At 40.5% G+C, this 67,676-nt stretch overlaps 1 protein-coding gene and 1 long non-coding RNA gene across 3 annotated transcripts; one reads left to right on the forward strand and one right to left on the reverse strand.

The window, feature by feature from the left end:
• The first annotated feature begins 2,277 nt into the window (after positions 1–2,277).
• On the forward strand, positions 2,278–40,411 carry LOC100567043 (ras-like protein family member 12). Of its 2 annotated transcripts, XM_062967531.1 has the most exons (4): positions 2,278–2,867; positions 29,246–29,302; positions 32,822–32,895; positions 34,504–40,411. In XM_062967531.1, the coding sequence occupies exons 1-4, from the start codon at positions 2,297–2,299 to the stop codon at positions 34,987–34,989; spliced, it is 1,188 nt and encodes a 395-aa protein (XP_062823601.1). In that variant the 5' UTR covers positions 2,278–2,296; the 3' UTR covers positions 34,990–40,411. The 2 variants fall into 2 exon arrangements, with proteins under 2 accessions (XP_062823601.1, XP_062823602.1); XM_062967532.1 differs by lacking the exon at positions 29,246–29,302.
• Positions 40,412–56,553: 16,142 nt separating this feature from the next.
• On the reverse strand, positions 56,554–61,255 carry LOC134295353 (uncharacterized). Its single transcript, XR_010001897.1, has 2 exons — positions 61,089–61,255; positions 56,554–57,048 (listed from the first exon to the last, which is right to left on the reverse strand). It is a non-coding gene; the product is annotated as an uncharacterized LOC134295353 (long non-coding RNA).
• Between the last annotated feature and the right edge of the window lie 6,421 nt (positions 61,256–67,676).

Below are 67,676 nucleotides of genomic sequence, written 5' to 3' on the forward strand. Positions count from 1 at the left end.
TTCAGTGGTGTGAGCAAACATCTAATCATGTTTTCTCCCTAGGGTTTATTGCTTATCTCTTACAGAGCAAGGCAGTTTGCATAACATTCATCTGATTTCCATCTTCAGAGCCGCTGTTTTTCTCCTTTGGCTCCATGCAGGTGAAGAACTAGATTGATCTTTTTTTTTTTCTTTTGCTAGTGAGAGGCAAGAATTAGTAGTACTGAATGCAAGTTGTGTGTGTGCAGTTGTGTTTAATGATAAATGCTTTAGTCAGCAAGAAGCCAAACTATTCTACATCATCTCACTATTTTCTATATATTTGGGACATCTTTCACATAGCAATTCAAATGGGGTCACACATTCATTCTACAATATAGCTGCACCCTTAAAAACATTTTTTTGGACTACAGTTCCCAGATTTCCCCAGGCATAGGATATGTGGCTAGCAAATTCTCAATATTGTTATTTTTTAAAACTCTGGTTTTATTAAAATAGAAAAATTATACTAGCTACTTCCATTTCCCCCCAACCATATTCTTACAACATGCTGAATTTTTTTAATCCAAACCTGTCCAGTATTAAATCTGAATTCCTAGGGGCTCCACAGGTAGGCTTCAGAGAATTGTGAACAGTTCAAAGAAAAGAGAGATTTTTCATCCTTTGATTTCCTCCCTGTTGTTCTAGAAAATGTGTTTAAAATTATTGCTCTCTTCCCTACCTCTGATATTGAGGTCCAAAGGCTTCATCGGTTTCTTAAAATGCCAGGGACAAAGAACCACTGGTTTAAAAAGGCCATTGGCCTGAATCAGCTGAAGGCAGTGCCCTGTGTTCCTTTGTGGCAGAGTTGGATGACACAAAGAAGAGCAACTGAGGCACCGTTCCTAGACTAGAGAGGCAGCAATGTGGGGGACATGTCTTGCTTTCTATCTCAGTCCAATATTGGAGACATCAGGTCAAGTGATGAGGGTGCTTCTGTTCAACACCCAGACAATGTCACAGAACCACAACTCCTGTCATTTGCAAAGGTTGTGTAGTCCAAAACGTGCCAAAGACACCAATATGTATGGAGGTTTGGTGTCCCTTTTTTCTTAGCCTGGAAAAAAAGAAGGCTGAGAGGGGACATGATAGCCATGTTTAAATATTTGAAAGGCTGTCACACTGAGGAGAGGGCAAGGTGTTTTCTGATGTTCTTGAGGCTGACTTGAAGCAATGAATTCAAATTGAAGAAAAAGATATTCCACCTGAACATTAAGAAGACCTTCCTAAGAGGGTTGTTGCGTGTTTCCGCGCTGTATGGCCATGTTCCAGAAGCATTCTCTCCTGACGTTTCACCCACATCTATGGCAGGCATCCTCAGAGGTTGTGAACAATATACCTCACAACCTCTGAGGATGCCTGCCATAGATCTGTTTGTGACTGTGGACTTTTGTAAGTGATCAGAACAACCATTGTAAATACAGTAGAGTCTCACTTATCCAAGCTAAACGGGCCGGCAGAAGCTTGGATAAGTGAATATCTTGGATAATAAGGAGGGATTAAGGAAAAGCCTATTAAACATCAAATTAGGTTATGATTTTATAAATTAAGCACCAAAATATCATGTTATACAACAAATTTGACAGAAAAAGTAGTTCAATACGCAGTAATGTTATGTTGTAATTACTGTATTTACGAATTTAGCACCAAAATATCATGATATATTGAAAACATTGACTACAAAAATGGCTTGGATAATCCAGAGGCTTGGATAAGTGGGGCTTGGATAAGTGAGACTCTACTGTACTACTGATTTTTTTTTTATCTCTTGGAATTAGTAAATTTCCTGTGTTTTTGTTCTGCAAACCTGAGTGGCACGTTATTGTTCTGCGGGTGACTCTGGATCGCGGGCACACGTAAGAGCTTCTATTTATCAACATCAATCTGTAATAACACAGACTTAAGATTTCGCATTACATTTGCATGACAGAACTAGACATTCAAAAGTATAAGGACAGACACACAGTTTGGAAAGCTCTGTTGTGTTTAAGTCTCCAAATACAGGCCATTTGTTTTTGCAATCCTGTGTGGCCTATAGACCTGGAGGAAAAGTTTCCCAATTCTGATTCTATAAGCAACATTTGCTTCTTCTATCCGCTTTGCAATATGTTCAGCACAAGCCTATGCTAACAGTCTAACAGGTATGGGCCAACTTGGGCCCTCTGGGTGTTTTGGACTCCAACTCCCGCCATTCCTCACAGCCTCAGGCCCCTTCCTTTTCCCCCTCAGCCGCTTAAGCGGCTGAGGGGGAAAAGGAAAGGGCCTGAGGCTGTGAGGAATGGCGGGAGTTGGAGTCCAAAACACCCGGAGGGCCCAAGTTGGCTCATGCCTGGTCCAACTCCAGCCACAGCTACTCATTCTCAAACAACTCAAATACACTATTAAGTCTTCCAAACAAAGCTTCTCTGCAGACGCTTTGTTGTTTTTTGCAACGCTGTGTGCCTGGACAAGAAGTCTCCCAACTCTGGGATTCTGTGATTCAAAGGGAAGCAGGCGAGAAGGAGCAGCAGCAGCTTCGCTCAAATGTTCCGACCCAAAGAGAGGAGGCTCCCAAGAGGGAGGTAGAGGGGAGACTGCCCGCCCACAATCCTCCCTCTCCCTCTCCCTCTTCTGGGTGGAGCTTGCCCCTCCGCTCGCCCACGCTGCCCCACTGCCTGCCTGCTTCTCCGGGGCGCCCTGGCTCTTCCCTCCGTGGGTCTCGCCTGCTCCTCTCCTCTTTCTTCCTGGTCTTGCCTCCTGGATCCTGCCGGCCATGAGCTTCCCGCGCCCGCTCCGCCGCTCCGTGAGCCTGAACCCCGCGCGGACCCTGCGGCTGGTGGTGCTGGGACAAGGCGCCGTGGGCAAGACAGGTACCCGGAGCCTCTCGCGGGGCGGAGGGGAAGGGATTGGGGGGCCTGTGCTGCCTATGCACCACTTCCCACTCTCTCCCCCCATTGCAACCTGACCCTCTCCCGGTTGGCCCAAACTTTCCGCATCCGGCAAAAGTCCCCCTCGTGACTCTTGTGCCTGTCCTGTCCCCTATCCTCTGGCTCAAGGGAAACACGCGTGTCAGGCTCGCGAGCGCAGCATCCGCGTTAAAGGCAGGCAAAGGCTCTCAAGGGTCCACTTTAGGAGATCAATCCCCTTGCTTCTGTCCTGGCAGTGAAATATCAAGGGAAGGGGGAGAATTGGGTCTATTCTGCCTTAGTCAGGCCACACCTGGAATACTGCGTCCAATTCTGGGCACCACAGTTGAAGGGAGATGTTGACAAGCTGGAAAGTGTCCAGAGGAGGGCGACTAAAATGATCAAAGGTCTGGAGAACAAGCCCTGTGAGGAGAGGCTTAAAGAACTGGGCATGTTTAGCCTGCAGAAGAGAAGGCTGAGAGGAGACATGATAGCCATGTATAAAGATGTGAGGGGAAGTCATAGGGAGGAGGGAACAAGCTTGTTTTCTGCTGCCCTGCAGACTAGGACACGGAACAATGGCTTCAAACTACAGGAAAGGAGATTCCACCTGAACATTAGAAAGAACTTCCTCACTGTGAGGTCTGTTCGGCAGTGGAACTCTTTCCCGGACTGTGATGGAGGCTCCTTCTTTGGAGGCTTTTAAGCAGAGGCTGGATGGCCATCTGTTGCGGGTGCTTTGAATGCAATTTCCTGCTTCTTGGCAGGGGGTTGGACTGGATGGCCCACGAGGTCTCTTCCAACTCTACTATTCTATGATTCTATGATTCTATGTTTGGCAGGGAGGTGTCTTTGCGGGGGAGTGGGTGGGCTTCTCATGCCTGTGTGTCACCTAGACAAGCAAAAAAGACCCATCTTCAGAATTAAGATACAGTAGAGTCTCACTTATCCAAGCTAAATGGGCCGGCAGAAGCTTGGATAAGCGAATATCTTGGATAATAAGGAGGGATTAAGGAAAAGCCTATTAAATTAGGTTATGATTTTACAAATTAAGCACCAAAACATCATGTTATACTTGACAGAAAAAGTAGTTCAATACGCAGTAATGTTATGTTGTAATTACTGTATTTATGAATTTAGCACCAAAATATCATGATATATTGAAAACATTGACTAAAAAAATGGCTTGGATAATCCAGAAACTTGGATAAGCGAGGCTTGGATAAGTGAGACTCTACTGTATTTACTTACTACATTTATATCCCGCCCTTCTCACCCCTAAGGGGACTCAGAGCGGCTTACAAGTTATATGTGCATACAACATATTATATTATTACCATAGTACAATATTAGCATTATATATTACTATATTGTACCTTACTATACCACTTATACTGTAATATTAGGTAAAGGTAAAGGTTTTCCCCTGACCTTAAGTCTACTCGTGTCCGACTCTGGGGTTGGTGCTCATCTCCATTTCTAAGCCAAAGAGCCGGCATTGTCCATAGACACCTCCAAGGTCATGTGATCAGCATGACTGCATGGGGTGCCGTTACCTTCCCGCTGAAGTGGTACCTATTAATCTACTCACATTTGCATGTTTTCGAACTCCTAGGTTGGCAGAAGGGTCCCCTGGTAGTCCAGAGGGTTAAACTGCTGAGCTGCTATATTTGCTGACCAAAAGGTTAGCAGTTCGAATCCAGAAATCGAATCCCCAGCTTCTGCTAACCTAGCAGTTTGAAAACATGCAAATTGGAGTAGATTAATAGGTACCGCTCCGGTGGGAAGGTAACAGTGTTCCATGCAGTCATGACCTAGGAGGTGTCTTTGGACAGTGCCGGCTCTTTGGCTTAGAATTGGAGATGAGCACCAACCCCCAGAGTCGGACACGACTAGACTTAATGTCAGGGGAAAACCTTTACCTTTAGGTTGGCAGAAGCCAGGGCTAACAGTGGGAGCTCACTCCGCTCCGCGGATGCGAACCGCCAACCCTAAAGAATTAAAGAGCCAGGTAGTCTCCTGAGCCCACTCCCTATCAGGAAATTTATTTTAGTAGTCACACTTGGACTGAACCTGGACAAAAGCCTACTTCTGCTTAGGCCTCTTCCACACAGCTTAATAAAATCCCACCTTACTGGCTTTGAACTGGAATATATTGCAGTGTGGACTCTTGTGTGCCTCAAAGTTGTTTCCAATCTAAGGTGAACCTATAAAGGCAGGCTTCTTAACATGTCAACATCCACAAACCCAAAGATTTTCAGGGGGTGCATGAGCTTGAATTGAAAAAAAAGAGCCCATAACGTATTATCATTGTGCCCTCTGACTTTCTAACTGCAGTCTAGCATTTCTTTCACTTTTGAACGTATGCCGGAAATTACAGCAGTATACATTTACTATCGTATTACAGTTGCTGCATATCTCCAGAAATCACTGGCACTCATCCATACTTTGAAATTACTAGATCACACACGACCATTGTCTTGCTGTGTTAAAAGTAAAATTTAAAGACATCACAATGTTGAGTGTCATAAAACTATCTGCTATAGTGTTGTCAAAGGCTTTCATGACTGGAATCACTGGGTTGCTATGCATTTTCCAGGCTGCATGGCCATGTTCCAGAAGCATTCTCGCCTGATATTTTGCCCACATCTATGGCAGGCATCCTCAGAGGTTGTGAGGTCTGTTGGAAAACTAGGCAAGTGGGGTTTATATATCTGTGGAATGTCCAGGGTGGGAGAAAGAACTCTTGTCTGCTTGAGGCAAGCATGAATGGTGCAGTTGGCCAGCTTGATTTGCATTGAATGGTCTTGCAGCTTCAAAGTCTGTTGATTCCTGCCTGGGGGAATCCTTTGGTGGTATATGTTAACTGGCTGTGATTGTTTCATGTCTGGAATTACTCTGTTTTCTGAGAGGTGTTCTTTATTTACTACCCACCCTGGACCTTCCACATATAAACCCCACTGGCATCGTTTTCCAACAGACCTCACAACCTCTGAGGATGCCTGCCATAGATGTGGGTGAAACATCAGGAGAAAATGCTTCTGGAACATGGCTATACAGTTCGGAAAATGCTTCTGGAACATGGCTATACAGCCCAGAAAACTCAGAGCAACCTATTATTTTTGTGTTCCCTGACTTCTAACTGCAATCTAGTGTTTTCTTCACTTATGAACATATGCGGTAACATAACAGCAGTATTCATTTTATATTGCACTACAATTGTTTCATATCTCCAGAAATCACTGGCACTCATCCATATTTTGAAATTACTAGATCATAGTCCTGCTGCGTACATTGTACAAACTAAAATTTAAAGTCATCCTGATGTGGAGGATCACATGCTCCTGCTGCTAACATTCTGAGAAGGAGTTTTCACCTGACTAGCAAAGGGGTTCCTGGGACAAAAAAAGGCTAAGAACCCCTGCATTTGGGAGGGGGGTCTTCTTGGCAAGTTTTGTTCCCTAGAGCTTTGCCATTGACTTCCTCTGAGGCTGAGAGTGTGTGAACAAATTCAGCCAGTGGGTTTAATGGCTGATCAGGGATTCAAAGTCTGGCCTCCAGTGTCCTGGGCTGCATCTATACTATAGAATTACTCTGAAACCCTTGATGTTGTGGACTTCTGGGCTTTGTAGTTTGGTTAGGCAGAAGCACACGTTGTAAAATGAAAACTCCAGAATTCCATAACATTGAGCCATGGCAGTTAAAGTGGGATCAAATTGCCTTCATTCTGCAGTGTGGATGTACCCTGGTTCACTGTACTGGGCTGGCACATCCCCATAGTATTACTCCCTTCCCAAATGTATTGTTTTAACAGTAAGGTAGAATTCTACCTGTAGTGGTGTCAGGAGTCTTTGTAACCCTTTATTGTCATGCCATTAAAATTCAGCCTGGGTCCATAAATCCCATTCATCATGTGAAGTGGCTCCTGTCCTGGCAATGAAATATCAAGGGAAGGGGGAGAATTGGGTCTGTTTAGCAGGTGGGCTTCTCGTGTTGTTTGTCACCCAGAGATCCAATGTTCAGACAAGGAAAAAAAAGATCCATCTTCAGAATTAAAGATCTGGGTAATCCCCTGAACCCAGTCCCTTGCAGGAAATTTCTTTTAGGGCCCTTTCACACAGCCGTATAACCCAGAAAATCAAGGCAGAAAATCCCGCAATATCTGCTTTGAACTGGGATGCCATAAATCGCAGTTCAAAGCAGATAATGCAGAATGTTATTCTGCTGTATGGAAAGGGCCTTAGTGATCACATTTGACCTGAACCTGGACAAAAGCCTACTTCTGCTTATTCTCAACTCTTTCTGTTACAATGGCTTCTTTTAGGAGGAGAAATCCCTTTTGGTAGCAGATGCTAAACAGCTAGAGCTCAGAAACCCTTCCTGATTTACTGTCGTTGACCCAGAAATATATACCAACAGACCCTCCGTATCTCACACCTTCCCCAGTTAAGTGCTGTGGGAAACACAGCTACATATTATGTTGAGGTTGACTTTAGGAAAACAACTCTGTTGTCAAACTGAGGGCCACTTGCTGAGCCTTATGCTTGAGAGGGATGTGGAGTATGGCTTTTTGCCTCTCTATCCAGCACTCTTTCCATTGACCTCCTTTCATTATCCCAGTCTTGTTATCCACATTATTAACATCAAAACGTTTCTAAAGCATGTGTGAGGAAGGAAGATGAACTCCCGCTGGACTCTCTCCTGCATTTGAAAGGATGGGAGGAGATGAAAGAGCCTCACAGCATGGTCTTCCCCACCCCACCCCCAGTCATTTTGCACTGGTAATACAACTCTTTTCTCCAAGACTTTTTGCTGCCTGGATAGAATTAAACGTTCACTCCCTCGTTACTCTAAAAAGGGATTCAGGAGGAACCTTTGGCCCTTCACGTGTCTTCAATCTTATATCCCAAAGGCCTAGGGCCAGTGGTCTGGGATTATGTGAGTTGTAGTGCAACACAACTGGCAGTACAAAGGATGCCCATTCATCTACTAGAACATGCATGTTGAGAAGGTGAATCTTAAAACTTTGTCAAATGCTTACTATTTTCCCTGTTAGTTTGAGGGTACAAGGCTTGCATTCAAACGGGACTTTACTCTGACTTTGAAAGAAACTATTAACTGTGCTTAAACTTGCCCCCCCCCCCCATGTGAATAGTAGTAGCCTCATTAAAATTTAGGCTAAAACCCAGTAGAAATCCTCCACTCCTCTCTGTGTGTATATACACACACACACACACACTTTTCATTTATTTGTACTTTATTTACAGAAGCCCATTGTGTTTATTTTATGTTGAATACACACTTTAGATTGTACACCTTTGGAATATCTCATGGCTTCTGCTTGTTTAATTGCAAAGTGCCATGTACACTTGATGTAAATAAATGATAATAATAGATCATTGCCCCATTGGCATGGACTCTGTGCCCTAACTTTAGCTAGAGACTCTTGGCTCTCCGTCCGTTCTCTACCAGGCAGTCTGTGGGCTTCCAGAAGCTTTAGACTACTATTCCGATTATCTGGCTGAGGCTGGTAAGAAGTGAAGAACAAAAATTCTGGAGGGTAACTGATTGCCTACCCATTTAAAGCTGTATAAACTGAGTATATATCCCAGCACACACAGAGAGTGGTAGAATGTCCATCAGTCAAGGCAGACTTGAATCTTCTCCTTCAGTGTTGTGATGGAACCAAAACTCAAATATCAGTATTCTTTAATTAGGGAACTTAATGTATTTTAGGAAATCTGTGTTTTTAAATATTAATGTTAGCTATGCTGAGCTGTAATGAAAAGATGTGGGGTACAAATCAAATGCATAAATATGATGCCCTCTCCCTCTAGATTTCCTGTTGCCTGTGAGCTTAGCTGCAACTTTCTCAGTACTCAGGATGATGAGAAATTGATTTTCCCCAACAATAATGTATTGTTTGGTAAAATCCATTTTTCCTCATCCCAGGTACTGTGAAAATGTTTTGGTCCTGAAAGGGTAGGAAGGATCCATTGGATCTACAAAAGACCTGTTTTTAGTACAACTGAAACCAGCCAGAATTGAACTGTTGATATGGATAGATGTACCTACAGCCTTGGACTCTGCTTGAGGGTGTCACTATGAGTCCTGTCATGATGAGCACCAGGACTTCAAACTTATGTTGTGCCCTGGGCTTCATGGCTGTAGCGTACAAGGCCATTACTACTACCAATTATAACATATATGTACCACTGCTCACCAGAGCTAGCACACAGAGCCACCGAAATATGGAGGGAAACTCTGACTTATAGAGTGATGGTTAATAAGCAGACAGGCCACCTCCTTATATTTATATATAGAACGACACACTGAAAACTTGAGGTGAAATAAAAACAGAGTTGTGAAGTTTATTAGAACTTGAACAAAAAGGTTGCGTATTGGTTTCAATAGATTATCAGGTTGGTTACTTAGAATGGATTCTCAAACTTGACTTCCTCAGAAAACTGTTCCCTCACAAGAGAACAAAAAATACTTTTTAAACCCTCTCAAACCTCCCTTCCAGAGACTCTTATAATAAGCACTCTAATTCTTAGAGGCTCACTACAATATCCAGCACTTCTCCCCGAAGGCTGATTTAACAGTTCCTCACAAAAATTCTTAACTACCAGCCCCCAAAGTTTTCCTTCCTTCATCCTTCACACTCTACTCCCTGACTGAACTAACTCTGTCTGAATAACTCTCTCTGGCGCCGCCTACCTCCTGTTGCTAGGCAACTCCCCCCAGTTCCATCAACCAATCATACTGCACTACCATATATGGAGCTGACTGATCTCTCCTCCCCTTGCCTGGCTCTGCCTTTCCTACCAAGGCCTAGAAATGTCTTTACACACCAACCTGGCATTTTGTTACAATGGCTATCAATTTACATAGTAATTAGCAACTCGATTTCTTTCTTGCTTCTGTTGAAGCAAGAGTTAGAGTTTCTTGCAAGGTTCTCATAAGTACTGCCAACTGCTCCCCAGTTCTTGATTACTTATGTACTTATCTAACATGAGTGGAGCTCCTTGCTATAAGTACGGCTAGTCACAACTGAACTATCAGTGGCTGCATTCCTGAAATCTCTCTTCCACCTAAAGATGATCATTAACATTTGTTTTTTGTTGCCTTCTGAGTCAATGACTGCACTCTTAACAGAAAAGGATTCATCCCTCATCCTCCCATGTAATGTAACTTTGGAAGTTATCTAAATGCTTACTGCTAAAAGCAAGCATCATGTCTTTCCTTCGCTGAGCTACATTTCTCTTCATTTAGGGGAGAATTCCATTTCTGTCACACTTCCTACCTCTTGGCAAAGGATCCCTGAGCAGATTTCTGTGAAGGTCACATCCATTCAAACTGGACTTTTGCCAGGTTCTGCTACCTTGCTGTCTTGCACAAAGTTTAGAAAAGCTACTTTTCATAGAATCTAGAAACCTAGAATAAACCAGAAACACCATCTAGTCCAACCTCCTGCTATGTAGGAATACACAATTAAAGCCTCTGTTTAAAGACCTCCAAAGAAGGAGACTCGAGCACACTCCGAAGCTGCATATTCCACTGTCAAACAGCTCTTAACATCAGGAAGTTTTTCCCAGTGTTTAGGTGGAATCTCTTTTCCTGTAGTTTGAATCCATTGCTCTGCCCTAGTCTGGATCAGCAGAAAACAAAGTGGGTCTACCTTGAATATGGGAGTGGACTGTGGGATTCTGGGAATTATAGTCCAAAAAAGTAACATTTCCAAGTTCTGGTCTCTCATGCATCACAAGGTATGAGGATGGCCTTGCTGCCTTCCTTTTCTTACCACCCTTACACTGGTTCCTGTTTCACTTCAACCCATAGTTTGCTCCATGCTATTGCTCTAAGAAAGGCTCTTGAAACCACATGCCTTCCATGTTATGTTCTCATTGCTGATACCTAGTATTTGTCCCCCACTATCTCGTTTAGTGATAGAGCAGGCTGTACTTTCCATAGAATATCAGAGGAAGCTTAGCTGAATTTGGCCCATTATTTTCTTTGATGCCAGACAGAAATGTGGAGCATCTGGAAAGGAGTTAAACATTTAATATTTTCAAAAAGGGCAATAGACTTTAACATTTGTTTTGATTTCAGTATATAAATACAGAACAGAGGTCTGTTTCAGAATGTGTGATATCCAGATTTTAATTTTAGCAAATGAAGCATGATCTAAGAAAAATGCTTTGTCCAACAGAGAGAATCTGGAGCTCTAGATCCCAACTGGTGTCTTTACAGAGCCTCCTTCCTTTTACATTACACAGACATGTGTTTGACAGCATCCCTCTCATGTTGGAGCTGAAATGGGTGACATTTTAGACAACACTGGGCAGAAAGTTTAATAGCAAGAGGAATTTCATGGGTTAAAGACATGCATTCTCCAGTTCCCACTGAGTCCCATGAACAGCAGCATCTCCATGTGGTTCTGCTGTTGGCTTATGGAATGCTAGAAAGTCCTGAGCCAGCAAGATGTTCCGTGTGGGAAGTAAGCATGTGCTGACGCTGAGCATCCACCCCCTACCCAGCTGCTTGCTGGATGGATTTGAGGAGCTTCCTAGGTATACAAAGCTCTCCACTGTTGAATAGTGTAATTGTAAGTGGGATCAAGCAAAACAAAAAATGGAGAGAGGTAGCAGATGGAAAATAAAATTGTTAGCACTGTCACATGAACTGTATTCACGTAGCAGATTTTTTGGATGGCTGTCTGACACACTGCAGTAAGTGAAGGGAAATAAAATAAGTTTGAAAACCAGTAAGAATGGAGGTAACGTGACTAATGTAACTCTGATATCTTCAATAAATGTTTCCACAGTTGCATGTATAAGTACTTGACGTTAATTTATTTACTTAGCATTATATACTGTCTTTCTTACAATGGGAGCCCCTGTTGGTGCAGCGGGTTAAACTGCTGAGATGCTAGACTCGCTGACTGAAAGTTCAGCAAGTTCCATGCAGTTATGCCGGCCACATGTACTAGGAGGTGTCTACAGACAACGCCGGCTCTTCAGCTTAGAAATTGAGATGAGCACCAACCCCCAGAGTCGGACACAACGAGACTTAATGTCAGGGGAAAACCTTTACCTACTTACAATGGCTCTCTGCCTCCTCTATTTGATCCTTACAATATCACAGGCCAGGTTGAGAGAGGAAGTGATTGATGCAGGGTTCCTTTGGAAGTTTTATGGTTGGCTGAGATGGAGGGATGCAAGAACTGGTTCTTTACTGTCCCAGTCTAACACACCAGCCACTAGATCGCTGCCTCTTAAACTGTAGGTCCCGACCCCAAATGGGGTCCCCATAGCTCAATGTTGGGAATCTGGAAAATCTGGCAACAGTAGAAGTTTTCTGAATGTCACCTAGCAGCTATTTTAGGTACAGTGTTCCCTTGCTACTTCGCGGTTTGCTTATTGCGGATTTGCTGTTTTGCGGATTTTTTCGTAGGCCCTGTTGTGACAGTCTTCAGTGGTGTACTTGGGGATGGTATAGGGGGGCAGTGAGGTCCCCCTTCTGTATTTCCATTCAACAATGAACATTATCTGGAAAGCTCCCTTGGCTTATTAATTTCAAAAGCATCTGACCACTTTAAAGTATTTATGAGAATGATAAAGACAGGAAGAAACAATACCAACTATTGGGTGGGGGAATGAACCTTCAATCTTCAGTTTGTCCATTTGACGGGCTTTTGTTGCTCATCTTTAAGAAATGTCAATTGAAATGGCAAATAATGAAACTCCAATGAATGGATCAGAATCTGCAAATCTTTTAAGGCATGGCCATAGATTTTAGAATAGTACTAAGAGAAGTAACTTGTCCATCCAGCTCTTCTTGCATTAATTGCTATATTTCATGCTAATTATGCATTTGCAATTCTAAGGCCTATTCACTGTTGCTTTTGAACATATAAACCTGCCTTTTCCTGGGTCAAACCATTCGTACAACCAGCCCAGCTTTGCCCTACTTTATGCTCTCTAGTTATCTTGGACCACAGCTTTATGTATGGTGGTTATTCTAATCTGACATCTCTGGAAAGTCCCAGTTTGGAAAATGTAGATTCATCCCTTTGTTCATCAGCTGGTGGGTCAAGAGCCAAGATTCTCTCTCGTATCTGCTGCTCTGCCAAAACAGCTCTGCTTTCTCAATGGCCAGAGCTTGGAAATGTATTTTTGAACTATAATTCCCAGAACCCTTCAGCCAACACAGGCAATGGAAAAAAGAAGCTTTTCTAGGCTCTGCTAGCAGTATAGAGTTGCAACTTGGCAACTGTAACGACATTACTTTGATCAAATAACAAGGGTTCCTTTCAACATTCCCCTCTTTCATTGAGGCGCTTGAATATGTTATCTTCTAGTATAATATAGATCATTGTACATATCTGTACAAAAAGAGTGTTTTTATATATATTTTTCATTCTTTGTGGCGTTTTCCCCTCTGAACTTTCAAAAGTGGGATGAACAGAATGTAAAGTAAAAAATAAACCAGTAACCCGTCAAAGCTCATTTGTTCTTCAAGAGCTCTTCTGCTTAGTATGTCAGAAACTGTTTTGTGTTTGACATAAGCATAAGCGCTTGTGCCATTATTATTTTCCCAATATTATCAGCAGTAAATGGAGATGTTTTTCACATTCCACCATTTCTGAGGTCTTCATAAAAATTGGATAAAAATTGGACTGATGGTGCTTGATCTTAGCATCAAAGTACTCTGCTGGTGCCCTCAACTACTTTTTCATGTTGCCTTCTGTTGTTTTTCCTTGACATTTTTAATCAGTTTAATTGGGCTCTCTTCTTAATATAGACCCATGCACTTTAACACTGGGAGCCTGCCCAGTTCATGCTGTGGAAACAGGCACTTCCCAGAACTCCAAGCTGATATGTTCCATTATCTTGCCCTTTACCATTAAAGTCCTGAAAGATGTAGCTAATTACAGTCTGCTTCTTTTTAGTTGTTAGTACATTTCCCCCACCTCTGACATGGCGCTGTCATCTTATAACTATTTCTAGCAGCGTCTCTCAAATGAAACCTAACCTTCGGTACCTCTGTTCGGTTCTTCCTTCTGTTCTGCCAAACCATCAGAGCAGAACTTGGAGACATAGCTTTTGGAGGTGATGGGTGGCCGTCATTGCTGGAGGTTTCTGAGTATTTCAGTAATTAACTTTCACAGGTTCTGTGTCAGAGTGACTGTACAAGCAGCAGTCTACTGTGCATCAAAAGATGTCACTTTATGGTGTAAAGGCTCTGAGGAATGCTCTTTATCTAGCCCCCATTACCAAGCGAATATATGCCCCTTCATCTCACTTGCTTCTGAGGTGGCTTCTGAAAGCAGCTACTTATAACAGGGCTATCCATCTGATCCAGAAATATTGCCGCTGGCAGCACTTTTGTTATTTTACCCCTTCCTCAAGGGAAAGCCAGAAGGTATATAGACTATTTATATGATCTTTGGTGTTATTGAAAGGGAACGCGGGAAATCCCCAGACAGTTGTTATGAAGGCTCTGTGGATTATTTTTGTGTGTTTTCACTTGTTTACCTGAGGCTTTATCTACATAGTCAAACTAAAGTGGACTCATTGCTTAGCTGCTGTGGGGAGTCCATATGATATGTGGCTGGGATCACAAAACAACCTCTGCATCCAGCTGTTAATCCACATCTACAGAACATGAGATTTAATGATCTCACAGTCTCAGAGATATGGACAGATCAATCTGAAGCCCAGACTACTGTCCACATCAGCAGTGAAGCCAGTGCTGTGTTGCCACCAGCAAGCACTTCCCAGCAAGAGACATGATAGTGATTTTGCATTTTTGGTTGCATGGCCCTACTCTACGTATCAAATTCCATCACATTGACTGACAACCAGTCATTGTTATCCCTGTATTTCTTGAACATTTTGCCAAATATGGCCCATTGTTGTCACTTGTCAACTTTTAACTGGGTCTTCCTAACATCCTTATTTCAATTTGTTTTAATCAAAAAAGTTGGTTTGGTCTGAACAACTACTTTTAATTTATGAAATCAAGTTTACGTGCTTTCTTTGTTTGAGAGCTTGCCTTAGGATTGCCATGATGAAGCAATAAGTAAACAAACATAAAACTATGCAACACGATTATTGTTCCTGGGTTATACATGTCACTTCCTAATTGGTTCTATCATAAAAACATGGGGAAAGTTTATTAAACTGCAAAAACTTTGTTTTTGCGGTCTGCACTTTGAAAAGTTAAATTTTGCATATTTTCATTAAGGAAAAATTGCAAATGAAGTGTGCCTAAACTGAAGGAAATAATAGTACTACCCTCAGCGAAGTTTCTGGAGTATAACAACTACTTTCAACATAAGTACCACACAATTAAACAGGAAATAACACTTTCAAACCAATAACAGATTTTTTTTCAAATTTTGTTACACAGTGTAATGAGTAATAAGTAGTATTATCTTTAAATCCTTTATGAATTTGGGCCCAAATAGTTTATTCAGGGGATTGTGATCTTCCTGATAAAAGTCCACATCTATTGAGATTGGGTGGGTGAACAGAAGACTTGTTCTATATATTAACTAATTGTGAGGTGAAATTCGGGAATATCTGAAGAAGAGCCATCTCATTTGTATCTCTTCAGCTCTGGAAATCACTCCTAAGAAAAAATCATCTAAACCCTGGTGCTTCAGATTTTCAAGATAATTGTTGAGATTTGTTATTCTTTGTGTCTTTTTATATCATGTTTTGTTATTTTAGATCTGTTTTTCATATTTCTCAATATTAGTTTAGTCTCCATGGGGTTTCACACTGGGACACAGAGCAGAATAAGCATAGTAAAAACACATTAAACATTTTCAAATACTAAAAGAAAACAAATGGCAATGTTTTGACTGTTGAGGTTTCAAGCCTTTTTTGCATGAATCATGCTCTGTGCTGTGGAATTTGTGGAACCTCTAATCCAAAGGCCATCTATGAAATTCTGTTTTGGTCACTAAAGCCCGAAAGCCACAGCTGGGTTCCACAGCTTGGACCTACAGGGAGTTGTGTTGGAGTGAAGACAGCAGGCACAGATCTTGAAACTAGGGAGCAGTGGGGCTATGAAGCTACAGCCCACAGGCTCAAAGGACTTGTTGATTAGCAAGGACATTTACATCATTTGTCCCCCCTCTGTTTCCCCATCCTAGTTTGAGGAGAAATGCATTTTCCTAGCAACTATATATTATTATGAGCTATCCCTGTTGTTGCAAAACAAAGTATTTTGTGGGGGTTTGTGGACTTGATTGGAAAAGATCTGCTAGCTTTATAAAAGACCCAATACAGATTTAACATTCCATATCTGAAGTGCTTACGACCAGAAGAGTTCCATATTTCAGGTTAGTCTTTGTTTGTTTTTTGTTTGGATTTTGGAATACTTGCATAAGATATCTTGGAGATGGGACCCTAGTCTAAACACAAAATTAATTTACTGATATGTGTTTATGAACATCAGAAAGCGAAGGTGTCACTATCTCAGCCACACATGTAGACAATTTTTGATTTTGTGGTATTTCAGGTTTGAAATTCTGGATGAGAAATGCTCATCCTAACAGTTTGCGTTTTATTAAAACTTTAAATATAGATCAGAGTGATCTGTATAAATGTCCCAAAGTCATTCCCACTAGGGCCCTTATGCCCCCTCCCCAAATTATGGGGAAATATTTTATTCCAAAATAAGCAACATACTCCCGCCCAAAAAAAACGCAGGGATACTATTGGCCATTTTGCCATGTTATCTGTCATTTTTGGAGCCACCTTACAAATTATTTCCTCTAAATTTAATTCTGCTAAAATAGGGGAAGAAATGGGGGTATTTTGGGCCAGTTGGGACCCATTTTAAACCCATTTCAAATTTGAGGTGGAATTAGAGATATAGGGGACAACAAAGGGAGTGTAGACCATCAGGAAAGCACTGTGCTCCCACTCCTTGGCAGTTGCCCACCCCAATAAATCAACAGAGCCACTTACATTTCTAGACTCTCCTTAGGCTTATTTCTATTATTTGTTATTCTTGTGTTCTTAAACAATTCCACCCCATCAATTTATGTAAGATAAATGGAGGGAAATTACAATAGTCTGCCCATCTAGGCAGATAGCATAGTGCTAATCTTTATGTGGAACTTAAGGCAGTTGTCAAGGCTCTGGCAACTTGGCAAAACATAGCACGATTGCCTGCTCTCGCCTTACTTATGAAATGGATATTCGGCTCCACTCAGTATCAGATAACTTTTACTGGGAGATGCTATTTTAATTTCCCATAATACTCTCAATGTATGATCACTTTGAGGCACTATAGAAGTTAAAATGAAAGCTCCTAAATTCAACTGTCTGAAGATAATTGGATTACTGTTAGCAGTTACAGTTCCCTTTACAAACCCCCCAGCAATATAAGAGGAAGAGGTGGCTCGCCATCAAACACCTTGTTGGGAATGTATTTTTTTATTTTATATCATACCTTTCTTCCTGCAAAGGGTCCAAAGGATCAGAACAAATTAAAAGCTATGTACAGCTAAAAACTATTAGTCTTTCCAACCCAGAGCCAGCCCTAAAGGTCTAACATGCTGCATGTATCTCTGTGTGCCAGGGATCACTGACCATTGTCACCTGAAAGCTTTTTAGTAAGAAAGACAGGGTTTAAAAAATGGCATTGCACCCTTAGCAAGGATGGTGACCTTTCTACACAGCCAACCTGGCTCTTATTGCTGTTTTAAAAGCAGAGATGTGAGTGAATTGAAAATTGTAATTTATGCCTCTTACTGCTATTATCTGTAATGAATCTACTTGCTGCATGTTAACATCCATTTTGTCAATTATGAATCAGCGTCTGCACATTTCTTATCTATGGGGGAGGTTTTATTCAAAGTGTGGCCTGGCTGAGCCATGCTTTCTCTGTGTTAAACGGATAATGTTCTGACTAGTTCCAAAGATTTCATTCATTTATTCTTGAAGACACTTATATATCAGTCTGGTTGGCTGAAAGACTAATTTGATAGGGTCAAATTTGCATCCTTCTTCTGAACTCTTGGTATCCCAAACAGCCATGGATATCTATATATATAAAAGAGTAATGGAATCCCGGCGACCAACAAAACAGCAAAACTAAACACCCCACAACCTCGAAAATTGACAGCACACCCCCTCATCCATGCCTCTAGGTTGATACAACAAAAAGAAAAGAAAAATAAAGTCTTAATTAGAGGGAGAGGAATAATTGTTTTTATCCAATTGCTGCCAGTTAGAAGGCTAAGCTCCGCCCACTTGGTCTCCTAGCAACCCAATCAGCCCAGGGGACAGGCAGAGTTAGGTCTGACTTAGGCCTCTTCCACACTGCCTATAAAATACTGATTATCAGATTTGAACTGGGTTATATGGCAGTGTAGACTCAAGGCCCTTCCACACAGCTATATAACCCATTTATAATCTCATATTATCTGCTTTGAACTGCATTATCTTGACTCCACACTGCCATAGAATCCACCTCAGGGTGCATTTTATCCAGCTGTGTACAAGGGGCCTCATATAATCCAGTTCTAAGCAGATAATATAAGATTATAAATATACAGTAGGGTCTCACTTATCCAACATAAACAGGCTGGCAGAACGTCAAAAACATGCAAATGAGAGTAGATGAATAGGTACTGCTCCGGTGGGAAGGTAACGGTGCTCCATGCAGTCATGCTGGCCACATGACCTTGGAGGTGTCTATGGACAATGCCAGCTCTTCAGCTTAGAAATGGAGATGAGCACCAACTCCCAAAGTCAGACATGACTGAACTTAATGTCAGGGGAAAACCTTTACCCTTTACCTTAACTACCACCAATTCCTCATTACTTTATTTCCCATACCACCATACTTCGCCACAGCAACGCGTGGCTGGGCATAGCTAGTGTTTTCTAAAATGATACTGTATTTTTTAAAGTTAAATCATTTTCAGAGTCAAATGGTATGATCACACAAAAACTTTATATTTGTCCTTGGCCTTGGAGGAACAGGAATTTCCATCAGTCCCTTTCCTTTATCAGCTAATATTCATCCAATGCTTTTGGGTTGCTTGTGATTTCCTTTTTTTCTTCTTCATCATTTTAAAATGTATTTGCTATGCAATGCTTTTGACACGAAATAAATAAATAAATCAGCTAAAATACTCCAGCTAAAATAGCTGTTTTTCACTTTATTTCATAAAGCCATGGCAAAGTTTGAAGAGATAGCAGCAAGGGAATTGAATGGGCTTATATTTCTTTTTTGTCTGAACATATTTTGGCTGTATAGTATTCTTACCAACGTGCATAGCTCACATTTCATTGTTGCTGTCTAGAAAGAGAATTTGCTATCTGGAGGGAGACATGTCCTGAAATTCCCCATGGCTCCTCTGTCTAACCTTACCTTTTTTTGAGGAAGGAAACAATACAATAGCTCTTTCCAGTACTACTGTGGTCTGTGTGTCATCAGTAGTGTCATACAATAAAGTTACAATAACTTTCCCTATCCCCATTATGTATCTGATGTGCTTTTGGACACTTGAAATAAAGCCAGTGACGTTCCAACCACATGCATTTGTAGAACAATTCTGAAACAAAACCAGATGGGGTTGTCTATTTAAAATATTTTTATACCACTTCTCCAAAAAGTTCAAAGAAGTTCAGTAAAGCAATCAGAAAGGAATACAAAATTAATGATTAAAAAAAACACAGCTGAGTCTATGATAGGAAGCCAAAAAATCCAATGTGATTTTATGCTGCATCAATGGGAGTATAGTGTCCAGATCTAGAGAAGTCAAACAACCTCTTCACACGTTGCTCTGTTTCACGGCACCCCACACACCCTCATCTGATAGGGATAATGGGACAAGGCGCCCTGTCCCTGTCCTCATAAGATGAGAAAAAGGGCAATGTGTGTTGCCGCATTGGCCTTAGCTTGTTGGAGTTACCTAAAACCCACTTACCTCTCCATCGTGGGTGAGGAAGCGTCTTGCAATGCTTCTTTGCCACTTTGAGAGGAATGGGGGCAGGGCCAAGCCAGCGTCATCTGATGGCACTCAGCAGGCCCCGTCCCGAAGAGGAAAAGGGGGCCAAAAAACCCCAGTGTGAGGAGATGGATAGTGCCACTCTATTCTGCTTTGGTTACCACAATTCAAGAAGGATATTGACAAGTCAGAACATATCCAGAGAAAGGTGATCAAAATTATCAAAAGTTTGGAAACCAAGCCCTATGAGGAATGGCTGGGGAAGCTGGTATCTTTAGCTTGGAGGGAAAAAGACTGAGCAGGGACATGAGAGCTGAGATCCCAGCTGAGCTGTTTAAAATCTTGGAAAGTGATGCTGTCAGGGTGATGCATGCCATATACCAGCAAATATGGAAAACACAAGATAGGCCATCAGATTGGAAAAAATCAATTTATATCCCCATACCAAAAAAGGGAAACACTAAAGAATGCTCAAACTTCCGTACAGTGGCACTTATTTCCCATGACAGTAAGGTAATGCTCAAGATCCTGCAAGGCAGACTCCAGCAATACATGGAGCGAGAGTTGCCAGATGTCCAAGCTGGGTTCAGAAAAGGCAGAGGAACGAGAGACCAAATTGCCAATATCCGCTGGATAATGGAGGAAGCCAGGGACTTTCAGAAAAACATCTACTTCTGCTTTATTGACTATTCTAAAGCCTTCGACTGTGTGAATCATAATAAACTATGACATGTTCTTGGTGGTATGGGGATACCAAGTCACCTTGTCTGTCTCCTGAGAAATCTGTATAAAGACCAAGTAGCCACAGTAAGAACAGATCACGGAACAACAGACTGGTTCAAGATTGGGAAAGGAGTGCGGCAGGGCTGCATACTTTCACCCTCCCTATTCAACTTGTACGCAGAACACATCATGCGACATGCGGGGCTTGAGGAATCCAAGGCCGGAGTTAAAATTGCTGGAAGAAACATTAAAACCTTAGGTATGCAGATGATACCACTCTGATGGCCGAAAGCGAGGAGGAGCTGAGGAGCCTTATCACCAAGGTGAAAGAAGAAAGTGCAAAAGCTGGGTTGCAGTTAAACGTCAAGAAAACCAAGATCATGGCAACTACACCTATTGATAACTGGCAAATAGAGGGAGAAAACATGGAGGCAGTGACAGACTTTATATTTCTAGGCGTGAAGATCACTGCAGATGCAGACTGCAGCCAGGAAATCAGAAAACGTTTCCTTCTTGGGAGGAGAGCAATGGCCAACCTTGACAAAATAGTGAAGAGCAGAGACATCACACTGGCAACGAAGGTCCGCATAGTCAAAGCAATAGTAGTCCCCATAGTAACCTATGGATGCGAGAGCTGGACCATAAGGAAGGCTGAGCGAAGGAAGATAAACGCTTTTGAACTCTGGTGCTGGAGGAAAATCCTGAGAGTGCCTTGGACCGCAATAAGATCCAACCAGTCCATCCTCCAGGAAATAATGCCCGGATGCTCACTGGAGGGAAGGATATTAGAGGCAAAGCTGAAGCATTTTGGCCACATCATGAGGAGACAGGAAAGCTTGGAAAAGATCACGATGCTGGGGAAAATGGAAGGAAAAAGGAAGAGAGGCCGACCAAGGGCAAGCTGGATGGACGGTATCCTTGAAGTGACTGGGTTGGCCTTGAAGGAACTGGGGGCGGTGACGGGCGACAGGGAGCTCTGGCGTGGACAGGTCCATGTGGTCATGAAGAGTCGGAGACGACTAAACGACTGAGCAGCAGCAGCATGAGAGCCATGTTTAAATATTAGAAAGGTTGTCATGCTGAGGAGGGGGCAAGATTGTTTTTGGCTTCTCTGGAGGCTAGAACGTGGAGCAATGGATTCAAATTGCAGGAAAAGAGATTCCACCTAAACATTAGGAAGAACCTTCTGATGTCAAGAGCTGTTTTACAGTCGAATACACTGCCTCAGAGTCTGGTGGGGTCTCATCCGTTGGAGGATCTTAAACAGAGGCTGAATTGCCATCCATTGGGAGTGCTTTGATTGCGTCTTCCCACATGGATGCCCCTTGTAGTATCTTTCAAGTATGTCATTCTGTGATTACTGGAAAAGCTGGCTGAAGGGTTCTAAGAGCTGTAGTTTAAAAACAAAATATTGTCTTATCAGAAGTACCTTCAAGTACACTTGTAGAGTCTATAATACAGTGATACTGTTGCTGTTCTAAACAATGATCCATCAAGTTAACATTAACTGGCTGGCCCTCCTTTTCCCTCATATCCTCTGCCCAGATTTTGGTATTGTAGTACTGGTCTTTTTAAATCACAATTCTATATTGCATCTGAAAGAAGGGATTGTTGCTTAAAGTGTGCATTAGCCACAGTTTCATCCTGGTTAGTTAGCTAACTTTAAACAATGGCTTCTTGTTAACACTCAACTTTGCTTTGAAGAGACCAGGACTGTAGTGACAAAGCCAGCCTGGAATGGGAGGAAGCCAAAATATGGTGGATTGCATGATCATGACCTAATAAATGAACTAATAAATAATTGGTTGGTATAATCAGAATTATACCAAAATAGTCTAAATGCTATGAGGAGAGGTAATTTTGTTTTTATGGCCATCAAATCGTTCTTGAGGTCATGGGTAATGTAGGGAGAAAGCCTTGGGAGTGGACAGGCCACACATTGCCCAACCATGTGTACAACAATCTGGGTTGTGTCCTATGGTCTGTTCTGGATGAATGATCCAATGTTTTGTAGCTATGGTTTAAAATCCCTGTATGATACATTGCCCTTCAGACTAGGGTAAAAGGGACATAAGAATCAGCTGATGAGATCTCAGGTAGTAAATGGGCTCACACAGGGAACGATGGTATGTCAGTGCAAAACTTTAAAATGTCTATATTTCTGCTGTTGTGTTTCCAGAATCTTGTTGGTTTGGGGACAGTACTGTAAGTAATATTATCCTTCTTCTAAATACCTCCCTACATGATGTAGGGATTCTCAGAACTTGTGCTAAGTCTAGACCTTAACCACATCTCTGTTTCCTAAAGAGGAGCCCACCCACATCTTTTTCTGCCTTTTGTAGCCAAAACCACCTACATTCTTGAACCTCTGAACCCTGTGTATTATCTTTGTCTGTCCCTCTTGCCCCTGGCTGGCTGGATATTTTGTACTTTCTCTTCATGTCTCCTTGGATGGGTAACCACTGCTCTAACAATCCAGTCCTTTGTGTACTCATTGGCTCTAAGTGATAGTTTGCTCTATATAATGTCTACTCTTTTTAACCCCTAAATTTAAAATACTAAGCTATAATGAGTATAAATGGTCATCTGGTGACATACAGAACAAACTATGTGAAAATTACCATGCTCACTTTTAAAATTACATGTAAGCCATAATTGCTGGTAGTTGTTTTTCTTAAAGAGCACAGAGCCTGTATTTCTGAGCGGTCCAGTGCTTTTTTCTTTTCTAAGTATCATTTCCTCCCATTTTATAACCTTTCTATCTCCTTTAGCAATATTGCCCAAGGAAGCACTTTAAACTGTTGTTTGTCTTACTTCCTGACAATGCTTTGACAATGGAATCAATTGCCTGGAAGGGTGATGGGCTCTCCGTCTGTGGACATCTCCAAAAAGATGGAGATGTCCTGATGGAGATGCTGTAGGTCAATGGAGATCCTGTACTGAGCAAGGGGTTGGAGCTATTGGCCCAAAAGGCCCTTTCCATCTCTATGATTGTATGAAATGTTCCTGACTATGGTACTAAATCATGTATCTATTCACTTGATGATCATACCTTGCTGCTCTTCCAAGCCTCAATTTGTCTTCTGATTTCTTTTTTTTACTAAACATTTTGAATTTATATAACAATAAGAAAGGAGAAAAAGGAAAAAAGGAAAGGGGAGGGGGGAGAAAAAGGGAGAGATGGAGTTATTGTGATTCCTGATTTCTTGACTAGTTTAATGACTGAGCTGGTGTATAGAAAATATTTTAGCTATTGATGCCTTTGTTAACCACTGTAACGTTATGCAAATTATCTGTTGTCATTAGTTTCTTATTGTTCATTATAACCCTGCTTTTGAACTTCCTTCCTTAACTGTCATCATTTGTTGTATCATCTTAGCTATTTTCTGTAAGTTATATGAGAATAGTAAACGCAGCACTTTCACAAAAACATACTTCTCACTTTGGAAATTGACACAGCATCAGAAGAAGTTAATTCTACCTCTGTAATATTTACATATAACACTTTCCTCATAGATTTTCTACTATTTCTGCCTGTATTTTAAATCAAATACTGTATATTTAAAATTCTTTGCCGAACTCACCATAGTAATTTCTATGGGAATAGGCACTGTAGCTCATACCAAGTGCAAATTAAGATCTAGAGAAGTAGTTCTAAAGTTCTAACACCCCTGAGACTTTAGACTTCAACTCCTTGAATACTTGGCCTTTGACTATGCTATCTGGGGCATTTAGGATTTGAAATAATGGTACCTGCCAGCTTCTGTGTCAGGAGGGTGGTGAATTTGCTCTGGGATTAAGCCCAAACTTTAAAGGAGATAATCAAGTTGTCAAATCTATTTGGGGGATTGTGTTCAGAACCTTGGGCAGGTTCTGTAAATTACAAACTAAAGCTCAAGGTAGATTTACCTTGTACCACTGTACAGCAACATGGTTTAACCTGGCAATCTTAAAATATGTTGGACTATATGCAATTGCCACTCTGGCTGGGCAGCTGGAGTAACTTGTATGGGTGATTCATTCTATCAAAGTACATTGGCATACATTTGTCCACAGCAGTTTATCTCAAATCTTTCATTTTGACAAAATTCAAATATTCAGCATCACCGAACACTCAAAATGGTCTTGCAGTCTTCATGATACTTCTGATACTATCTATATATATAAAAGGATAAAAAAATTTGGCCTAGGACAAAACAACAAAGCTACACATCCCAGAAACATTAACTTGGCAACACAACCCCTCACCCATGCCTCTATGTTCATACAACAAAAAGAAAAGAAAAATAAAGTCCTAATTAGAGGGAGAGGAATAATTGTTTTTTATCCAATTGCTGCCAGTTAGAACGCTAAACTCTGCCCACTTGGTCTCCTAGCAACCTACTCAGCCCAGGGGACAGGCACAGTTGGGCCTCAGGCCTCAGATAATCAGATTATCTGACTTGAACTGGATTATATGGCAGTGTAGACTCAAGGCCCTTCCACACAGCAATATTACCCATTTATAATCTTATATTATCTGCTTTGAACTGGATTATCTTGAGTCCACACTGGCAGATAATTCACTTCAGTGTGCATTTTATACAGCTGTGTAGAAGGGACCTCATATAATCCAGTTCTAAGCAGATAATATAAGATTATAAATATATAGTAGAGTCTCACTTATCCAACATAAACAGGCCGGCAGAACGTTGGATAAGTGAATATGTTGGATAATAAGAAGGGATTCAGGAAAAGCTGATTAAACATCAAATTAGGTAATGATTATACAAATTAAGCACCAAACATCATGTTATACAACAAATTTGACAGAAAAAGTAGTTCAGTGCTCAGTAATGCTATGTCGTAATTACTGTATTTACAAATTTAGCACCAAAATATCACAATGAATTTAAAACAACAAATGGACAACGTATAAATACTATACAATACTACGCAGGGACATAGACCCCCTCTACCCTCACCACTTTCACAGTACACAAACAACCAAATGCATACTAAACATAAAGACAACCATACAACAGACATTCAATACCACCACTACCTCAAGAAGTTCTCACCAACACCACCAGACAATGCCACAGCAACGCGTGGCCGGGCACAGCTAGTATATATATATAACTTTAATACAGTCCATGGAACCGCAACTGTTAAGTGGGTAAGATACAGGAGTTTACAAAACATTCAAAACTGGAGCAATGTGCTAAACAAACACATACTACACAAAGTCAGGTAACACCCTGTTTGGAGACTAGGCTCTTTCTCAGCCTTGCTGCCACTGTAAGGAACTTTGCCACTGTGAGGGTCACCTCGTGGTGCTTATCCTTCATAAGATATCTGACCTTCCCTTGCGGGGCATGGCCAGACAATCGGGTCAGGATTGGGTTTATGAGTTGACTTCGTTGGGCTGAGTAATAGCTGCACTCAACAAGATATGTTCTAATGATTCTATTTAATTTCCACTGCACGGGCATAATCTTTGGGAGTAGGGGATACTAGATAGTCTGCCATTTAGCTCTCATGGAAGTACATTTAGTCTCACTTTTGTGAAGAGTCTTCGGTAATTAGACACTTCTGATACTGGTAGTCAGCCACCTACATATCCACGGAGGGCATGGGTATGTTTGGGGGGCATTTTGGGTTCTCTTGAGATCCCAGAAAGCTGCACCACAATGTTGCAGCCACATTTTGGGTGACTGAAAGGGGCATTTCATCACTCCCAGTCACCTTCAGGGGGAACCTGGGTTTTTTTTCTGGCTGTTTTGGACTGATCCCCAAAACATTTTTTTTACAGTGAAATATTCTCCCAGGGAGTAGGTATTGGGGTTGAAATCCTTTGTTTATCTCCAAAATAAGAAGCCAGGGAAGGTTGCCTGAAGTGGTCAGGATGTCCTAGAGCAGTGGTTCTCAGCCTGTGGGTCCCCAGGTGTTTTGGCCTACAACTCCCAGAAATCCCAACTAGTTTACCAACTGTTAGGATTTCTGGGAGTTGAAGTCCAAAACATCTGGGGACCCACAGGTTGAGAACCACTGTCCTAGAGGCTACATTGGATCTTCAATGAGCCATGTAGCACCCATACACTGAATGACTCCCATCCAAATGTATCAAACACTTCTTCCTCTTTCATTTTATGTTTCCATCACCATCTTCTAAAAGGTTTGTTGCTACACTAGGGCAGCTTCCCTTTGGGAACCATCATTTCTTGCCCTGCATTGGTCTTTCTTCAGAACAAATGTGCTGGGAGCTAAGATGGAGACTCTGCTTTCCCATGGTAAAGTAAGGAAGAAGGGGAAGGCATAGCATTTTGCTAAACCCGGTAGCCAAAATTTCAGTCTCAACAAAAGCCTTTGCCCTCATTAAATCAGTCACAAGAAGGAACTGAGCTTTAAGTACAAGTGACACATCCCAGAGGAGAGGTTTTCGATTACCTTTCCTGTGCTATATGTGTTCTCACCTTACATTCTTCTAAATTTAAACAAACTGGGGAGAGAAAGTAAGAGAAAGGGGGGGGGGGAGAAAGCTAGCTCCTAGCCAAATGCTTGCTTACCCAGCAATTACAATGAAAGTGAGAAGAGCCATGGTCATGGGTCACTCTTCCATTGTTTACCAGGAAACAAGGCAGGCTCCCTCTGGAACTAGCAGAAGGGTCAACCTGAAAATATCTCCTCTTGCTCTTCCCAGAGTAATGGGTACAGATTCCCAGGCATAATAAAGGCAGCTCATCCCTGCTTGCTGCATCTGGCATGGCTGCTGTTGAAGGCATCTGGTTAGCTCACAGAGTGGGGGAGAAAAATGCTGGAGGCAACATGCATTTCAAGCAGTTTCCTGCACTGACAGCTCAGCCTTGTTCCTTCGCACTCTCCCTTTAAATATTTTCCCACCCTACGTTTGAAAGATTTACAATATTTCCATTGCAAGCTCCAGCTTGTCCTCCTTCCTCATCCTGATGTAATTTGTGTCTGCTTTGTGCTTGCTTCCCCCAAGGCTTCCATATTTTAATTTGTAAAAAAAGCATGCAGGGAAATGGAATATGATTGAATATATTTGAGTGCTTACCAAACAGACGTCTGGTTTATATACTTTCTTCCATGACCTCCTCACCCACCCCACAGCATCCGATGAGCTGTGTTTGGCTAATTCTACACAGGGTTGCCTGGCTCATCTTCCCCATTTCTGTGTTAAGAGTCAGTCCCCATGTCTTTGGTCTAATGTAGAGTAACCTTCCATATCTGTATTCGAGTTGTATGGATACAGATGGAGAACTTGGTTTAATTGTACACATCACTTCAGTAGACATTAGAAGAGTTTCTTCTGTGAAAGCATATCAGTGAATCAGTCATATCCTGTTGTAACCATTCGAGCACTTATCTGATTTAAATCTGAATTTCTGATCCATTAATCATAGTGATAGTGAATATAGAGGCACAGATTTTTAGTTGTGCCCTTTGGCTAGTTGGCTTCATTAATGAGATTGCACACTTTGTAAGATTCATTTTTGAGGCCAAAGTTGCTATTTCAAAGTATACTTTGTGGAAAAGTTAGAGGAATCCTATGTTTCCTTCTCTTTTTTCCTGCCTCCTGGAAGCTGATGTGATTGCAGTCTGCTCCTTTTTTTCAGCAGTAATGTTTCCCCCTCTAAAAACGTCTTTGGTGAATGCTCCCTGCCAATCAGGAATTATGGACTGAATTCAGTCATGTCCTGACACCCAACAGTCAGTTCTGGTTATGTGTTAGTACTGCTAAGGACAAGAGGGATGACATTGTCTAAGCAATCCATGGAGACCCCCCTCTGCTGTTGTATTGACTGTATCATTGCCACTTGAGTGACATAGCAACACATGTCTCAATCCAGCTGTTGTGGAATGTTATTACTGCGCATTACTAGATATTGATGTTGTAGAAGGTGACCATCTTCATGTGCATCACTTCTAAAGTTTTGCACTGCACTATCAATCTGAATATTGATCTCTCTCCTCATAGTACCATAACCAGTAATCTAAGGGCCCTTCCATACAGCCCAATATCCCAGAATATCAAGGCAGAAGATTCCACAATATCTGCTTTGAACTGGGTTTTGAGTCCACACCTTCCATATACTCCAGTTCAAAACTGATAATGTGGGATTTTATTCAGCTGTATGGAAGGGGCCTAAGAATGCCTGAATTGTTGTCAGAGTTTACCAGCCCAATGGTCTCAGCAATTGGACGGTGAGAGCTGCTGGCTCTTATATTAATGAAGCAAGTAAATCAGCTCTGCTTTTTAGTCTGAACATAACAAAGCTACCTAAGGTACTGGACCTGTTTTGGTTCTACACTTTGGAAAGCTCTTTTGGATTCTAAATTCAGAGCCCATTAATCTCTCCACCAATCTGGAAACCACCCACTGGATGCATGCAATTTGAAACTAGATCAAAGGACTAGTGCCTGGTGAATCCTGGACACTGAGTTTAATACCCATCTTTGGATTTATGACTTGCGTGGAAACCCCTGTTTGCTGTATTTTTTCCCACAAGAACTCCTATCAACTGTCCATTTGTCTCATTGGATCATCACCTGTGCTCTGGTAATTGGTAGACCATAGTATGTTTATAGTACTTCATTGGGCTAATCATTTTCATTTCATTTTCCAATGCAGCTTTGACAGTGAGATTCATCACCAAGCGATTCATTGGTGATTATGACCCCACACTAGGTGAGTCTAGCTCCTTGCTTGTTTTACTTGTTTGTGAGTGGGGGTGTTTGTGTGCAAGAGAAAAAGAGAAGAGGAAGGGGTAGTATCCAGCTGTCAGAGTAATTGCCATTTTGCTCACATGTTAAATCTTCAGAATGTCCAAGGTTCAGTTCCCAACATTTCTAGGTAGGGCTGGGAAAGATATTTGATGAACAGCTACCAGTCAGTATAGATAGATACTAAGCCAGACAGACTAGAGCTCTGGCTCTTTGCAAGATAGCTCCCTGTGGTGGAGCAGATAGGTGTGATGGTGGGAGGGTGACTAATTAATATTATTTTCAGATTTAAAGCATGGACCTATTTGAGAGTAAAAAGCAATAGCAAGGATAAGTTGGTAAGGATGAAGGTGATACGTTTATAACCAGTTCATGTACTAAATATTCAGAATGGTGTACACTGCAGTCATAAAACCATATGGTATGTTCAGAGCATGGGAAAATTCCTTTTTAAAAATTATATGTCCCAAATCTTTCAGCCAGCGGGCCCACTGGTCATGGTGATTGGGGAATTCTCTGATTTTCAGTCCTCAAAGCAACTCACTGAGTTTAATCAGTTAGAAAGTACAGCAAGTCACCAGTTTCTAGAGGCAACAACAAATGAATATGTTACCTCACCAACATCTAGAAGGGCAAAAACAAAATAACCACAAACAAACATCAGCAAGAATAATGTTTCCCACTAAATCAGGAAGCAATAAAATAAATGCTGTACAGGCTGCTAAAAGAAGCTTTCATGTTCTGGCAAAAACACGCACACAAATGGGAAGCCAAGCAAATTTTAATTACAAGATCATTCCAGAGTCATGGATCCACTACAGAAAAGACTATTTCATGGTCATATTCTGAATTTCTCTCACCTGATCAAATTATGTGCTCAGCAGTTGTTCAAAACTCAAACTGAGTAGCAATGATAAGATACTGGCCTTGAGATTTAGTTCACCCTAATTTTGCAAGGAAGCTTAATTGTTGTCTCCCTCTTTGATGACAATTTCCCCTCTTCATATATTTTAGAAAGTATGTTGGACCAATCCACCTGAATTTCAGCTAGTATTGTGCATTGAATGTAATTTTAAACAATGCATTCTTTGAAAATCCTGACCCTTGCCTTCTGTTCTCTAATTAGTTTTAATATTTTCACCATTATGAAAATATTATAATGCCATCCTGTTTCTCATACTTTCATTGTGTGCATATGGACAATGCCTTGACATGATTTTCTTGCTATCGCAACATTTCCAATTCTTGGGCTGAAACTGCGTATATATTTCTCAGGGATAAAGCCCTACTGAGCCCAGTCAGGGTTATTTTCAAAAGCAACGCACCTAGGATTGTTCTGAACATTACAAAATCAACCATGCAAAGAACAGAATAGCAAGTGTTCTGTAAGATTCTGCAGGGAAGCTGTGAGTGGGAAAAGAGAGAAGATGTAGAATCATTTCTGCCTCCTCCCTCTTTTTTAATTTTTTTACTTGTTGACAGGGAGGAATAACTGTGAGGGAACTAATAGCAGCCAAAGGCAAACAACAAGACTAGACAATATATGGCAGTTCCTCTCCTTTAATCTAAACTGTGCATATACACACGTGGGCTCCATTATCACCTCCTAGATCTTGAGAAAAAGAAGAATGCCCTTGAGGCCAAAATGAGTTAATAAGGCTTGTTGGAGCCTGGTCATTTTGGAATTGGAGGGTGTGTGGGAGCTGGAAAGGTTCTGAAGTTAGGATATTGTTATCATGGCTGTTTATGCCATGCACAGTTGCTCTTCAGGGCATCTTTAGTAGGTGGGCTTGCTGCTTTTCTCAGGCTGAGTTTTGACAGGACCTCATTGCAATAAACAATGGCCTGAGTTTTCATTTTAAGTCTCACCAGGCAGAGCCCAGAATTGCTGGATGCAGAGGTTTCAGCTACACAGCAAATAGAACAAACTGTATTGAATTAATAAAAAACCTCAATAATGGGCTGCGTTTATATCTACAGTTACCATTGCAGCTGAGGGTGAGAGGAAGGTCTGGAAAGCGCCTTAAATGTATATTTAAATGTATAATTATGTATATATTTTATATATATTCTTAATTTTATTGTAATTTTTAATCTTGATGGATTTTTAAATTTGATGAAAACTGTTTTTTGATGTGTATGTTTATATTGTAAGCCGCCTGAGTCCCCTGATGGGTGAGAAGGGCGGGGTAGAAGTGACGTAATAATAATAATAATAATAATAACAATAATAATAATAAATTGGCAGGCATCACTCCAGCAGCCTCCACCTCCCACGTCTGCCCTTCTGCTTCACTTTCTCTGTTCTTCTTCTCTTCTCCTCAACTTCTCATTTCTCCTGCTACCTTCGCACTTTGTTTGTTTCTTTTCTCTTGCAACGCAGTGTTAGATATGTGAATTGTTCTCTTAATTCCCTTGTGTTCCAATAACGGGTGGCCTGGATATCTTTTATTCCCAGCCCATTCCTCTTTCAGCTTTTGGCTCACAAACCCAGTCCTTTCTGCAAGTACATCTCCCCCACCTCTACCGTCATTACTCTCCCACTTGGCTGCTTTTGACTTCTATACTATAACCCTTCTTGTCCTCATTGAACTATAATATTCTCTTTCTGTAACATTATTTTATCTTGAGATGCTAGATTTATGAGACCACAAAACCTTAGTAAAACTGCAGGAGACTTCTCACCCCACAATGATATTTTTCTGTAAAAACTGGCTGTGTAAGTTTAGTACCAGTTTGGTATATTGTTAAGGAGTGGGGAATGCAGTCTGTGGACCACATATAAGCCTTGACCCCCAAACTACCCAGAGTCCCACCCAACCCCTCATTAGTTTCTTTTTAATTATCTGCAAATCACAGACCACCTACTACATTGCAGCCTGAGCCCTGCCACATGCACAGTGGAGGACCTTCTTACAGCAACACCAGAGGCACTCCAAGTGGGCAGCTACTAGTCAAAGGACATTTAGTATAATGCCAAGGGTTTTTTAAAACTTTATTTGTGTTTTCAAATACATTACAACTTGTATCCTTGGTTCGCTTCTGACATGATAAATAAAAAAATTATCTGCATTCATATCAGACTGTTTTATTCATTTGGGTTGGTTTTTTTTTTTTACTATTAAAAGTGTTCATATTATTTGAGGAGGTCTGATTTCACTCTACTTACTTAATGGTAGGCTTTGTATTTTATTGATTTTCATGTTCTTATATTCTGCCCTGGGATTGCTAAAATAATTATGATGATGATTATCACCATCATCGGCTACAACCACCACCCCATATCTTAAAACTTCTCAGATGTGACACCTGCATGAGAAAATTGCCTTATTAGGCTATATATGTATTTGCGTGCAGAAGGAGCCAGAAGGACAGAAGTAAAAAAAAGGAAAATGTTTTGTTCAGCATGTTTCTAGTGTTTATCATTCATTTTGATTTATGCAAATATCAAGGAAGTGCTTATACATTTTTCTGTCTTCCACAGAGATGATTTATAGGCACACAGCTGTCATCGATAGCGAGATGGTGCATTTTGAAATTCTTGACACAGCTGGACAGGTATGGTTCTGGTTATCTCACTTACAAGATAGTGAGTGATACAGCTAGAGAGAGAGAGCGAGGAGAAAATGGTGGCAACTAAAGCAATCCAAGAATTGGAGCAGGCCTTCTCAGAAGAAAGATTGTGATATTTCAGAAGGCATTGATGGACATGATAGAATACTATAAAATTATACATGGTATAAAGAAGTTTCTCATAGTTAGGACCATTTAGGACAGATAAAATGTCTATTTGTTCTAGCTATTTTGTGAAATCTGCTATCAACAAACAGGATTATGGGATTAAATCCAACATGACACACATCTCCCCACTGAAGTTTTCACAGGTGCCTGGAAACAGACTCCAGAAGATTCCCCTGATTTTAGGGGCGGTCAGAGAGCTGCTGTGGGATGGACAGAGCATTGTAGAATCAGAGCATTTGAAGGGACCTCAAGACTGTCAAGTCCAACCCACTCCTATGCAGGAATCACCCCTGAATGACGGCCACCCAACCTCTACTTAAAAACAAAGAACAAAAGTCCACTACCCCCCAAAGCAATGTGGTCCACTTGAAAACCATTCTTGCAGTCAACATCCTTTGTAACATGGGGTGGAATCCCTTTTCTTGTAATTTGAATCCATTGGCCCACATTCTAATTTCTGGGCCAGCAGAAAATATGCTGAAGTCTATAGGAGGCATGATTGTCTTCTTCTTCTTCCTTTTTTTTTTTTTTTTTTGTCTGTGTGGGGCTGCTTAGTTCCTCAGAAGGGCCTGAACTAGTGATATATATAGAAAGTGAGAGTATCCATGGTTAGCCATATCTTGTTATAGTGTTAATGTTTGAAACTTTGAGATACAAAAAGAGGCTAAATATAACAGGAATTTGGGGATAGCAATGAAACCTTTTGATGCCCCTCCTCTTTATTCTAATCAGGCAATTGTTCCCTATTAAAATTCTCATTGGATGCTTGAAATCAAACGGAATCAGGCAATATCGGAGACCTTTTCACACCACAAAATTAGAGCACTTAGATTGTCATTCCATCCTATGGAATCCTGGGATTTGTAGTTTCTTGAGGTATTTAGAATTCTCTGCCAAAGAAGTCTAGACCTTCTCTGAACTATGAATACAAGAATTCCATGGTAGATAAAGTGTTCTGTGCTATTTTCATGTCATGCTAAAAGAGAACATTTTCTCTTGTTTCTCAATTGATTAATAACTAGCATGTGTTTATTCATGTCATGTTAGTGGGTTTTTATGTCCACACTGCATCATTTTGTTGCAGGTTATAGAACTGTGGGTTATGAATTCAACCTTGGTTGGTCAAAATATATCCTCCGTGAGAGACCAGTTAGGGGCACTGAGTCAGCACTGAAGAACTATTGAGTAGATGTGAGGAATGTATGGCTTGTGGTTCAGAAGAAGAGAATGTGAAGGGAGTACACAAAACATCCTCCAACTTCCATTATTCCACTGTCTCTCTTCCTGACTGTGTATACTCCTCTGTCTCCTCACATTAATGTGCCAGACATACTCAGCATAATCATAAAAGTACTAAGATCGTCACTGGGAAGCTGTCACATTTGCATGTTGATTTGTGATCCTTTGATTCCTCTTTTGCCCTAGGAAGAGGATTCCTTGCAAATTGAAGAGAAGATTAAGTGGGGAGATGGCTTTGCCGTGGTTTACTCTGTCACTGACCGGTGCAGCTTTGATGAAGTCATGAGGCTCTGTTTCCTCATCAACCACATCCATTCCAGCCCCAAACGAAGTAATGGAAATGGAGACCCACCAGTGGTGATTGTTGGGAACAAAAAAGACTTGCAGTTTGACCGAATGGTGTCCTTTGAGGATGGAGAGAACCTCTCCAAGGCTCTGAAGCACCCGTTCTATGAGATCTCTACTAGGGACAGCTATGAGGAGACGGTGACAGTTTTCAACACCTTGTATAGTGAGCTGATGAAGCAAGGGCACTTTTCCCCAGGCGCCTTCAAGAGGCGAGCAGTGTCTAAACTCATGGAAAAGATCCCAAAGATTCATGCCAACTCAACACTGGCCTCAGGTGGCAGGAGCCTGAGCTTCAACTCCTTCCGAGACTACATCCCAGAGTGAACTTTTGCATTGCCATTTGTGCAGTGATGAGTGATGCACGTAGGGACTGGGTGCCGTCAGCAAGGGAGAGACTGCAGAGCTGAGGACATGGCAAGTCCAGAGGCCTGTACATGGTTAGGAAATATGTTTTGGGGTCCCCGCCTCCAACTACCTTAAACCCAGGGAAGATGATCCTGACTGATGATAGTCTATGGTGCAGTGGTGCATGAGAATGGCCAAAGATCCATCTGGGCTGTTTTGCTGATTTTGCTTTAGTCAGATGCTTTCGGCTATCCAAAGCAGAGCATGGGGGATAATAACTTTCACAATTCCCTGGCAATTGTGTTCAGTGGCACACTGAATACCAGGTTCCCTTAAGTCATTGTGGATAATAGCCATTGATAGATTCTTTTCCCCACTTCCCCATGCAAATATCATCTTCTTTTAGACATCATATTCTAGGTAAGTGGTCTAACGTATTAGGAGTCCCTATTACTTGTGGTGGTGAATTCCTTGTGTAAGGCCAACATTTTGGCAAGGGGTGGCATGAGTCTTTTAAATCCTGGGTGAAAGACAGCCATGAAAGCACATTTTCAGTTGGGGCCTAGTTCTTCTCCCACTTGGCCTAAGAAAGCCAAAAAAGGAGATGTTCTTGCAGTCATCGTTTGGACGCAAAGCTTAACAACTGCTTGGCTATTTTGAATGTCATTAGTTCTTGTAAGGAAGGGCTTTTGGAAGTAGCGGTTTAGACAGTTGATTAAGATTCACTCTTTGTGTTTCTGGTTGTTAATATGTTGCTGGTTCCTCTTTTCTGCCAAACCAATGTTCACAGGGTTATGCACCTGATTATTTCCATACAAGCTCAAATCTACTGGCATTGCCAGGTTGCCTAGGTACGTATTTACTACCTGAGGCAGTGAAGAGCGGTGTACCCTCCTATTCCACCAACAGAAGTTGAACAGTCTGGAAGCTGATTCTTGCTCTAGTATTAGTGATGGAAGAGCAATTATCATGGGGTTTGGGTGAAACGGAGTCCTTTTTATATTAACACAGGAACACAAAACTTCATGGCAAGAGGAAAGTAATTAACACAGAGAATTAGAACATTCCCAGGGTTAGGGAACAAAAGATCATCCAGTCTATTACCTTCCATAATGCAACTTTTTCTGCAGCTATATCAAGATTCAGATCATTGGCCTTTTCTTGGCATATAGCTGGCACCAGGAACAATTACTCTCAGTTTTTAGCAGATTTGTATTCCTTCCTTTTCTTTTCAGTAGTGGAGAAGCCAGGATGACACTGGAGCCTTCTAAATGCAAAGATTATGGAGCCATGGTCTCAGAGTTTGGAGAAGCTGGAAGTAACACTTTCAAGCTTTGACTGAGGTCTTTATTCAGAACACTGCTCTTTTTCCCCTCCTAAGATCTTATTTACTGTGTCAATAGACTACAAAGGCTCTAAGTTACTTGCTGTTCTGGAAAGATTGATAGCTGACTCAATAGCCCAATTTGCTCCACAGAGACTTCTGATTTTTTTCCATTGAACATCAGGAAAAGCAGTCAACTTGCTACCCACTTCCTTTAAATGGCCATTTGGCTGGCTTCTGTGTGGGCAATCTATTGTATCTCAAACATAGGAACACTACAAATACATCTTGAGAGATACACTATAGCAAGGAGGTCTGTTTGTGTTTTCTGACTCTTGCTCAAATCCCATGGATGGTATTTTACTTAATGCTCCAGCAACCTGCTGTAAAATGGATTTGCTGTCATTCAACAGACTTTGAAGTTAGCCTTCTTCTGAGATCCAGTTAGTTTTCAAACTGGATGTAGACTTTATTTTTTGTTTGTTTACTGTTCTTGCCTCGAAACTATTTGGCTTTATTATTAAATGTTGTGTTGTAGAATGATGTTACATAATCTCCTGCTGACTTAAAGCTGTATGGAATCAGGAGGAGTTAACTTCTGCAATATGCATACAGTGCAGGGGATGACAGTACAAATAGGCTAAGGGCAGGCCAAGTTACTGATACATTGTATAATAACTTCCAAGTGATACAGGCTGAGATGGTCTCTTCTCCTCCTTGTAATTTTGGTTTTTCTCATGTTGGTGCCCTTCATAGATTTTTTACTACATTTCCCACCTTCCCTGAATATTGACCATGCTGGGTGGTGTTGGAATGTGTAAACCAACTTCTCTGAAAGACACAAGTATAAGGAAGTGGAGAACAATGCCAGCATCACCTTTAAGGAGTAAAAAATGCAATTTATTTCAAAATAATGTTGGTATCTTAACAGCATGCCTATAATGTTTATTACTATAGTGCATGATCATGCATTTTTATTGTCATCAAATAAAGCTATTATTTAATGTTTGTTCTGGCAGTACCAAACCAATAATTACCTGGATTAGGATCTTGGCTTCTCCACACATTATTTCCCCTAAATGAATTCTGTTTCATTATGGTAACTTGTTTGCTGTCTGAAGAGAATGGACAATTTTTTAAAAAAGCAAATTCTTCCTCTTTTAAGCCATAACAAGCTTTTAATATAGTTCACTTGCACAGTAAAATGATACATAGTCATCTACTGTTTTCTCTTCTTGTTTGGGGATTTGCCTTTCTCAGGCAAAATGTCTTAAGAAGTGAATGTTGAGTTCGAGGGCAGGTCTGTTTCCATGGAAAAAGAAGATTATTGGAAGATTTATTTACTGTCTTGAAGGAATACTCAAGAAAGGTTAAACCTAAGTGGTTGTTGATATTTATGTTCATATGATTTTTTTCTTCTCCAAGACTCCAAGAAAGCTGACCCTTGTGAAAGCAGTTCTCTAAAGCTAAAAGCACAGCATCACTCCCAAAACCTTTTATGCGAGGAAAGGGGTAAATGTTGAACCTATAATAGAACAAGCATTTACTAGAGATTTTAAATGTACTTGAAGTGGGATACAGACTGGATGTTCTGCAGTAGATGATGAGAAGGGTTTTATTTTAAAAGTCCTTTACAACCACACATAAAACACCTTCACTTCAATGTATGACATCTCACAGCCCCTAAATCCCACATCATCACTGGTCAGGGAAGTGATTACTGCATATACATCTTTTCTCCTTCAGCCCTGTTTCCAAAGTCATCTTTATGGCAAGTATTTCTCATGATACAACTTGCTAGGTAATACATTACCCCCATTACTATTTTCATAGGTAGATCTCACAGAATCATAAATTCTCTGTTGTTCTGGTTTTCATTCTGCTACTGCAATATTTCTCAAGGAAATAATTATTGGAGAAGTAGTTGTTGACAATTATTTATCATGTCAGAATTGAGAATATAGTTATAATATATTTTTTAAAAACCACAAACAAAGTTCAAAACTTGTCATTATACTAAATTTCCTTTGACCAGAAGCTGGCACTTGGAGTGCCTCTGGTGTCACTGTAAGAAGGTCCTCCATTATGCATTTGGCAGGGCTCAGACTGCATTGTAGTAGATGGTCTATAGTTTGCTTTTCTCTGCACTCGCATGTCGTAGACTCCACTTTGTAGTCCCATTTCTTAAGGTTGGCTCTGCAGCTCGTGTTTCCAGAGCACAGTCTGTTCAGTGCCTTCCAAGTCGCCCACTCTTCTGTGTGCCCAGGGTGGTCTCTCTCATCCAGTATTAGCTACTGATTGAGGTTCTGGGGTTTAACCTGCCACTTTTGGATTCTCGCTTGCTGAGGTATTCCTGCAAGTATCTCTGCAGATCTTAAGAAACTATTTCTTAATTTAAGGCATTGGCATGCTGGCTGATATCCGAACAAAGGATGGGCTGGAGATGTCAATGCCTTGGTCCTTTCATTGCAGGCTACGGATTATAGGTGGTGCGATACTGGCTAAACAGTATAATTTATCCAGTGGTATGGGGTGTAGACATCCTGTGATAATGCGGCATGTCTCATTAAGAGCCACATCCATGGTTTTAGCGTGGTGAGATCCACTCCACACTGGGCATGCATATTCAGCAGCAGAGTAGCAATGTGCAAGGGCAGATTTTTCACTGTGTCTGGTTGTGATCCCTAGGTTGTGTCAGTCAGCTTTCGTATGATATTAATTCTAGCACCCACTTTTTGCTTGATAGTTGCTGAAATGTCAACCTTACATACAAGGTAAAGCAGCAACATAGAATAGTATTGCTAGGTAATGGAAGTCTGGCTCTTTATAATAAATGAATGGATCCAAATGTATGCATTCTACTTTCCAGCAATGTAGTGAATGGGATGCAGTCCTTATGAAAACCTGAGGCACTAAAAGTCCTGGGCTGATGGTACCGATCTCTGGATCTGCAATTTTGGTAGCACCAAACTAACAAATAGGTGAATAATCAAAATGTATCTTTAAGAATGACTGCATGTGTGTGTGTGTGCGCAGAAGTCTGCGAAATTATGGGTTCTTTTAGCATGCTCAGTTTTGCCATTTGTTTGAGATAGTTGATTGTTATTCCAGCAATTCTCTGCACACTGTAAAAATGAAGTTATTTATATGGAGCTGCTTTCTTTTCCCCTAGCATTGCACTTGTTCAGAAATTTTAATTACCTGTTGAGGGTCATGATCAGCTTTCTTTATATAGAAGATGACGGATGTGAATATGTGAATTAACTCCCCGCCACCTATTGCACTTCAGCACTTCATCTGACATGTCACTTGGCCCCAGTGTCCAGTTGTTCCACAGAATTTGAATTGAAAGCAATTTGAGCATCATTTTGCTCTGTGGATATTTGGGCTTCTATCGTCAACCAATTACCATGCTGACTGGGATTTCTTGGATTTGAAGTCCCTCCCCCTGATATGAAGAAAGACGTTCTAATATTAAAATGACTACTTCCTTGCAGTACATATACAGGCTTCCCTCACCTTTAGATGCCTTGCTTTCTGATGACTAGCTCTTCCAATGCTTGCAAATTACAGACAAGTTCCATTAATTTGGTGAGGGATCTCTTTCATCAGTTTTTTTTTCTTGCCTGTGAGGTCTACTTAGGACTGCAGGCACACACCCTGCAGTATACTGTACATTCACGGTATGCATTACATTTTCCTGCAGCTAAAATGTATTAGAAAACTTTAAAAAATTTGGATTCCACTTTTCAACCAATTCTACTTTCTGACAGTGTAGCAGTCCCTAAGCCATCAGATAAATGGGGGCTTCCTCCATTCATTTTTCGTTCTGCACTAAGGTATACAACCAAGATCCAGTGATGCTATATGGCTCTATATGTTTAGCCATCAAAATGGAAATCATAAAAAGTGAAGTCTGAAGTTAAAAATAAATGTCATTGAATGCATTTTGAAAGAATGTTTTAAAAAGCCTCTAGAATGTCCAAAATGTTTACATATGCAAGGCTTAGCTGACCGGGTTCTTTCATTTCACATGTGTATATGGTTGGTTATGAATAAAATGTTTGCTGAAACACATTGAACTGCTTTTCTTTCATTTTTTAAATATAAGAAACTTTCCTTAGTCTTTCCATTTTATCTCTGCCCCTGGGGCTAATTTTTTTCTGTTAAAGAAGTAGCACACCTATTCTGTTAATTGAGATATACCACTATATTGTGTTTGCCTTCAAATCGCTTGTTGACTTATGGTAAACCCATGAATCTGATAGAGTTTTCTTAAATGAAGAACCCTTAGATGTGACTGTGACTGTGACTGTTCTTTCCTCTGAAACATAGCACCTAATACCCATTGGTAATTTCTCATTTAAGAACTACCCAAAGCAGATTCTGCTTCACTTCCAAGATCAGATGGATCTTGCAGGTATTAATATACCCATATATTTCAGAAGTGTATTTAAAATAGTATTGTACAGTACTAAGCTTCTATTTGTAGTCCATGGTGACCCCAAAATCTCAATTCTTTATGAAGTCTGAATGACAATATATTACAATAATGATGCCATCTGCGGCAACATATTCTAAAACATCTCCTATCAAATCAACACAAAACAAAACCAGACTCTTCTCCATCCATGATGAAATGGCTACACATGAACTGAAAAGCTAACTTTAACTTTCTGGAATAAACCCAGATTCATTTGGCATAATGTATGTATCATGCTGAACCACTGATATATCTTATTGTTTGTTTTATTACATTGTCATTTTCCAAAACGTATGTTTTCTCCTGTAATAAGAAATACCTGCTTGCTCTCGTTGGAATAGAGGAAAGAGAGAATTTGGCCCACTGAGCATCTGTGGGATAATTTATAATAATTTGACTCGGTGTGATATTATTATCGTGCGAGAAAGAAAGCATAACAACATAACTGAAGAGGAAAAGTTTATTTGGGCTTCAGGGTACATGCAGATAGAGACCAGCTGCTATCTGACTAAGCAAACCACCTTTTATACTCTGCTGTGAGGCCATTTGCAGCAGTAATTGATAGCATTATTGTTATTTATATCCATTTATGTCCTTGTATGTCATATTAAAAGCTCAACTCATTCATTTTCTAAAAGCCTGATGATACAGAAATGTTTTCGTTTGCCAGTAGAAGGAGGACAAGGAGGGAACTATATTGACCTCCTTAGGAAGGGAGTCCCAAATACTGGGAGCAGTCACCAAGAAAGCCTTGTTCCCATTAAATGAGCCTTAGAAGGTGATGGGTCAGAGAGAAGGGCCATTCCTGAAGATCTCTGAGCTCTAGTGAAATAGGGCATTATAGGTCATTGCCAGCACTTTGAATTGTGCCCAGGAACAAACTGGTGTGCCTATTGTACAGAGTAATTAATACATTAGGCATAAGATGAACAATTCACCATCCTACTCAACACACACACCATGAGGTCTAGCAGGAAAAAAAATCAAACTTAGTCTTCTTTGTAAGGTATATAGAAGTGTTTCACTGACAAATACTTGTGAATAATCAACACAGGTTCATCTTCTTGAAGAAAGGTAAGAAAAGAAAGGCCAGCACACAGTGTCATGAAGATTGGAGAAGCTCTCATCACATGTATTTCATGGAGGATACGCAGGCACAAAGAGATGAGGGCACATGAGACTCCAGTGAACAAAAGAAAGGCCATATGATACTGGAATAGAACGGATGTGGACAAACACACAAACAAATGAAAAGTAATGAAAAACACACTGTGCTAAACTAGTGAGTGGTATGCAATTTAACTATCAGTATAGGTGTGCAAAAGGTGCTAATTCCAACTCCACATCTAATCTTGTCAAAAAGTATGAATCTATTTGAGAGATAGCCTTCAGGAATGGCCAACGGTGGAGCCCACCTTATATTGATCTACTCTTTGAAGACGTCCTTGAAAGGAGAGAGTTTGCTAGCCTAGCTCTGGAACCTCTCATTCAGGCAGAACTTTCTGAACGGAATAAGGCATTTTGTTCAAGTAGGAGATTTTGAGAGCAGAGCCCCCTTACACTGACCATTTCATGCTGTTCAAAGATATCTTCCAAATGCAGCAGCTAGACAACAAATGGCTACGGAAGTGTATAAAATAAAGCCCTTAATGTGTATCGGTACTCTGTGGCTTGTGTAATTTTTTTGGTGCCAGGAGCGACTTGAGAAACTGCAAGATGCTTCTGGTGTGAGAGAATTGGCCATCTGCAAGGACTGCCCAGGAGACGCCCAGATGTTTTGATGTTTTTACCATCCTTGTGGGAGGCTTCTCTCATGTCCCCGCATGGAGTAAAGCTGATCGAGGGAGCTCATACAAGCTCTTCCTAGGTTGGATTCAAAGCAGCAACCTTCAGGTCAACAACCCAACCTTCAAGTCATCAATCCTGCCCACACAAGGGCTCCATTTGTGTAATAACCATCTAGGTTTCAAACTGGTTCCAAGATTTCCTATATAACCACTTTCTTCAATACTAGTTTGAAACTAACTTAAGTGGTCAGTGTAAATGTGTCTTGAGTTAAGATTAGAAATGGTTAATTATTTAATCTCCCAATATTTATAACATAGAGTGGAGAGGCACTCAGAGGTCTTTCTGCAGTTTTAATAAGTGGATTTTCTAGTGTCAGCTTCAAAGTACCTGTTCACCACAAAATTAGGTAATGCACAATAGAGGGCAGTGTAGTATAGAGGAAGCAAGAGTGTACTATAGTTCTCAGAATCCTCTGGCTACCACTGCCACTGTAACTGCTGAATAGGGGAACGCTGAGAACTATAGTCCAAAAGAGTAGCTTTTCTAGGCTTTGACTATACGTCTCCCAAGCTTCAAATACTGAATAGTGCAGAACAAATATAATACAGGCAATCCCCAAGTTACAAACAAGATAGGTTCTGTAGGTTTGTTCTTAAACTGATTTTGTATGTAAGTTTGAACAGGTACATTTTAAGTGTAACTCTAGTCAGACAGACAGACAGACAGATAGACAGATATATGCGGTGTTTGTTTTGCTGTCTCTGCCCCTGTTCAGAAGGTTTTATCTCACTTTTTGTTCCTATGATAATTGGATTGTAAAAAAATTGGCTAGTTCTAAGAACACTGGTTCTCAACCTTCCTAATGCTATGACCCCTTAATACAGTCCTCCATGTTGTGGTGACCCCCAACCATAAAATTATTTTCGTTGCTACTTCATAATTGTAATTTTGCTACTGCTATGAATTGTAATTCAAATATCTGATATGCAGGAGTATTTTCATTCACTGGACAAAATTTTGCACAAATACCGAATATGCCCAAATTTGAATACTGGTGGGGTTGGGGGGGGGGGATTGATTGTTGTCCTTTGGGAGTTGCTGGTACAATCAAAGAGCACTCTGAACTCCACCAATGATGGAATTGAACAAAACGTGGCACACAGAACTCCCATGACAAATAGAAAATACTGGAAGGGTTTGATTGCCATTGACCTTGACGTTTTGAGTTGTAGTTCACCTACATCTAGAGACCACTGTGGACTCAAACAATGATGGATCTGGACCAAACTTGGCATGAATACTCAATATGGCCAAATGTGAACACTGGTGGAATTTGGGGAAAATAGACTTTGACCTTTGGGAGTTGTAATTGCTGGGATTTATAGTTCACCTACAATCAAAGAGGCCCTTGAACCTCACCAACAATAGAATTGGGCCTAAATTCCCACACAGAAAAAGGAAGAGAAGGACAGGCGCCAAGATCTTCATCCTTCTCTGCCAAAGTGGTTCCTAAGACCATCAGAACTATGTGTTTTCTGATGGTCTTGGAGACCCCTCTGACACCCCCTTGCGACCCCCCCCCAGGGGTCCCAACTCCTAGGTTGAGAAACACTGTTCTAGAACAAGGATTTGTGATAAAACTTCAGTGCAGACACTTTTCCCCCACAATAATGCTTTCAGGAGGGGATTTCCCTTCCTAGGGGTTGATTTTTCTCACTTCCTGTTGTTGTGGTAATCTCTGAGCGGTTAGACTCAATTTAACCCTCTCTTGGGGGAGATTCCACCAAAATGCAACAGAGTAGCAAAAGCAAAAGCTTAAAAATGCAACAGTTACTTACACGGGGTGAGCAAAGAGAAGCCTTTCAGCTTAGGATGGCAATCAATTGCAGAGTCTCAGTAAAAGTTCAAAAAGTATTTATTCAGGTAAAAAGAACTCCATTGTAGATAGAAAGGCTTGGGAGCTGTCTAGTCTACTCTAGACTGGTTTCTAAGGAAAAATAAGAAAGGAAAAATAACAAACATTTAAATAGTTACATCTTGCCAGGAGAGACAGCAAGATGCTGCTTGTTAGCTAGAAGAACAAAGGGAGAAGAGTGGACCAAAAATGGTTCCAACCTCATGGTCCAGTTTATTGGGGCCATAAAAGACATTCTGACCAATGAGAAGTTAGTGTCCCTAAAGATTCACATTTCTACTAACTTCAAAGTAAGGGATGTGATGTACACAGGATAGAGTGAAACATAGTAAAGCCTATCTAGGCATGCTTTGGAAACAGGGAAAGGATTCCCTCAATCTAACTCTATCATTTATCTGACTGCATTTAGACTTGAGTAGTCCCAGGGTGATTCCCAACACCTGTTGTCTCACCCCCGTTCTTAACCATGTGGCATTTGTAAGTCAGATGTTTATAACTCAGGGACTGCCTGTAACTCCGCAACATGTTTTGGAGAGATAACCGTATAGCTTCACGTGAGCATAGCAGTCATTTAATGTTTTTCTCTCTCAGATTCTCCCATATTTCACAGATGAAAAGCAATAAATGTGTGGCAATGCAACATTAGAATGTAGTCAAGATGGCAAGAACAGACAAACTAGGAGAGATTTGCTTTTGCGGCAGCCTGCTGGAAAGGGAAAGACTCTGACCTCTCCTGTCAGTCCTCCAGATTAATTTAATGCTAACTTTGCACTTTAAATTAAATAGCAAAAATGGAAGTAAATCAAGGGCAAAAGAGGAGAAGGGGAGAGAAACTGGGACATTTTGAAAGTAGCTAAAAAATAGGATGCTATGGCATCACTCTAGGATAGTTGGATGGTAGGCTTTTTGCTAAACTTGAGCAGTTGGACAGCACTCTTTGCTGTCTAAATACTTTTTTGGCATGGGTTGCTTATTATGCTATTTTAAAATGTTGTTTGAAGAAATGTTATAGTTTATTTTACTTTTGAGGATGTTATATAATTTGTACTGTTGCTTTTGATTCGTGAAGTGTCTGTGTATTTTTTTTTATTACAAAGCAGGATAAAAATATTTTGAACAAACAAACAAGCACTTCCACTTTCAGACAATTGTATTTACCAGATTGTCTTGGATACATATCTTGGATTAGACATGTATCAGTTCTTATATTTTTCAACTATTCTATATAAGCAGCCACAAGGGCTAGCAACCCAAATGACACTGCCACAAAATTTTATTGCTAAAAAATAGAAGTCAAAATATTACCCAAACAATTCCTGGAATTCGACCAAGGCACCGGACGGACTACAAGTATGGATCAGCGGAAAGATTAAAAGACTGTCTAAAATTTATTTATTGCTTGTCATAACATAAGAACTATTTATTTATTTATTATTTATTTCCAGAATTTATACCCCGCCCTTCTCACCCGGGGGGGACTCAGGGTGGCTTACACAGTTGGCAACATTTAATGCCAAGAACATAATAATAAAACAAAAACAGTACATATAATCAATTAAAACTATAAAAATACATCATTAAAATACATTATAAAAATTAAAACATATGTAAATTAGATCCATTTGTCTAAAAACCTCGGATGCTCTTATTGATACTTACATCAGCATTATGACAAAAATAAAAGCTGATATCATTGAAATATGTGAAACAAGAAGAAGAGACAATCTAGTCGCTGAATGGAAAAATGGAGGCAAAGGGTTTTTTTTTGGGAAGGCTTACGACAATCGATCAAGGAAAGGCGTAATTGGCTTCATTGTGAAAAAAAAGATAATTGACCAAATTAAAAGTTGTGACCTCATTTCTCCTCGGGCAGGTATACTGATCTTGAGGTTAGAAGGACATCGCAGTCTGAAAATAATCCAGGCCTATGCGCTGGCAACAAATAACTAGAAAAGCCAGGAAGAATCTAACGAAAAACGTGAAGAATTCTACCAAGAAGTAGATATGGCATTAGAGTCCCCCTCAACATATACTATAGTTCAGGGAGACTTCAATGCCATAGTTGGGGAAAAATTACATGAAAATGAATTGTTTGTTGGAAGCTTTGGAACTGGTGTCAGAAATGACAGAGGAACACAATTAGCAACATTTGCAGCAAGCAACCAATTGCACATAAGGAACACGTACCACCAAAAGCAGGAGATGAGACAGTGGACTTGGAGAAGTCTTAAGAGAGGTTAATACAGGCTGCAGAGAACAAGAAAAGTGTTTAAAACAAGCAAAAGAGCTGCAAATGAAGAAAAGGCTACCAACTGCACTAAATGAAAATGGAACGCACGTAACAAATGAAACAAATATACAAAGACTTCTATAACAACTTATACAATTCTAAAGTGCAGGTAGTCGAAGTCAAACGACATGAGATGGAAGAAATCCCAATAATATTATTGAGTGAGGTAGATGTCGCCATAAGTAAAATGAAGCCAGATAAATGCCCAGCAAAGGACAGAATAAAAATAGAACACCTAAAGGTGAGTGGTTGCAATCTTCAAAAGGCGATTGCAAAATGTTTTACGCAATCCTTGTGAATTGTCATTGTACCTAAAGATTGAACAACGTCTGAAACCATACTTCTAATGTAGAAAGGAGACACAGAAAACCTTAGCAACTATCATCCTATTACACTCCTCTCTCAACTATATAAACTGTTCACAAGGATCCTGCTACAAAGAATATCTCAAGATGTGGAAATCAACAGAGAACAAGTGGGCTTCAGATGCAGTTGCTTCACCCTTGATCATATCTGCCCAGTCAGACAGCTACTGGAAACAAACAGAGAACATCGAGTTCCAGTTTGTCATTGACTACCAAAAAGCCTCTGACTCAGTTGAGATAAATGCTATCCTTAACACTCTGCACCAAGCCAGTATAAATCCAGTGTATGTGAACATCATAAAAAGCATCAATACAGGGTGCACAATAGATATAAAACTGTTGTCAGAAGTGTGTCATATCAGAATAACCAAAGGAGTGAGTCAAGGAGACACAATATTGCCGAAACTGTTTGCGGTGATTATGGAAAGCCTCTTTTGAAAAATTAAATTTAAAGGTGGGATTTCAATTGACAGCAAACAACTTTCTCATCTCTTCGTCCTTTTGCCAAAAAAAGGTTTACAACATGATCTCCACAACTAGCCCGACTCTCAAAATCAGTAGGACTGAAAATGAAGAAAACAAAATGGATGAAAAACGAGCTGTGTGTCCAGAGCCACATTGTTATAAACTGAGACCTTTTTTCGTGTCAGCAGTGACTTGAGAAACTGCAAGTCATTTCTGGTGTGAGAGAATTGGCCATCTGTTTTTGATATTTTACCATCCTTGTGGGAGGCTTCTCTCATGTCCCTTCATGGGGAGCTGGAGCTGACAGGGGGAGCTCATCTGCGCTCTCCCCGGATTAGGACCAGCCACTTTCAGGTCAGCAACTGCCTTTAAGCATCAATGGGAAGATAAATCAGTAGCTAGTAAGATGGAGCTGTGCCCATCAGGCACAGCGATTCCTATGCACTGGAATCGACAGATTCCTCCTTCTGAAAGGTCCAAGAAGTACAGATAGCCCTCTACGTTTGCAGATTTGACTTTTGCAGATTTGAGTATTCACAGATTTTATTGAAATATTAACTCTAGGAATTTCTAGCTCCCCCCAGCAGGAATCTCTAGTTCCTCCATAGAATCGTGCAGTTGGAAGAAACCACAAGAGCCATCCAGTCAAACCCCCTGCCAAGCAAGAACACATCACTAAAGCACAAGTTCACCATAGAGTCACACTGGAGGACCTAAAGATTATTAGAGAATTCCAGTCCAGTAAATAAAATAGCTGTTTTTATTTGCGATTTTTCTATTTTCATGGCGGTCCTGTGCCCCTAACCCCAGCAAATGTGAAGAGCTGACCTTACATATGTAGGTGTAACTCCAGTTATGCCTGTACATGTCACCAACAGGATGTTGGCCATCAACACCATCCCCTTATGCCTCATCAGATCGGTGCAAGGAAAATGGGGAAGCAGAAAGAACCGTCCTCAAATCCTGACTCTCCTGAGTCCCCATTTCTGACACTAACAGGTTCTATTCCTTGATCTGGTTCCATCTTGGTACTAAAAATGTTGCCTTTCAGTTTGAAAACCCAATGCATGCAGACCCCTCTGGGCAAAATTCTCCATTTGTCTTCTTACTCAAGAAAACAAAGACTGTTCTAAGCATTCCACATATGAGTACAGTTTATGGTGATTGTTTTGTGAGGGGTGCCTACAATTTGGGTGGGGTTTGATTGAGCACATCTGTTAGTACTGAAAAGTAAAAAGTATAATTATGTTTCCCTCAGCAGTCACTTAGAACCTTGTATTATTCTGTTTTTATGTGAGTAGTAGCCACACAGACACAACTGCTTACCTATTCAGCAAAACAACAACAACTCAAAGGACACACTTCCCACACAATGTAGACTCCATATTTTTAAATATCTTCAAGAAGCTTGTTTTTTGTGGTGAGAGGAGGGGAAGGTGGCAGCTTTGAGCCAAAGCAGATCTTCAAACAGCTATGAGCCTGAGAAACATATTTTCCTTTCAAAGCATCCCACATATTGCAAAGTCACAAATTCTTGCTTATTATTCCCACCAAGCCACCTTGCCAAGAATCAACTGAAGAATTTGACTGAATCAGTTAGGAGTGGGAAGAAATGCTCTTGCTGCCAAATCACTTCAGAATTGGAGCCCAGATGCTTCTTTTTCTGTCTCCTTCTCTCTCTATCAGTCTCTTAGTCTTTCTCTTGTGAGGTCTTTCAAGTCCTCAATAATAATGAGATCATTTAGCTTTTTAAGTGTTTTCAACAAGTGTTGGGAAAGAAGATGTAGGCACAAAACTACGTAAACTAGAGCCTCAGATTAAACTGCTTTGTTGTTGTTAATTGCTGCTAGATCAGCTGAGATTTATGGAAACCCTATGAATGAAAAACCTCCAAGTCCCCCTGTTATCAGCAACTCTGCTTAGGTCTTTTTAATTCAGGGTGGTGCTTTCCTGGACTGAAGATATCCACCTGTGGTCTCACTCTTTTCCTTCTGCCTTCCACTTTAAGAAAGCATTATTGTCTTGTCTAATGAATTATGTCTTCTTAATCTCAGTTTAGTTGTCTTGACTTCTTAGAACAGTTCAGACCCGATTTGCTCTAAAATCCATTTACTGGTAATCTTGGCAATCAAAAGTATCTTTAGAATTCTCCTCCAGCATCATAGTTCAAATAGTTGATCTTCCTATCAGCTTTCTTACTACTCAGATTAAGAGGGGGATATAGCCTATATCAACAAAAATGGTATAATAAAATGACATTAGTATAATATATATATTTAATGCTGTGCAACACCTTAACTTGGTATAGTTTAAGGTCTCACCATGTCTTAATCTGCCCCTGGTTAGATATGCTCAAAATGCTCAGTATTATTCAGATTGTTGTGGCCATCTATTGCTCATATTATGTAATTTCAGCTCCACAAGAACTGTGAATTCAGCATCCCAGCATGCCTAGCTCAAGAGATTGAATGAGACACAGATAGGTTGAAGGCAAAGAACAGAGGCTTTTATTCACTGAGCCGACGTGGATGCCCGTAGAGTCTGTGCTCTCAAATCAAACTTGCTGCAATGAGAATAAACATAAACATTTATGGAGATTTGACAGTAATTCAAAACAAAGGGATTTTGCCACACCAAGTGCTCAGTCTGAGGCCAGTTAAGATCTGCAAGCTGGTTGGCTGAACTGTGCTGTCTGCTGATGATGATGATTGGTCTCCAAGCTTGATGGGAACGTTAATAAACAGTCATTGATTAGTTTGAAGTTTTGTGGCTGTTTCTTGGTCTGCCCCTGGTGGGTGTGTGGGGAGAAGGAATGTGGGTTGGGTCTAGGTTAATGGGTGCTAATGGCTGTATTTCCACCTGCCGAGGTAGGATAATGGGTCTGACTGGCCAAACAGTGTGTTGCCATGTTTGAATATGTCCCCAGGAGACGGCATGGCAGGGCATTGGACAACGTTCGTGCCTGGAATCCTTGTTAGGTGTATAGAAGTAACGTGAAGGAATTATGCCTGTCACCTAAAGGAATGATGAGATTTGCCCTGGTGAGTGTATAGAGACTTGTACAATCTTGTGGACTTAGTCTAGAGGTCAACTATTGAGGTTAGCTGAATTAGGATCCTGGGGTAGCTGGTAATGGGGTCTGTTTGGGGTTTTGGTAACACTCAGATATGTAATTTTATAGAATTAAGACATGCTTGAAAGAGTTCTTCTTTCGTTTTCTCTCTCACAATATTGGATCTCAGAGTTACAGAGCCCTTTCACATGGCATTATTAAAGTGCTATGATTCCACTTTAACAGTCTGGAATTTGCAGTTTAAGGCAGCTACTTAAGAGGTCTGAGATCCTGTGCTTGCCGAGGGACGTGCTACATTTTATTGAACTCAATGGGAATTCAATTCTGGCTTCTGGTAAAAATGTCTTGGATCAAGATGCACATTTAAGCCGATTTAAGTGGAGGGAAGGGAAGTTTATTGTCACTGGTGCTTATGTCCAGTTTAGGATCAAAAGAAAAAAACATGCAGTGGAAACTATGCAGTTTTGTAGATCAGATTAATACAATGTGACAATAATGGGGGCAAACCAAGGCAAGATACTGTACACGACCTGGGATATAGCCCTCACCTGGATTCAAGCTTCAAAGGTCACCATGAGTCTTGGTCACAATTAACAACAAAGTTAGGTCTGGAGTAAAAGTAACATAAAGAGTGAGGATGGTGATGAGTAAAGCTTTCTATGTACTTGGGAAGTTTTTTTCTAAAGATTAAGGGAATTTTAGATATTTTACAGGTACTGTTTTCCCTCTACATTAGAAGTTTGGATTATTTACAGATATTATTAAAAGTTTATCTCTAGAAATCTGTAGGTCTGTCACTTTGACTCTATGGGCGACTTCCGTCAAATTGGAGAACCTAGATATTTCTGGAGCAGTGGTTCTCAACCTGTAGGTCTCCAGGTGTTTTGGCCTACAACTCCCAGAAAATCCAGTCAGTTTACCAGATGTTAAGATTTCTGGGAGTTGAAAGCCAAAACATCTGGGGATCCACACGCTGAGAAGTACTATTCTAGAGATAATACCTCTCTAGGTTCCCCAATGTGATTCTGTGTTCAACTTACAGAAAACGTTAACCATATACAAATGCTGGCAGACCGAAAGATTCCTAGAGAAGTACCCTCTCAGGTGAAAAAAATAGCAATTTCCTTATTTTTAAAACTTACAGGGGGTCTTGTTTCACTAACCCTAGAGGATGTGGAGATCTGACTGCAATTTGTTTTTCAGATTTCTATTCTTTTTAAAATGCTATCAAATGTAAAAAACAATCTTAGTTGCTTTCATGCAAACAAATGATTGTGGTATGTAATGGGCTACAAAAATGTTTTTAAAATATATCATCTTGCCTTTTTAGTGGAATAGCTAAAACTGGGAAAACCTCTCTGGGCACTTCCAGACTTAACAGAAATGTGCGCCAAAGTGGATTTTTAAAACCTGCTTTGGCATGTATTTTTGTCCCCACATCCACAAAAGAAAACTGGGATTTCCCAGTGGAGTGTTTAGATACCCAGAAGCACACCTTCCCCCCCCCCAAACCAGCCTTAAAATTGTAAAAAAAAAAAACCAAAAAAAAAAACAAACCCTAACTGGGTCACCATTATGTGGCTCTGGCAGTCCTCCTGGAACATAGAAATGACACACCAGGAGGCCTGGGGGCAGGGGAGTGATTATGTTGCGTTAATAGTGATGAACAATACAGACAGGTGGAAAAAGAAAAAAAAATACAAATATGCAGATTGTGCAGGAAAGGAAAACTAGCCATAACCAAAACTGTCCTTTATGTTAAAAATGCCCATATTTTTAATGGATGTTAAGGAACCTTTAAAAAAACCCAAAGGTACAATTCTAACTGCATGTATTGAAAACTGAGGCATAGGAGGAATTACCTTTGAGCAAAAGGCATATGATTTTATCGTTAGCACCATTTTTTTATCCCACCTTAATGCAGTGGACACCTGTGATCATCCACTGGGTTCTGCTGCCTGAATGTGCCAGAGTTAGCAAAATGTATTGGAGGAGGGTGGTGTTCCAGTTCCCAGAATCCCTTGGACAGCATGGCCAGTAGTCAAGATGGCATAGGGACTTTAGGAAGTTGTAATTTGGAACCGTATGGTGTACTTATTTGAACTTTGGACTATGACTTTGGAGACCAGGATTTGATTCCCTGTTCAGTCATAGAAATTAATTGGGTGATCTCAGGCAAGTCATATTCTCTCATCGGCACAGGGGGAGAAAGGCATACCATAAGTTGGGAACTTGAAAGCAAAAAATACCAACAAAGTTTTAAAAAGGCATGTTTTCAAAATCTGTAGAATGGGAAAAATGAGAGCTAGTACAGTACTTAAGCAGAGTAATCAAAACTGGCAAGGCAGAAGCTGAACAATAATAAGTTCCATGCCCACGCACCCACATACACAGATTCAAGAAAGAAGCAAGACATCCTCCTACTATAGGCTATTATTTAAGGGCCATTCCACACAGCTGTATAAAATCCACATTGAACTGGATTATATGGCAGTGTGAATTTGGATATTGCAGTTCAAAGCAGATATTGTGGATTATCTGCCTTGATATTCTGGGTTATATGGCTGTGTGGAAGGACCCTAGGTTTCTGTTATAGGTACCGGTGGTGTTTCATCTTGGCAGTGTTCTGTCATCATTCAGCTTCCAAAGATCTTTCTGAGTGCCATCTCTCTTTCATTAAATGTGAGAACTTGGTAGACTTCTTGTGAATAAATGAACAGAAGATTTTATAGAGAATGACTGGGAAGAAGAAATGTGGTTGACACTTAAAGTGATGTCAGGTGTGAGGGTACCTGGGAAAGGAAATCAAGTCTGCAAGCAGAGAAAGTAACCATTAGTGAGCATAAGCTTGAAATAATTCTCAGCTCTAAGAGAATGTGCCAAAATGTGGGCAATCACATGATCAGCCTTCCTCCAGGTTGCACAGCCCATGATCTTGCTGGGAGCTGGTCATGGACTGCCTGGCTCTGGTCTTTCTGGACTTTTCTTCTTTGTTGAATTTCTAGCCAGGGTTGAATTTTCTTCTTTGTTGAATTTCTAGCCCTTGGGGAGTGCTCCGCCCTAATTCAGCCTCTGGCTATCCTTCCCACAGTGACAGGGAGCAACTCGAACTGGCAAGCCAGGCCTCACTTCACTGAAATCGCAACAAAATGAATGTATTAAATATTTGTTTTAGCAAGGCTATGCAAGTTCATAAGGAAATGTCAACAATAACTTTCACTATCTTACTGGTTTTTTTTAAAGTGAACATTATTTTGCAATAAAATAATTCTGTGGACAAGGTGTTTTACATTAGAAAGTGTTATAGAGGGTTTTCAGTCAGCTCAGTTACTTCTCTATTATTCTTCAAAAGAAACAACTTTGCCTGCAAATTAATGCCTCTAAAATTTATGCCCACTCTCCAAAGGAGATGGAAATAGTCAGAAGCAAGCAACTGCCAACCAAGACCAATTCTTGTATAATCTATAAGCAGAACCATAGCCAGAAAAAAAATTCCGGGGGGGGGGGGGGTGTTGAATTTTCCATAAAACAAAATAATTTAGAAATCAGGCTCCACTGATAAACTTTAGTGAACACTCAAGACAGATAAACTTCAGTGGACACTCTTGGGAATTTGGTTAATCAGTTAAAATTCATGAGTAAACCAGGTTTTAAAAAAACCTGAAATTTTTTGAGGGGAAGGGTTGAACCCCTACCCCCCCCCCCAAACTGGCTACAACCATGTCTATAAGGAAATTTTACTCATAGATAATCCTATTAATAATCAGACAGAAATACAGAACAAAACTTGGAATATGTTCTTTTTTATCAGAAAGACATAATTACCCAAGCAGCATCTTCACTGATTCTGGGAAATATCCTCCAAAGTGGGATTCTGGGAAATATTCAAAAAAGGAAGTTTTCCCATTCTAATCCAAAAAAATTGACACAAAAGGAGGCTGATGTAAATAACACTCTCAGAGCTTAATGTGGTTAGTACAGTATTTTATTACATCTTAACAAAGTTCAGACTGCAGGAAATTCTATGCTCAGTAGTGACGCAGGTCAAGTAAGATCAGCAAATTAGCAGGTTGATTTAACTTGCTTGCAAATGTTGATTGAAATTTTGAATGTCATGAGTTTGCCCATGTTGTCGTTTCTAATTTTAATCAAGAACAGGACAAACAATCATTTGACATTTGAAAGAAGCTGGAAGTTGAACAGAGCTATAAGCTTTGGGTTGTTGTTTGGTTTTTTATTTTAAAAAAGACTTTTGCTTAGGGAAAAATGCAAAAGATAATTGAAAAGAAAACTCACAAAAATTGGAAAGTATTTATGTGGTGACCATGATATTACATCAGACGTTTTAGAGTGGGGCTTCTTATACTTTTCCACCATAACCCCTTTTGGCCCGAGAAATTTTCACATGACCCTGAGTATATGGATATATAAGCATAAAAATAAAACATTCATCAGCATTTTCATGGCTTGTCAAAAAGGCTAGATTTTCTTTTTATGAAGTACAGCTGAAGCATCTTCTGCAGAGTCTACTGTAAACACTGCACCACTGACTCATATAAATGTGTAAAACAGCCTCTAGGGATGTTATCACACACAGGCCCCACCTCCACCCCCCGTTTTTAAACACTTCAAAAACATTAAGGAAATGAAATACAACAGAGCCCATCACATGTTGCAATTAGACTTCCCCCTTGTGTCTGTCATGCTTTGTTAGGGAAGTATTTTTAAAGTGTGTAGAAATAGGGAAGGGGCAGAAATCATCTTCTGAATTCAGGAATTGTTATGAAACTGGAGAAAGCAGTGAAAAACACATGTCCATTGTGCTGCAAGGTTATGCGCATACACGTACATACACATCCATATGCACCGGCAGAGGGCTCTGAGGAACTTTTCTCTTGCAAACTTAATACCTTAGAGGAAAGGTAGTCAGGGCTGTAATGGATGGCAGATGTTTTCTGTCCCTCCTCCCTCTAATTGAGAACACTTTCCATGTGTCCCAGCAAATGGCCATGTCCTTTGACTGCAGGATTACATGACAGTTTTAAATTACTTTAGTGCTAGATATTTGCGGAATAAAGTGAAAACAATATTTTAAGGAATGTAAGTTTTACTATGGGAGCAGTGCACTCACTTTCGTGCCTTCCTGTCTCAGACATACAATAAGTTGCATGGTGTTAGAAGACTATCCCCTCTAACCTGTCTACATGATCTTTAAGGGTTAGTGGTTTTCTTCAGAGGACTAGCATACCTACAGACACATGCAGTGCGTCCTTGAAAGCAGACAAAAATTGTTGCATACATATTCAAGCCAGGGATTTGAAGGTCCCGTAGGGTTCATTCAGAACTTCAGCAATTAAAGTGTAAAAAAAAGTCAAAGATTTGTTAAACATCTTTTTGCAACATTTTGTAAATCCTTTAATGAAAAAAAAAACTGCAGACTTTGAATTCTGACTTCATATTAATCCCTAACAAGCAAGATCAACTTTAACCCTTCATGATTTGACTGATGAAAAATCACTGAACCAGTTTAAACTTGCAGATTCCAGGGGTTGGGACTTGGAACTCGTGCCTGAACACTTCTGGGAGTCTTATTTCCATTGTTCCTTGTACTAAACTCTGAACTGCCTGAGAATCTGAAATAGATTTACTGGTTGTACCCAAAACTGGACATGTAAGTAAAACGGTCTGTGAGAGATGTGTTAGGTAGGGCAGCTGTGCCCAACAACGCCAATCCCTGATGCTCACAATGGTATTGTGTCTTTCCTGTGAATAAAAAGGGGAACCTGAACTAGGTGGTTGACATGGTGTAAATAAAAAAGACTGAATTTTGTACAAAGCAATTGAAAGTAATTTTTATTACTCTTAATGGTCACTATATTGAGGGTTAAAACAAATCAATCCAGATATAATCCCATGACGTTCTGGAAGGTTTCCTCTGTCACTGCACTGCTGACTCTGGGTTCACATAAAGTAGTTTGTGAACATGTTTATAACTGTTGCGCTCCAGCAGACGGTGTTGCTAAACCAGGAGGCTGGGAAAGGAGAGGTCTTGCTGAACCGGGTTCACTTCTGTTTCTGTACTGCAAGCATGGGGAATTTTGAGAGCAGTAATCCAGGAAGTAACTTGCCCAAGATCTAGTTATAAGAATTGAAATTCTACCTGGTAAAATGATCAGTGCAATTAGGCTTTAAAGGCTAAAATGCTGGCATACCTTGAAATATCACTGGCTGAGTACCCAATACCATGCAGATAAATAGACCTAACTCTGATGCTTGAGTAGAAGTTTTCTCCCTGCAGTTGGCATTGCTGGTTTAGTCTTGTTTACTTCTTTATGCTGAAAAAGAATGAAACATTATCAGGGGTATCATGATCTGTCTTTAAAAAGATTTTCTCAGACTTCTTGTGGTGGTGATAGTGGTGAAGGAGGAGGAGGAAGAATTGTAAAGGATTTGGAAACAAGCATTTTAACAAGAGCTCATTTCTTTACCACAAAGCCAAACAGATTAGAGGAAATTATCCTCTGTTTTCTCCATTTCTCCTTCTTCCTTGTTCTTGTTCATAAAAACTGGCTGGGTGTCTCTTTTCTTTTCATTATTTTTTGTCCACTTCTTTTCCTTTTCTCCCCCCCCCCCCCCCCACAAGATGGCCAAGATCCTACATGGCTGAGTGTAGCACAAGAATTCCATATGTGGAGCCCCACATCCAGGATTCATGATTGTACTAAGATAGTTCCCCCACCCACCCTAGTCTGTTCTCTTGCTGATGGTGAATAGGAATAGGGAGGATCAGAAAAATATCTGGCTTTGTCCCCATATCTAGATACAGACCTAGGACACTCCCAGCTAGGATCTGCTGGGATTTTCTAGAGGTCTCCATGGACATTTTACTGTAGGAACATAGCCAGATAGTTCGCTGATGTTCTCTACTCTCCAGTAGCTATGGTGTGGGGAAGATGATGCCATAGCACAATAGTAAATCCTGAGGGACTCTTGATGTTATAGGGCAGTGGTTCCCAACTTTTTTTTTTTTTTGCCAGGGACCACACTCCAACATTAATACCAAAAAGTTTTGGGTCAACTTTAGATTCGGTTTGGTTATTTGGAGTGCTGATTCAAAAAACTGCATTGGATATACCATATCAGCTTATGTTTCTGATACAGAACATATACCATCCAGTAGTCACCATCTGCTCACCCACAGAAAACCATATTTAATCATTTAGAGCGATCCAATACAATTTTCTGAATCAGCACCCCAAATAACCCCAGGAACAGGCCTAAAAATGAAGATACCAAGGTACCCGTTCTTCCAGGTGCCACATGGAATGGCTCCGCTCAGGGGGAGGAGGGAGGAGGAGGAGAAGAGGCTTGTTGTCGCGCCTTTCATGGGTAGTCAGCCTCTCCTTTCTGAATATCCCCGTTGCCTCGGCACTATAAGAGGGTTTCGAGAGATCAATCACTCTATTGCAAGGGTGTAGTAACGGTGAGGCGCTGGGCCGTATCTTAGTTCTTAGGGACCACTGATGGTCAACGGACCACAGGTTGGGAATCACTGTTAGAGAGAGAGGGGAGGGGGAAGAGAATGCCAAATCCTGTGATGTCAGTGTGTGTGTGTGTGTGTATGTGTTACTAATTGGATGCCACCCAACAAGTACTAAAAATTCGGCACATGTGTTCAGGAAGGAAATGCTAACACAGCAGTCATTGGGAGGCAGCCAAATTTAGACATCTAAATGAAAAGTGGTCACAGATTTTCCAGACATCTCCAATGACCATTAAAAATAACACACCAATGAGGCTCTATGCTAGGATGGTTGATATGAGCCAGCCATTCCAAGCTATTCAAATTGCCCTTTTCTTATAATTATTAAGTCTGGTGAGCTGCTATACAGTGAGTTCTCATTAACATTACAAGTCAGTAAGGGAAAAGAGGTCCTGTTTTGCATAGCTAAGCAATCCAGGGGGTTATGGGATTCTGAGGAAGTGTGTATGTGCCTAAAATGTGAAATACATTGGGAAATCAAGACTTTGATTTCATTTAAATTTCATGATGTTGGAATCAGTTCACTAATGGGGATGCATTCTGCTGTAGACCAGTGTTATCAACAAGGGAAAATTACAGCAGCCATTCATTACAATGTGGCTTATTAGCTAGCAGACTTAGTGCAGTGCCAGCAATGTTTCCAGTTAGAATTGACATGATGTTTCTGCATCACAACTTCCCCAGCCTCCATTAATCTGGTCCGCTTGAAATTCTATTTACTTACTGCTACTCCCAGATACATCTCCAGGTGAAAATAAATCAACAGCACTTGCTATTGCATTTCCCCTTTTCTTGGCCAGAAGTGTTTATTGTGAAGTTGTATTTTCTTCCCAATTCCAATTCTGAAAAGTCATATAGTCAGACAATTATCCGACCCTTCTGAGCAGCAACATTTCATTACAGAGAATACCTAGACTGCCTTTTTTCTCACAATGTAACAGCTAGCCCATCATAATTCTTTCTTGATGAGGAATTATTTATTTGAGCTGAGGTTTTTATGAAATCTTTTGCTGAGGACATCTTTGCCCAAAGAAGGAGAACTTTATCACATTTATATTTGATCAAATATGCAAGTGCTGCTTGAAGTGGTCCATCAACTAGTATTCGGTTCGGGACCTGCCTATCTTCGTGACCGCGTCAGCCCCTATGAACCCACCCAATCGCTGAGATCTTCCGGGGAGGCCCTTCTCTCACTTCCACCCTCCTCACAACTGTGTTTGGTGGGGATGAGAGAGAGGGCCTTCTCAGCTGTGGCTCCCCGACTCTGGAACTCCCTTCCCAGGGAGATTAGGATGGCTCCCTCTCTACCTTCCTTCAGGAAACAACTGAAAACTTGGATGTTTCAGCAGGCCTTTGGAGATACAGTCATTAATTAATCAGCCCCAGAGGGTTTTTAATAATCTATCCTGTATTTATTACAATTTTACCATTTATATGTTTTAATTTTTTATCCTGTATTTTTGTTTTAATTGATATATTGTATTACTGTTTTATCTTTTTATAGTGTGATTTGTATTATGTTGCCTATATTTTGTCCTATGTTGTTTGGGCCTCTGCCCCATGTAAGCCGCCCCGAGTCCCCGCAGGGAGATGGTGGCGGGGTATAAATAAATTATTATTATTATTATTATTATTATTATTATTATTATTATTATTATTATTATTATTAGTCCCCAGTCCATTGACTCTTGGTTCCTGGCAAGTTTCCAGCATAGAAAAAAGGCACTGTAGCCAGTGAGCATCAGTATGGCAATAATTCCTGGCACACAGGGGTGGGGGAGAGAAGCTGCCAGTCTCCACTTCAAATAGCCTGAGATGTACTACAATAAACATTATGGAGTTAGTGCCACTCCCTAAAGAAAACATCAGAGAAGAGTTTCAGCTATTGGACTGCAGAGCAGTAGCCTCTCTGATATTATAGGTACCAGGGCTGTAGCCAAGTGGGGAGGGGGGGGAGTTAGGGGTTCAACACCCCCCCCCCCAATTTTCAGTTAAAAAAACCTGGTTTAATCATTAATTTTAACTGGTTAACCAAATCCCCATGAGTATCCACTGAAGTTTATCAATGAAGCCTGATTTCAAAATTATTTTGCATTATGGAACTACTCTTCATGATGTGCTAAAAAAGAGTTTTATCCCCCCCCCCCCATTTTTTTCTGGCTATGGCCCTGATAAGTACTAAATGAATTTTCAAACAGATGCTGTGGTCTTTTATTTTAAACATACCATCCACTATCCTAAACTATCATGACACGTGCACCAAGGAAAGTTTTGCGATTTGGAAAATGTTACTGCTGTTAATCATCTAGCTGAAGAAATGGTTTATCAATTTCACCAAATGCAGTAACAATTTCCAAAACTCCTCTCCTTTTTATTTCCTGCTTACATATGTACTTTTTTGTACTTGTGTGGGATTATGGACCTTACCACACTTAGGGCTTTTGGCAACTTTCTCCTATTCTGAGATGGGGCCTGCCAAGCGCCTCAGATGATGCTGATTTTGCCCCACCCCATTGATCCCCAAAGTGGTGAGGAAGCGTCTTGTGACGTTTCCTCACCACCAGCACATGGCATTTGTGTTTTTCTGCCCTTTTCCCTATCTGACGGGGACAGGGCGCTATCGCACTTCATCACGTTCCCTCTTTGTGATGAGGGAAGGAGGGAGAGTGTGCAGGGCACCACAAGGCACTCCACGCACCTGCCATTTTGCCTGCAATTACCAGCGAAATGGAGCAAAGGAGAGGTAAGTGTGAAGATGTTCTATGACTACATCCTGGAAGGGGGTCTCATGAAATTACTGCAAGGAGAATTGGGAATTTAAAATAAACTCACATATTTCACTCTGTTGATAACCCCAGATATCATAGCAGCAAAAGGTGTCTCCATCAGGAAATGATGCCCCATCTCATTTGCCAAATTGACTGAGTATTGGCAAAGCCATGGATCATGGAACAGAGGAGCAGGGCAGCTGACTCTTCCCCTGAAATGATGTAACAAAAAAAGATCCTGAAATTTCTATATAGTTGATGCTAGCAATCTCATACAATCACTAGTGTACTAAAGATCAAGCATTAAGAAACACAAAAACTGCTACTGTCATTGAGTCCTTCCAAGAATAACAAAGTTTGCTTGCAATCTATCCTATGCACATGTACGCTGCACTAAAAACATTGAGGGCACTTATGGATTGTGCTTGTAAGAATCTTCATATTTAGGGATGTTAGAACGATAATGGATGATGGCCCATCTACACAGGTAGATACTCCAGTGTACATGGTGCGTTAGTATGGGGTGGATCTTCCTTGAAGTTCCAGATCTTTGCAAGTATGGAGGCTGTCAAGACAGACCCCTGGGAGCACCATCAACAATCACATGAGCCTGTATCCACAGGTGTCTGTATCCTCATTCCTCCCCTCTTATCTTCTTTCATCATTGAACTAAATAAATGTTTTGCACTTCAGAAACTGACATAAGCCAAGGATCAATGGGGAAGATGGAGGAAGAGAGAGAAACAGAGACATTTTAAAAGCAACTGAAAAATGAAATGGAAGATGATTATTAATAAGTCCTGCCACATTGGGACAGTCAGAAGGTATGAAAACAATAATTTTGGACTATGATTTCTAGAATCCCCAGGGCAGCACTGCAAGTTGTTCTACTGGTTAGCAGCATTCTAGGACTTGCAGTATACAAACGTTACTCTGGATACCTAATTTTTGATATTTTAATAAAAAAGCTGGACTTTAATTACAAGAACCTCCCATAAAGAGATATTGAAAGTAAGCAAACTATAAAACTGCCATAAACTAATCTGTTTAAATTGAATAGTGTTGATACCCACTAACTGAGAAGGACATAAAAAGAAATATAGATATATCTTGAACAGTTACGGAAGTCAAACGTCCAGCAATTCAAAAATGCTTATGATTGACTGAACGTTTTTCCTGGCATTAATAAGGATCATATGGAATAATTCCTGGGAGTGGGAGAATGGAGGTAATAGGAAAGACATAAACAAAAAAGACACTTTAAATTGAAACTATGCAACTGTACAAAGCTGGTTGTGCAAATATATTTTTCAGCAGAGAAGCAGAAAGTACATTGTGCTCTTCGTGCCTAAATTTGGCACTGAGTCCAATGTACCCACAATGCTAGGTAACTCATTAGGTTTTGTTCCAACTGCAGATCAAGTTATCTTTAAATCAAGGACCAAAGACTGAGCTACCAAGCATTTTAGATTAATGAAATCCCAATACTGATCAAGTCTCAGTTCTCCAATACTTTGCAAGAAACAAACATATCAGATTAGCAAGGCAGTGGTGATAGGAGTGGGTCCAAACAGTCTGAACATTTTTCAAAGACTAAAACCCTATTACCATTTTTCGCAGTGTAGTCAGATAGTCCTGGTGCATTGAGGGTAGTACTTTAAACTGCAATGATCAGTCCAGCAAAGCTGTTTTATTTACACTGAAATCGTTTTGATTTATAGGAATTCTAGTAAACAACAAATAAGAAAGGCTTGCACACATTTAGACACTTTTAAGAGTGTGTTGTGATGTATTGAGCAGGGATAGGAAACGAGGGAGTCACAGTGCAATCCTAGGAATATGTGATTAAAACTGTGTTCCTTATTTACATATAATGTTGTTAAAGTACCAGCAAAATGAATAAAGAAAACAAAGTTAAGTAGAGGCACTATGAAAAATCATTTCTCTTCAAATCTAGAAATGTTTGGCAATGTTTTCATTGACATTTTGTGCTTTCGTCATGACAATGCAGTTTAGGTTCTCTTAGATTCTAAGAATTTTGTTAAGTGCTATGAAGCCAAAAACTTGTTTACTGAATGCATAAGAAAAGAGCAGGTGGACAATATATTGGTGCCAGATGGGAGGGCAGGCAGAGGAATGAATGGCATATAGGATAATTAGGGAAATAACTGTTTGTTTTTCTTATCTAGTTGCATAAAAATTTAAAATATAATAGTTGTTAAAGAAAAAAACGCACCTTAAAGAAGATGTGTCTCATTTAGTCCAAGAAAAACAAGAGAAGAAAGTGAAAGGGAAGGCAGGCCCCAAGAAATGCACCAAATGTTTTTCCCTAGTCAGGTCAAAGGAAAACCATTTTTCTTGGCTGCAGAAAGTAAACACTTGCTGAGGACCATTAGAGGGCAATGTAACAAGATTAAATCCAGCTAGGCTTTATAATGGACAAGAAAAACGTTGTTCATTGTTTTACTCTGGGAAAAGGTGTTTCACAGGGATAATGGTTTGGACAAGAGGTGTATTTTGGCCCAACTTCCAGTTTGGAAGGAGGTTCAAGCTGCTTCCCTGGTGTGGAATTATCTCAGGAGCTGGAACTGCTTTCTAAACGCTTTGTATCAATTGCCAATAGCGATCCTATCAAAAAGGACAACATCACTCCCAGTCTCTATATCTCAAATTTCTCAAGGCTCTGCAGGGGTCTGGGGAGCTGATGGTTATGAAGTCTAAAGTCTGCATATTGACACAATCTAAAATGTGGATCATAGAGTCTTCTGTTTTTTCTTTCTGGCTTGAAATTACCAGCTTAATATACAGCTTATTCTTTTTGAAGAGAGCCAGCTTGATGTAGTCATTTGAGTATTGGACTAGGACACTGGATACCAGGAATTGAATTCCCACTTGGACATAGAAACTCACACTTGAGAAGTCATATTCTCAATCTCAGAAGAAGGCAAAAGCAAACCTGCTCTGATCAAATTCTGTCAAAAAAAACCCCCAACACCTCGATGATTGGGACACCTTAGCATAGCCATACATTTTTTAAAAACTGATTTGAAAGCACGTAATAATAACCGCAAACATCTTTCTACCATGGGATGCAGAGTAGAGCTGTGCAATTTTAATGCGTTTTCATAATTAAATAGTGTTGCTTCTTTATCACATGCTTCTAGCCACTTGGAGAAGTTTAAGCTTAAGCTGCTGTTGCTGTTGCTCCACATTTTGGTTTGCGATGACACTTCAGATGAACTATGCAAGCATTGTGCTTTCTGGATTATTTTATTCCTTTAATCAGGGATTTGTTTTTAGACTAAATTCCCAGCATTCCTCAGCATTGGCTTAAATCATTGGTTTCTAACCTTTATTCTTTCAGGTGTTTTAGGCCTCGCCTCCCAGAATTCCTGGGAATTGGTCAAATCAGCTGTGTGTCTGAGAGCTGAAGTACCAAACATCTGGAGGATTAAATGTTGAGACACACTGGGCTATACTGATGTGGGTTTCTGGGACTTATAGCCCAATAACAATTGAAAGGCTGCAGGATTCCAGATCTGCTTTAAAGAACTGATGTTTTGAAGCTGCCAGGTCCATATAGTGTCTGGTTCTCTTGATCTAGTTACTCAGAAGGCCATGGCATTGTTGGACTTTAGGCAATGTCTATATTCCTCTTTTAAAGGTAGAATCAACGAGACCCACTCTGAAATATGTTGTGGTTCTCACTCCTTTTACTAAATATAGACGTATGTTTTGCAAGCCACAGTCATTTTGGGAGGAATATCTCCTCTAATCTGATCCATTTTATTGCTGTACCTCAAAACAAATTTACCATTTCAATTTGTCAAGTTTTTATTCTGTCTCTGAGATATGTGTCTTCATGTTGCCTTTGGACTTACGGCAATCCCATTAATTTCATAGGGTTTTCTTTGGCAAGGAATACTCACAATACTTTCCATATTTCCCTCTGAAATATATCCTACAACGCCACATATCCATTGGCAGCCTCCCATACTAGTACTAACCAGGGTTAACCATGCTTAACTACCAAAATCAGATAAGACTTGGTGCCTTTGAAATATGTTAACCAAGCAAACAAATAAATAACGTAGGTATAGCAAAAGTCTGAATGCATAACGGGATATATCCTTTCTCTGACATAAAAATTACAGGCATAAATCTAGCTTTGAAAAACGCCATAAGGTTTGTATATAACATTTATTTTAATAAGCAATAGATTCATATGATCATCTTTTCTAGTTACTCCTGGTCAAACTCAACAGTTTACCTTCTGTAGCTCTCAAGAACGGGGTTTGTTTGTTTTCAATAATGGAGGGAAGCAAGCACTGAGATCATCTAAGGATGATATCTATCTTAAACTTCTCTTTTTCTTCTTGTCACTTAATGACTTCCCATAACTATCACAGCCTTTTTCTCCTTGGTATTTACATACCTTTTGGAACATTTGTGTCTCCACCCTATAGGCACTGTTTAGCCAAACTAAATACACTGGACTCTTTTAATCATTCTTCTAAAATCAGCTCTTCTGCTCTGCACAGTTTTCTCAGTGAACTCCCTTTTGTTTTCTTTGGTATAAGAAGTTACCATTCTCAAAGGAAGAAACCAGGTCTTTGGGTATGCAACTGCCCTCTCAAAATGTCAAAGTCAGCTTTCTCACTTGCATACATTCAAAGCTAAGCCTTTCATATCAAACATAATAATAATAATAATAATAATAATAATAATAATAATAATAATAATAATAATAATAATAACAACTTTATTTTTATATCCCGCTCCATCTCCCCAGAGGGGATTCAGGGCGGCTTACATGGAGACAAGCCCAGTTTCAACATACAATAAAATACTGCATAATTAAACCAATGTAAAACAGGTAAAATAGTATAAACATACAAACCAGCATAAAACATAACATCAAAACATTAGAACATTAGAGTCTGAACATAATAATAATTTTTTTTACCTGCTTCTCCTCATGGCTCGAAACGGGTCATAGCACAGTTTAAAACACAAAAATACTACAAAAATTCTACAAACCCACATTAACATTCAGTTCCATAAAAGATACAGATCAAAGTAGTTCTGTAAAATATACATAAATTACACATGACAGAGACCAAAACACATAACATGAGTTTAAAATTCATGCTTAGAGAATGGCTGGGTAGGCCTGCCAGAAGAGATAGGTCTTTACATGGTTTTTAAATTCTGACAGCTGATCTAGCTGTCAGAGGTCTACAGGCAGGTCGTTTCAGAGTCTTGGGATGGCTGATGAAAAGGTCCTCTGGCTGATGGTTGTCAGTCGGGTTCTGGCTGGTTGAAGCAGACACTCCCTAGAGGGCCTCAGTGTGCAGGGCAGATTGTATGGGAGGAGGCAATTCTTTAGGTAACCTGGACCCAAACCATGTAGGACTTTAAAGGTCAAAACCAACACCTTGTACTTTGTCCAGAAACTAATTGGCAGTCCGTGGAGTGACTTTAGAATTGGTGTGATATGCTCATGGATGTTCCCATAACCAATCTAGCTGCCATATTTTGAACCAGCTGGAGTTTCCTAACTTTGTACAAAGGTACCCAATGGATAGCACATTGCAGAAGTCCAGCCAGTGCATGCACTACCATCTTAAGGTCCTCCAATCCAGGAAGGGGCACAGCTAGCAGATCAGCCAAAACTGATAGTAAACACTCCTGTCACATCTACCTGGGCTGACATTTGGAAGACTGATCCAGGAGCACTCCCAAGCTGGAACACAGTCTTTCAGGGAGAGTGTAACTAAGAATGGTTGACACACCTCCGTCCCCAGATTCAGACCCTTGATGGCAAGTACCTCTGTTTTATCTGGATTCAGTTTCAATTTGTTTTTCCTCATCCAGCCCACTTCCTCCTCCAAGCATTCATTCAGAGAAGGCACGCTATCCTGCTACAGACCAATAGTTGATGGTTCACACACAAGCATCAGTCCATGAACCATCATTTTGAGTAGCACTCTGCTAGGGCATATTCATGAGTGAATGTAATCTGGAAAATCAAGTAGGGGGCCACATACCTGTAGTAAGGATTGCCCCACCAATTTTGTCAAGTGGCTCTGACCACTCCTGGCAAGTAACCTTGAAGTAAATTTGATTCTTGGACCATAAAAGGTTTATTACCTTACAATAATACATAGTAGATTTCATACTCTGGAAATCTTGTAAATACAGAGATATATGCTTATATATTTAAGGTCTATGGGCCTAGAAATGTCAGTTGAAGAAAAATATATTCTTGCATAACCTTATTTGTAGAGCCACTTTCCGGCCTATCCTAGTAAAAAGATCATGCTTGTTATGAGATCCACTGAGTTTTTTTCTGCACAATTTGCTGAGAGGCATAACGTGAGAGAGATAACAAATCTGGCAGCCTGGATGCCTGGATTTTGTCACTGTTCAAGAACTGTCATCTGGACCATGCATATGCAGTCCATATCACGGCAACCTGTAGGATATCTCCACAAAGCATCCCATCATGCTGAAAGCTACTGGTGATTTGCAGAACCCAGCAGCATGAATCTTCAAGGATATCCACCCACTATCATGGTTGATACTTTATGCTCTGAAATCAACAGTAAGCTTCCTGTTTTTATTCAAAACCCCTCTCCAAGATTTTGCT

Source organism: Anolis carolinensis, chromosome 1, assembly GCF_035594765.1.
Source record: "Anolis carolinensis isolate JA03-04 chromosome 1, rAnoCar3.1.pri, whole genome shotgun sequence".
Taxonomy (NCBI): Eukaryota; Metazoa; Chordata; class Lepidosauria; order Squamata; family Dactyloidae; genus Anolis; species Anolis carolinensis.

What these genes read in the sequence shown, in the direction of transcription:
- LOC100567043 (XM_062967531.1), top strand. Translation starts at nt 2,297, where the DNA reads ATGGCGGGAGTTGGAGTCCAAAACACCCGGAGGGCCCAAGTTGGCTCA. An exon ending in AGGCGCCGTGGGCAAGACAG is followed by an intron (nt 2,868 to 29,245) that starts GTACCCGGAGCC and finishes TTTCCAATGCAG; the next exon opens with CTTTGACAGTGAGATTCATC. An exon ending in TGATTATGACCCCACACTAG is followed by an intron (nt 29,303 to 32,821) that starts GTGAGTCTAGCT and finishes TGTCTTCCACAG; the next exon opens with AGATGATTTATAGGCACACA.